This window comes from Stenella coeruleoalba (assembly GCF_951394435.1).
Source record: "Stenella coeruleoalba genome assembly, chromosome: 13".
NCBI classification, from domain to species: domain Eukaryota; kingdom Metazoa; phylum Chordata; class Mammalia; order Artiodactyla; family Delphinidae; genus Stenella; species Stenella coeruleoalba.
This window is the reverse complement of record NC_137159.1, coordinates 82,982,023-83,041,060: the sequence shown is the minus strand read 5'-3', so window position 1 is coordinate 83,041,060 and position 59,038 is coordinate 82,982,023. Positions and strand designations below refer to the sequence as shown.

The 59,038-nt window shown below is 46.7% G+C and overlaps 1 protein-coding gene across 1 annotated transcript; it reads left to right on the top strand.

The window, feature by feature from the left end:
* The first annotated feature begins 3,253 nt into the window (after positions 1-3,253).
* GRHL1 (grainyhead like transcription factor 1) lies at positions 3,254-47,987 on the top strand. Its single transcript, XM_079941218.1, has 16 exons — positions 3,254-3,310; positions 6,535-6,721; positions 9,232-9,302; positions 11,171-11,561; positions 12,607-12,683; positions 14,131-14,287; positions 14,473-14,584; positions 15,557-15,651; positions 34,260-34,418; positions 38,650-38,707; positions 39,974-40,113; positions 41,191-41,228; positions 43,321-43,412; positions 43,750-43,835; positions 46,328-46,392; positions 47,571-47,987. The coding sequence occupies exons 1-16, from the start codon at positions 3,291-3,293 to the stop codon at positions 47,683-47,685; spliced, it is 1,863 nt and encodes a 620-aa protein (XP_079797344.1). The 5' UTR covers positions 3,254-3,290; the 3' UTR covers positions 47,686-47,987.
* The last annotated feature ends 11,051 nt before the right edge of the window (positions 47,988-59,038 follow it).

The window sequence follows — 59,038 nt, the reverse complement described above, 5'->3', positions numbered from 1 at the left end:
CCATCCCATATTTATTTTGTGCCTATCGCGTACCAGGCAGTGGGACTGAAGCACGAGGTCGTGCGTCTTCTGCAATAGGAAAGCCATTTAAGGCAGTCCCCGATGTGGTCCAAATGGGAGGAGGCTGAGGGCCAGAAGAGATGCCTGCAGAGGAAGGTACCCATCCAGTGAACACTTCCTGGACAGCTTCTATGTGAATACCAGGAGGCTGGGGACCGTAAAATGAAAGCAGTACAATCCCTGCCCTCTCTTGAAAAGCTCCCACTTATGGTGGAGACAGAAACAAAGAGAAAATCGAGTATTACAAACAGAATGTGGTAAGTGTGGTGATGGGGTGATGCACAAGTACCGTGGGTGCACGTGGGCCACTTAACCCAGCCTAGAAGGCCGGGGAGGACAGCTGGAGGAAGGAGAGGGGGTCCTAGCCCAGCCTGGACGCTTGAGTGGAGTTTGCCAAGCAGGAAGAGGGGGAGCAGGGGCTGGGGGGCAGGGCGTGTTCTTAGCAGAGCAGAGCAGGGCCAGGAGCAGAATTGCAAAAGGGCGGGCGGAGCTGTTCAGTCACACTCGTGCTAAGGTGTCTGGACTTTATCCAGAGTGTAAAAGGTGACATGATCTAAAATTTGTGCTTGATAAAGGTCACTCTGGCCACATCCGGAGACAGATTAGAGGAAGAAGAGGGAAGGATGAGGTAAAGAGACATTGTTTCCCAACTTGAGTCACGTCTGCGGCACAGCTCTGCTGATTTGCACCATATCTGGGGACCACGTGTACTATTATTTACTTAATCATTTTTAAGTTACCCCACTTTAAAAATATAATTTATTTAAACAAGATAGTGAAGAATAAAAAAGAACAGCCTCCCTGGCTCCAGCGTGGTACCCAGGGCTAGAGGACAGAAACTGGAAATGGCAGAAGGGCATGTTGGTGAGAAGCGTCTGTGGTTGCCGGTTTAGGTCCCAAGAGGCCTAGAGAACAGGGAGCAGGAAGTTGGTGGGAGTGGATGAGGGATCAGCTGGTACTGAATGAAGGCCCTAATGGCCTCCATGTTGCTAAATGCCCATCTTTCTTAACCTCCTGGCAGTATGTGACCTGGCTGACCACCCCTTCCTCCTTGCTTCCTTTTCCTCCAGTGATGGTCCCATTCTTTTCTGTGTCTCTGCCACTGAGGTTCATCCCATCTCCAGGCTCTCAATACCATCTCTGTGCTGATGATTCCCAGATGTCATTTCAAACCTGACTTCTCCCAGGACTCCAGGCTCATATCAAACCATCTGCTGATACATCTACTTGGATCTCTAATAAAAACCTTGAAATTAACATGACCGAAATGAAACCCTGACCTCCTCCAGACCTTCTCTGCCTGCAGTCTTCCCCATCTCAATGATGGCCAAGCATTCTTTTCAGTTTTCAGCTGAAAACCTTGTAGTCTTTGACTCTCTGTTTTTCCTCTCACACCCTATATCCGATTTTCAGGAAATTCTGTTGGTTTTACCTCCAGAATAGATCCAGAATTTGACCACTTCTCACCACTCCACCCTACCACCCTAGGCCAAGCGACTAGTATCTTTGGCCTGGTTTCCCTGCTCCCACATTTGTCCCCTACCCCCCAACAGCCAGCTTATTTACTTTCAAACAGGAGTGAGGTCATGTCACTGCCCTATTCCAAACCTTCCAATGCTTCCTCATCTCACTCAGTAGATGCCAAAGACTGTGCAAGGGCACCCAAGCCCCACAAGGAGTGTTCCCTGCCCCCATTACCTCCCTGAATGGATCTCCCTTGTCCTTCTGTCCTCCAGCCCTTCTGGGCTCCTGCGGTTCACCGAACGCACCGGGCGCCCCCACCTTCCCCAAGGCTGAGCCTCTGCCTTTATTTTGTCTACGGTCTGTTACCGCAAGAAGGATTCTGGAAGAAGGCAGGAAATTTCGTTCCCTCTTTTCACTGCAGTATCCCCACCATCTAGAACAGTGCCTGGCATAGAATATTTGTTGAATGAAGGGCAGACCCTGGAGAAGGGAGCTTCGGCTCAGGAAGGACAACTGCGGCCAGGAATAAGTAGGGGTGGAAATGAATGGAAGTTGGCTGGTGAGAGGAGTGAGACGGCTTTAGGGGTGCCGGGAGGGGCGGCAGTCGGGGAGGAGAGTGCGGGGTTGCGGGTGAAGTCGGGATGTGGTTCCCAGAGGGCTAAGACGTAGGCAGAGATGGAAATTCGAGACTGGTGGGGTCGTCCAGAGAGGTGGGGCCCAGGAGAGGGGAGGGGCAGGCACTTGGGACGGAGGCGGCTCCCGCGAGGCTGGGGCGACCACGCCACGGGCACCCACGCTGGCCGCACCGGGGGCGGGGGAGACGACGGGTTAGGAGACTGTGGCAGTCTTCCAGTGACTGTCACATAGTGGACAATCTGAAGTGGATGAACAGGGGGTTCTAAAGCCAGAGAGTGTCGGTGGGCAAGACGAGCAGGGAGATATCTGAGCTTCCTCGGGTAAAAGCCAGAGCCTCGTAAGTAAGTGCACGCGGAATGAGAGGTGAGCGGGGGCACGAGGAGGGCGGGGCGCTCCACAGACCCCAGGCGGGAAGGTGCCCGAGGCAGCCGAGCGGCGCACCGCGGGCACCGGTGAGGGGCACAGCCGCCGGGTGGGGAAGCTCCATTACTGGAGCAGCGGGTGGCTTGGATGGGCGGGCGGGCGAGGAAGGAAGAGCGCCCAGCGCCGGGGAAGGCGGCGCCAGGGCACGGCCCGTCCCGCGGGTGGGCTGCCGAGGGCCGTGACCGTGGGGCAGAGCTGGGACTCAGCGCCTGGCCGCCCTGCAGTGGGAGCGCGGAAGACCGCCGAGGAGCTGCAGGTGCGCACTGGGAGCCTCGCGGCTTTGCCAGTCCGGACAGATGGGAGGCGCGAGCGGCGGGCGCGCCACACGGACGCGGCCACGCGGAGCGGCGGACCCCCGCCCGCGCCGCTCGGCCCCGCCCCGGCGCCCCGGCGCCCCGGAGCGCCGGCCAATCAGGCAGCGCCGCCAGGCTCCCGGCCCCGAGGCCCAGCCCTGTGCTTGAGCGCCGCCAGCCAATGGGAGGCTGAGCCCGGGCGCCCTGTGCTCGCTGCCCGCGCGGAGCCGGCTCAAAGCGAGAAAAGCGAACCCAGCCCGTCGGGGCCGCCGCTCTGGACCTGCCGCCGCCGCCGCCGCCGCCGCCGCCGCCGCCGCCGCCGCCGCCGCCGCCGCCGCCTCCTCCCCCCGGATCGGGTGTACTGTCCCAACCCGAAAGTCCAGTTCTGCGGCCCGGCAGCGGCGAGCGAGCACGATGACACAGGAGTACGACAAGTGAGTGAGGGCGCTGGCAGGCGAGTCCGGCCGTGCGGCCGGGCTCCTGTTGCCCGGCCGGCCGGCCGGCCGCACCTGCCGCGAGGCAGGGCGGGCGGACGGGCGAGGCGAGGGCCGGGGCGGGTGCGAGGTCTGGCGGGCGGGCGGGCGGGGGGCGCCTGTGCGAGGCCGGGCGAGGAGGCGGGGGTGCCAGGCTGGGAGGGCGGGCGTCTCGCGTCTCGCCGTCCGCCTTCTTATCCGCCGCGGCCTCTGCCTGTCCGCACCTCCGGCCGCCTTTGTTCCCCCGAAGACCCCTGAGGGGACCCCTGCCTTGGGGGCCTTGACTCCTGAGAGGAACCGCCACTCCCGACCTCCGCGTCCTGGTCTGGGGGACCACCCCACGGGCGCGCCCCGCTGCTGCTCTCCGGTGACCCGGGTGCGCGGCGGGAGCTTCGGGGCGCCCCGCTCGCGGGCTGGGGCTCTGCCCGCCGGCGGCCCCGTGTCCCCACCGGGGCGTTTTCGCTCAGGGGGGACAGTGGAGCTCTTTGGGACGCGCTCCGCGGCTGGAAAGGGAGAGCTTCTCAGGTAATCTCTGTCGCTCAGCCGTGTCATTCGGCCAGGCTGCTAGAACTTCCGAAAGGAGAAATTGAGGGGAAAGTGGAAGTGCTCCGGTGTCCTGGCATTTTCTTTTCCCTGGCTGAGAAAATTGTTGCATTTTTTTTCCCCACTTGCCTCACTGATGGTAATTACAGATTATTGCAACTAGCAATGCTCAGAAATATCAAGAGGATGGAACTTTGAAATCAGGATGGTAGACTAGAGAGCACTGTGCTTACTAACGTGCTTTTTTGGCGATCGTGATTAAAGAAATATTTTCACAAATGTAAGGCGATAATGTAACTGGGTGAGGGACAGTTCTGTATTTTCTTTGCAGCCTTTCTGTAAATATAAAATTGCTGCAAAAAACAGAAGAAACAGAAAACCGCCAAAAAAACCCAAGTAAATCGCACCCGACCAGTCAATGTATTTGAGATCAGTAAATCCAGGGCAGAGGGGTAACTCTCCCAGCTTTATAATTATTTGCTGAGGATCGCTTTGTTTAAGGGTGCTCTTCTTGTGGATGAGAGGTTTAGATATTATTATGTATGGATAACTTAAATTTCAATTAATCTTGTGGTGTAGAATATGCAGATAAATTATTGCTTGAACTGTATTTCAGAAGTCTTCCAGAGATCATTGGTGAAGGGTTTAAGACTCAGGGAGAGGGCAGTGATGAGGCTTTAGGGACTAACAACAGCCTGACTGTCATGAGGAAGTAGACTAAAAAAGGCAGCTGGTTTCGTGTTTATTTCTTGACTTATACTTTAGATAAGGCATATTTCCAGAGCTCCAATTTTGGCCTGAGGCATAGTTTGGAAATCTAAGACACCTTCAGGGTGATCACAAACAAAACCATTGGCAAAAAAATATTTATTTTCTGTTGCTTGTGCAGATTTGGGATGGGGGTGGGAGAAGAAGGGAAGCTGAAAAACTAGCATTATGGGACTTGAATGAGCCAAGTGCTGTCATAATCTTCTGGAAGTAGGTATTACACTATTAATAATAGCGCAGGACACCAAATCGCCCCCAAAGTACCACTGGTTCAGTGGCTGTTGTTCTGTCCTCCTGATGGCGCAGGGAATGCCCCTTTGTATATTACATTTTTTTTTTTTTAATTTGAGATTTGTGGGAAGTCTTCATTTTTAAACCAACCATGTGCTTTGAACAACCCATCGTGTTTATTTTGTGTTAAAATAGTATACCACCTCAAAACTTTTCCTACCAAATGTGAGCTCCTAGGACTTTAGGAGTAAAAACATTGGCTTTGAAATAAGACAGTTTTGACTGAGGATAATTAAGTTGTAGGATTTTTTTTCCCCCTTTTTTTCAAAGATGTTCTCCTTTTTCTGAATCTGTATCTGTTTTTAAAGGGCCTGGGTGACTGCCAAACCCTAACCTTGTTGATTACTTGAGAAGATAATCAATCTTTCTACATTCACTTTTAGAGTAGGTAGGTCACCTTTAGGCAATTTACATATTTCATTTGTGTGTTGCAATGAGAACTGATCCTTTAATTTGCTTTGTTAGGATGGTGATAATTCAGAGCAGTTCTGAATATTTAAAAAGCTTTTCTTAAAAAAAAAAACTGCTTGATTTTGCTGGAGGTAGTGTTCCACTTTTTCTCTTTATTGACTTACTAAACAGAACCACTGAACAGTTACTGAGGCTGTTTACATTTCAAGTTTTTGGAATCAGTCATGTTTGCTTTAATCTTTTAAGTTAAATCTTCTATAAGACTCTACTAAGTTCTCCGTTGATTTTTCTGGATTTTTCCCACCGAACTACAGTGTTAAAGTGGAAGAGTTCTTGCCCAGTATGAAAAACCAGTAAAGATTTTTAAAAACTGATTTCTCCACTTATTTCCTTAAAAACCTCTTTTTGTTCAGTGGCTGCATTTATTGTTGTAGATTCTTAAGTGTTTATCTCTACGATAAACAGTTAACTCCCATGCCAGAGAATTGTGCCTCCTTATTGATTTACAGTCCCCTTTGGCCACATTCCATGCTCAGTCTGCTGGTAATCAGTAGAATATTCTAACTCTCTCATATACCCCCGAGGATTAAACCAAGTCGCCCTTTTTCTTTCCGTCTTCTCCTTCTCTCCCCTTTGTTTGTAGTTTTTAAGGCATGGCATCACCGGGAGAAAGAGGGAGATATCATATACCAGCATGGTGATTGAACCATATATATACTCTGTGTAAGAGGGTACAGTCCTGAATGTATATGTCTGAAGAGAGTGAATGTTCTGTTTTGCCTTACTTTGTCCTTGTGTTTGTTTTTGTAAAGTGTTTGCATAGCCTGACATTTTCTTGGAGTGGGTTTTTGACTTTTGGTTTTGGGGTTATTTTGTGCCAGGTAGTGTGTCCTGGGTTCCATGTGCAGGTTAACTGCAGGTTCCCTGTGCTGCCTAAATACCTTATAGCTTACTGGGTGACCCACTGGGCTGCATTTAAGCGGGTTGTCTTCTGATCTTGTCTTAATTTAACTTTACTAGGGTCATTGATGAAACAATGGACTATTTTATTGGAACATCAAGGAATTGGTTGTTTGCCTTTTAAAGAATTAGCTTATGATGACCTGCAGTAGAAAAAGATGTGAGATAGAGATATATATATTTTTTTTCTTCTTAAAAAAATTTCTCCTAAGCAAACGGCCAGTGTTGGTTCTTCAGAATGAAGCACTTTATCCACAGCGTCGTTCCTACACTAGTGAGGATGAAGCCTGGAAATCTTTCCTGGAAAACCCTCTCACTGCAGCAACCAAAGCGATGATGAGCATCAATGGAGATGAAGACAGTGCAGCTGCGCTGGGCTTGCTCTATGACTACTACAAGGTGCGTTTGCCTGCTCTTTAAAAACCCTAACAACAGCCCAAGGCACACTTGATTCAACAGCGTATAAAACAGTAATTTGCTGGTAGAATGTAATGCAGGTTGCTTCTGTAGTGACTATAAATAGTTTAATGAGTACTTTGACTTACTGTGGTTCAAAGCTGAAAATCTACAATCGTAGAATCAACGGGTCATTTTTAAAATGTGTAAAGTAGCCAGCTGTTCTGGCTCTATCTGAAAGGTGAAGCTCCCATAAAAGATGTTACCTGTGCCTTAATGAGATTGATCATTTTTCCAGAGGTAGTTCTTAGTGCCATCAAGAGTGGACGTTGGTTCATTTACCTGTGCTCTAACCTTTATTCCTATGTAGTCAGAGTGGTTTCCTTTTCCCTAAATGATCTTACAGAGCATTTGATTTGATTGATTTGATTGTGGGATTCATGAAAAAAACAAAACCCGTATTTTCTAGCCTTGGACTTTCTGGTTCTAAGGTCAGGATATATTTTGTTGCCTGTTCCTAGAGATTTGGATTAGTCTTAATTAAACACAGCCTGTTCTCCGCCTGGAGTTTTACATGGTGTTCCTATCTGGAGATGACACCCCTGATCTGTACCGTCATCATTATCCTAATAATACTAGCTACCACTTACTGATTACCTGTATTGTGCTAGCCATGTTACCAGAATGAATGTGATTTCTGATCCCTCCAGCAACCCTGGAAAATATGTGCTATTATCCCTGTTTTGCAGATGATAAAAATAAGATTCTCAGGTCACACAACTAGTATGTGTTGCAGCCAGGGTTTCAGGTTGCGCCCAAGCGCCCGCCTCAGTGTGCCTCGCTGCCCTGTGGGGGGCAGGCTCTGCTTGCTGGCTTTACTTTGGCGTTCTTCTCTCTGACCCATAGCCCGTATATATATAAACTGTAAGATACAGCCCAGGAATGGCAATATATTACAGCTTATTTTTACCATCTCTTTGTTTTTGAAACGTTCAAACCTATAGAAAACTCAGAATAACAAGATAATTAACTCCCAGATACTCTCACCCAGATTCACCAGTTGCGTGCCCTCTGTTACATTCTGACACTGTATTCTTCTCTGAATACAAGAAATGCAGAGGGTAAAAAGCAAAGAAGATAGTTTGATTATCAAAATGGGGGGGGCGACCTAAACAAAAGATTTAATTGTTTTCTGGTATGAGGCCATGTGTCCAGCTTGTGTTTGAGGTCCGAGGTAAGTTTTTTTCCCTTAAATATGAATGGAAACTTGCACAGTAACCGAGGATGCTAGAAGAAACCCTTGCCTGGGACGTGTGCCACAAATAGAACTTATATTATCTGTTCTTCTTATGGCTTGTTTTATTGACTCAGTGTAAAGCCGTAAATTTCTATGTATTAAGTATGAAGTTTGAAGTTACATATTTTTAATTGAAACTTTTGAGAATGGGAGAAACCCAACAAGTTTAGTGCCAGAAAGACCTATGTAATAACACTAATTGCAGTGGTTGTATGTGTGTGTATTTTAAATAAAGGGTCATCCTAAAAGTATTTTACATCTTAGGAGATAAATCCTCATGTCTGTCCATTAAGGGTGGCAATCTTAGTAGTACTGCATGTCAGCCTTCTTGCAATAGCTGTAGGGTTATTTATTTTCCTTTTTAAATAAACTGACTTATTTGTTTCAATTGTTTGGGTGTAACCATCAGTCATTTTTATATAGTAACTTTGGTAAAGCTTTAAAAGCGTGTTGTTAATACGTAAAACAATAATTTATTTTGTCTTTAAGGGTAGAATAAGAATGTAGGGATAGAATTTCTACGTTCACATTGAAAACCAGTTTCAAACATCTTAGTGGTTTTGGAGTACATGTTGGGAATAAGTCTCAGCTGGGTTGATGTCTGCAGTACACCCAGTAATGTTTGCCTGCTGTCACCTCCTATGCAAAGGGGAGCAGAATCAAAAAAGGAATCGACCCAACAGAGTTTGATTTGTCCTTTGGGTAACAGACAGTGTGAATCCCAACGTATCTAAAGAAATTTATCATTTGGAGCCAACATTTGGATCTTGGAGTGAACCGTTAATATGGCTGATCATTTTGGTTTTGCGTTTGATCTGAAAGGAAGGGTAGCAGAGAAGAGCAGGGAGAATGTTGAAAGAGCGCAGTTGTGTTTTCAGTAGCTTCTTCTCTATTACATTATGTAGATAAATGGGTAGAACCAGACCAGAGGTATTTCTTTTAACAGATAAAACCCAAACTCAATGACAAAGTAAATGTTGGATATTCTGAATTTATTTGGCAACTAAATAAAAGTTGGTTTTTACATATCAACCCGGTGACCAGATTGTAAACTCCTTGAGGGCAGATACTGTCTTATTCGTCGCGTGTCCTCAGAGCCTGGGGTTAGGTAGGCAGTCAGTAGGCATGTGAATGGTTGAGCTTACTGAAAAGTAAGGACTGTGTCTCTACTTCATGAGTAAGAACTAAATTGTTGTCGTGTGTGTTAATATCTAAGGTTCCACGAGAGAGAAGGTCATCAACAGCAAAGCCAGATGTTGAGCACCCAGAGCCAGATCATAGCAAAAGGTAATGTTTAATACAGAGCATAAAACAGTACACTTGAAAATGCCAGGTTTCTGTGAAAATAAAGCAAAAGTTTGTTTAAATGAACAGGCGCTGGTGGAAGAGATGGGTAAGTTGGCCTCTTAATATCTGAATTCAGATTTCATTACTGATTTGTCTCTCACTAATAATTACGATTCTATTGCTGAGAAGTCACCCGTTTCTTTAGGTGTAGTTGCCTTTTCTAGAAAACAAAAGCAATAACTTTCTCCGCACCCAAAGGGATGTTTTTAGTAACCACGTGAGTGCACTGTTTGCTTATTTGTCTTTTAGGTTCTCTTAAGAAGGATGTGTCTTAAGGCAATGGTGGGGGTCCATTAAAAAAAATAAGTATCAATGATCTTGAATAACTGCCTAATTGAGTAAAATTTAATAAAGTATGTTTAGCTGTATTCCAAACTCCTGTTGAGGTTATTTTTGAAATCTTTTAGGTTAAAACTTTCAGAAATTCAAATTAAACCTTGACTTTATAGCCATGAAGAAAAAAAGTTAAATGTGCCTTTTAAATTGCCCTGTGTTCTATTAGTAATAAAAGAATAAAACATTTTTGAAGAAAGAATGATCACTCAGAATCCCACTGTGCTCACAGTTTAGTTGTTTGCCGTTTGGGCGTGCAGGCGCATTTTATGGGGCTGTGATTATATTCACAGATAGGATTTTCTTCTACTCAGTATATTTCATAAATATTTTCCATATTGCTGTTTTAATCTTCATAATTTGGAAAAGGGCTTATGGCTTTTATTTTTTAATTTTTGTTATAGGCACTTTCAAACATAACAAAAGTAGAGAAATAGTATAAGCCAGTAGCTACTCAGCTTCAACTGTTATCAACTTACTTCCTCCTTTTTGATCTACTCTTCCCTCTTCTCCAACTTTCTAATTAATTAATTTTTAAATTTTATTTTTGCTAGAATATTTTAAGGCAGACCCTAGCTATCCTTAACATTAAGGCTGTATCTGATTTTTGCTATTACAAAGCCTTAATGAACAGCTTTCTAAATAGCTTTTTCCTTTTTCTCTAAAGAAATTTCTTTAAGACAGTCTTGGGAGTGAACTTATGGTTTAAGGTTTGAATATTTTATTGATCTTGAAACGTGCAAAGTTGCCGAATAGCTTTTTTCCCTTAAAGGTATCAGCCTATATGGTTTGAGGGGGCTTTGAAAATGTATCAATTTTACTCTAAACTAAAAATCATCTTATATTGCCCAGGATATTTATTAAGCCAAAAGTAATTTGTGCAAATATAGGGAAAGCAAGTGAGTCTAAGTACTGGGAGAAGTGGTGGTTGAGGACCAAGTACCTCACACTTCCTGAGCCCGTGTGCCAGGCATCATTATACGCATATTCTCGTTTCATCCTCATCACCACCTTGTGAGGATAGGTACCATCATTATCCCCATTTTATAGATGAGCACGTAGTTACTGAAGGATTTTGAATCTACATTGTCTGACCGTAGAGTCTGTACTTTAACCACCAGCCTGTACTGCTCCAGTTAATCACGTTTGTAGCTTCAGGCTTCTAGTAAAATATGATCATTTTATAGGATTATTGGAAATAAAATATAGTAGAGGAACGCTCTGAGTTCTCAGCATTTCAAATGAAATTTTACTCGATACTTCTGGATTTTACTTGCCCTGTAACTATAAAGCATTTTTTTCCCTTTCTCTGGTAACGGGTTGTTGTGCCATCTCCTATTTATTTTGTTTCTACCAAGTATAGTATTATTATTGCACGGGACCCAATAGCCCAATGCCATTAGGAAGATTAAAATTGTCAAGGAACTGTATCAGCATTGAGTTTGAAAACACAATTTTCTTTTCTTTTCTTAAAGAAATAGCATATCAAACGTGACTGAGCAGCCCCTCATTTCTGCTGGAGAAAACAGAGTGCAAGTGCTGAAAAATGTGCCATTTAACATTGTCCTTCCCCATGGCAACCAGCTGGGCATCGACAAGAGGGGCCATCTGACAGCTCCTGACACCACGGTCACTGTCTCCATAGCAGCGATGCCTACCCACTCCATCAAGACGGAGACCCAGCACCACGGCTTTGCTGTGGGGATCCCCCCAGCAGTGTATCATCCTGAGCCCACAGAGCGTGTGGTGGTTTTCGACCGGAACCTGAATGCTGACCAGTTCAGCTCTGGTGCTCAACCCCCAAATGCTCAAAGGCGTACTCCAGACTCTACCTTCTCAGAGACCTTCAAGGAAGGCGTTCAGGAGGTACAGGAAATGAAAGCATCTTCCTAAGACGCTGTGTGTTTGTATAAGTATTGGGTTCCACCTCTTCCTTGTTATGTAAGCTTGAAACTCAGCCTGAATTCAGTGGATTGGGAACAAAAGAGTTGTTTTTCTTTTTTTCTTAAAGAGAAAAGGTCCATGGGTATAATTTGTAAACTAAACCTATAAAACCAGAAATTATTATCAAGGGCACATGGCTAATCTTACAAGCAGCTGAGTTAACAATTATGATTTCAGCAAAGTGATTTGCTGGAGAATGAGGAGAGCTGCATACTTAATCTTCCGTGGACAGCAGACATAGGCACACAGTCTGTTTTCGGCTTTTGTCCTAGACCAAAACAAGCTCCCCGCAACTGGTCTTAATATAAAATGATTTATCATATATTTGCTTAGTGTTTCTTGCTTGGTACATTGTCGGGGAGGCGGGTAGAGCTTGATGACAAGTGCATTGTGTGACATTTACCAATTAATTCCAATTACTTCTGAGGGCTCTGTGGTGATGAACATGTCACTCGGGTAAAAGTTAGGGACTGAGGACGTTTGGAACTGTATTTAATGACTTATGGGGGAAAGGAGCATCCGTCTCCACTTACAGAGTTAGTAGAATAGTAACCTTTCCTGGGAGAGTGCACCGATCCATCCAGCCGTGGTGCCGACTTGATACCGTATCTTAACTTGGTGCAGCGATAGAGCTAACTCCTAAAAGTCGTGAGATTTTGGTTGCACATTCCAGAGTTTGGACAGAATTGGGATGTGTGGGAAAGATGGGAAGAGAGAAGAAGGAAGCGCTTTGTGGGAGCACTTATGTAAATTGTCTTAATTTAATCAAGGGATGTATAAATGGATATTTTTTTCTTTTTAATTTTCTTTTAAAATTTTTTGTAGCATCAAAATTTTTGTTTCAGACAAACTTTGGAAGAGTGGTGGGTTGCTGTAAGCCACATGCTCTGATGCTGTACCAGACGTTGGTCTTTAGTGAGCCTGATAACCAGTTACATCGTTGTGGCTTATCACGTTGATATTTCAGGTTTTCTTCCCCTCGGATCTCAGTCTGCGGATGCCTGGCATGAATTCAGAGGACTATGTTTTTGACAGTGTTTCTGGGTAATAGTTGTCTTTTAATTTGATTTGTAACTTTCAGCTTGTACGACTTACTTCCTTTTTGTTAATTTGATCTTGGAAAATCAGAGGTGGCTTTCGCAGCTTTCAACTTTACTTCCTTGCAGTCAGTGTGGTGACGTCCTTGCTGGAGGACGTTTGCTTTAGTGCATTCAGTTTTGCACTCTGAACTGTGTTTCATGTTTCCCTAATTCTTGGTGTTGGTGCTTTTTCTTTCCTTCGGTTTCTTTATGTGATGGTAGTAGTAGTGGTAGTAGAATGGAATCTCAGAGAAGAGGTGAAGGGATTAAATTAGATCTGAGGTCCCTTCTGTTTGCAAAAGTGTATAATTCTGTGAGAATTTAGGAATAACATCAGGTGGATAAAGGCTTTTATATTTTTATTAGTCTCACTAATGATAAAATAAATGGAGTCAACTGTTTACTGGGCTGACAACCTCTTTTATAGGTCACAAAATTGCATCTCACTCTGGAAATGTCAATATTTTCCAAGTTATATATAAACATCTTTAGTTTTTTTAGGAGTGTAATTTCGTTTTATGCATTTTTATGTGTGCTGTATTTTTAAATAAAAGTTTTATTTAAAAGTCTAGGATTTTATGGGAATTGAGACTGCCTTATAGACCTGCCTCAAGGTACAGGAGTCACAAACTCAAATGCCTTCAGGATCTAGGATAGGGGTCAACAAACTTTTTCTGTAAACGATCAGATAGTAAATATTTTAGGCTTTGTGGGCCATACAGCCTCTGTCGAAACTGCCCAGCTTTGCCCAGCTCTGTCGCTGAAGCACAGAAGCAGCCGTAATGTGTAAACAAAGGGCGTGGCTACATTCCAATAAAACTTTATGTATAAAAATAGGAGTAATTTGCCAACCCCTGGCCCAACAAGGTTATTAAAAAACTTCAGGGGAATATAGACGTGGTGCTATAAGATAAAAGAAAATGTAGACAACCGTGGAGCGCCATCTGAGTACATTTAAATTATAAGCAAAAACAACAAAAAAGTGCTGGCAGGCCAAATCACATTTAGTCAGAGGCCTCCCGGCCTCCTGTTTGCAACCTTTGCTGGGTAAATACCAGGTTGGTAGCATGTCTTGTGAGAGTTCCTTCCGGAGTGCTTTTCACTCATTCATATCATTAATATCCTTTGCCTCCAAACTTCTAATTTGTTAACATCACTTCACAGATTTTCTAGTAGGCATTTAGTAGTCCCACATCTGAGAGATTTGAGAATTTCTGGGTTGCTTAAGATTATATTTACTCTGGAAAAAGCAGCAACTGCTATCTATTTATAGCATGACATGGTCAGTTGGATGTTTCTAGTCATCTGCTCTCTGCATACATCCACACTAAAGCATGTCAAGTTTGAGCTCAGGCATTTAAGAAGCTTCCAAGAGAGTGAATTAGAGATCTGTGAGTTTTTTTGTTTTCTAGGAACAACTTTGAATATACCCTAGAAGCCTCAAAATCGCTCCGACAGAAGCCGGGAGATAGCACCATGACGTACCTGAACAAAGGCCAGTTCTATCCTGTCACCTTGAGGGAAGTGAGCAGCAACGAGGGCATCCACCACCCCATCAGCAAAGTCCGAGTAAGTCCTGCTGTCAGTTCTCGTCTCTGGGAAAGCTGGTCAGAGCTTACTAGTTCCAGGTCTGAGGCAGATCTAAATTAAGATCTGAAATTGCAGCTTTAATTCACCGCAAAATCGAGAACTAAGTTTTCCAAAAGATACTCACGCCTTCGTGTCTTTACGTCGTGACGCATTCTCTTTCACAGAGTGTGATCATGGTGGTTTTTGCCGAGGACAAAAGCAGGGAAGATCAGTTAAGGCACTGGAAATACTGGCACTCGCGGCAGCACACGGCTAAACAAAGATGCATTGACATAGGTAAGTAGCTCCGGAGCCTGCTTTTATTCCCAGAGGTGCAAGCATCCAGTTTTCTAAATCCAGTTATTTTTGGCAGTGATCAGCTTCCTGCCGAATGCATTTGAATTTTTATGCCAGCTACTGATCTGTTCCAAACATTGTCCTTGGCCTCCTGGAATCGGTGCTCTTAACATTACTTCCTTCATGAGGACACATGCCCCATGTGGTGGCTTTCCATGTGACACTGGGGCCAGGAGCTGTAGCGCCAGCTCGTGTAAGAGTGTCCTGCTTTTCAGTCTACAAATTGTTTGAGGGGTAGTGTCTTCTTTAAGAGATTCTGATTATTTGGAGATGGTAATAGGTGGAGGGAAAAAAAATCACCAAGTTAAAGAAGATACTGCTGCTGTGCAGCAACACACACAGTCTTCCCTAGTTACATGTTGAACTGCATCGAAAGTCTCTTCTGTCTGTAAATAGACCCAGAGATTCATCACTTGGAGTAAGAGCAGCAGACCTGTGCAAATCCATATTTAGTCAGGTAACTTTGTGAAAACCCGTGTTCTTGCCATGTATATAATTTTCATGTAAGACCATTGTCTGTATCGCAAGATGGCTCTTAATCTTTGTGTTACTTCTTTTCTTTGCCTGTGGTAATATTCATGTTCTCTTTCAGAAGAATGAAAAGAACTGAGTTCCAGTCTTGATTCTCTGGACTTAGTTTTGTGGCCTTGGGACAGTTATTTAAACTTTTTAGACCTAAGTGTCCTAATTTTGATAAAATGGGATAAATTTAAAAATGTCTAAGCTTGCCTCCATTACAAAAATTGTGATTCTTTTTCTTCCTTTTTTGAGCTTCTTTCAACCCAACAAAATGTTAATTTAAAGTATCCAGCAGTGATAATATTAAAAGCTGAATCTTACATTGAACTGCTGTAACCTCATGTTGGAAACTAGAAACCACGACTTTCTTTTTCTTTCTCGTCCCTCATACAGCTGACTACAAAGAAAGCTTCAACACCATAAGTAACATTGAGGAGATTGCTTATAATGCCATTTCTTTCACTTGGGACATTAATGATGAAGCAAAGGTAGGTAACGAAGTCCAGGGACTCCTGTGTTAACCAGCTCTTTGAGGAGTGGGAGGAGCTTAGTGATTGGACAACCGATTTTTTTTTTGTTTTTTTCAGTTTTACTTGTTTTCCCTCCTTTGCTAAGGAGGAGGGAGAACAAGCGAGGCTAGGAAGGCAGGTCACGGCCATGGTCATGAGGGGCTTGAAGCAGGACAGGACGAAACAGGCCCCCTGCTCAGCCTGTCCGTGTGTCCTGTTCCTCAGCCAGCTGGTTCTCACTTTCTGTCTTTTCACTGGTTCACATTTTCTGGACATATGGCACTTTCCCAGATGTACAGAACCGTCCCTCTCCCCTGTCTGTTCTCTTCTCCCGCAGCAGGGCCAGCAGCCACTGTCTGGCCTCGAGTCTGACTCCTCACTCTGGGCTCCATTTCCTCCTTTGCAGAGTGGAATCAGTTCCTGACTCTTCCCTCCTCCGGGTGTGTAGTAAGGGTGATTGGAACAGGGCCTGTGAAGCTGGTGGCGTTTCTTCAGAAAGGTCCTCGAGTACAGGTTGTCATTAGTGCTCCGTCTTGTGTCGCTACCCTGGGAACACAACTTGCTTACGGTTCTTCTCTCTTGGGCTTTGACAAGTGAAGAGTTGCCTCCAATTCAGATGGTCATTTGGATAATTGTATTTGGAAGTTTTAGTACCTTTTAAGAAAAATTAAGCAGATTTTTCAGTCATGCTGCCCTTCCTACAGCCTTCTTCCCTTTTAGTAGAACCCATCTCTTCACTAAATTATTAGCACTCTGGTATTTTTTTTTTTGCCTTAGTTTAAAATTTGGAGCTCAGGCAACACAATAGAAACACATTAATTTCGGGCAGTTGCTCAGGTCAGACTGATCTTTACTGTTGGTTGCAGTCGTAGGAACACTTTTGTATATCAAGGACCAGGTACAAAGTTACCATCACCTTCCTGTCCTTTCTCAACCTTTCTTCTATTTTCTCTTTTATTTATTCAACAAGAATTTTAGCAATTATGGAATAAGACACTGAGTTAGGTGCTAAGTATTGTAGAATTTAATTTTTTCCCACCTAGCCTTGCTATTAAAAATCATATGACTGGATTCTTGAGACCCGTGTTAACTTTGTATTATAATTACTTTCCTTTCGTACTATGGTTGTGGTGTCTAAGGCAAAAGTGTGTCTTAAGAGTGCAGGATGTAGTAAGTGGGGTCTGCCAGTCTGTTAGGAAGCTTAAGTTGCTGTAATTGCCTTAAAGTTATCCTACTGACCACCTCCATCCTATGCAAACGTCTTCAGGCTGCTTAGTCCAGAGTTTGGTGCTTGATTAAAGAGTGAAGTCAGTACAGAGAAGCTAGTAGAAGGAAAAGTAAACATTTCGTTTTATACAAATGTTGTTAGAGTTATTCTGAAATTAAATATCATAATAGGACTCAACGTGCAAGCAGCCTGTAAGAAGAGTTGGCCGTGTGCCCCCCGGGTGCTTCTGTTCTTAAATCAAGCTAGGGAAATTTGTCCTATTTGCCATTAGGGGCTGATGGAGAAATTGTGGAGGAGCTGATCAAGCGCATCGAAGTCCTGAGTTCATTTTTCTGACTTATCTGTGACCTTGGACTGGTCCCTTGATTCACTGGCTTAGTTTTCCCCCTCTTTTCCGCCTAGGAGAATAAAAAGGCCACAGTGGTCAACTCTCTTCTTTGCTGGGGTGTCGTCAGGACTAATAAGCACTTGTCAGGGTACATGGAGATCTTGGCGGAAAGGCCCTGCGTGTGGGCAGGGTGCTTTGTTTGATGTGTCACTCTTCAGGGTGGGAGTAATGAAAGTCCAGATGATGGGTGGGGATAATGGCTGGTTTTACTTTGAAGGCCTTCAGCTTGTTTGTATTAAGAAGTATTGTCGGAGGCATGTCCTAAGTAGCCTTAATAGCATTGTTAATTGATGCAGGGAAATTCAGTTTCATTCTCCTTTCCAGACCCCCAGCACTGACTTGATTTTTTAAGCCTTTGCCAGCCCCAGATGGGGCTCGTGTCATTTCTTAATGAGGCTGCTGCCTTTTGAAGCTGATATCAGGCATCAGCTTCAAGTGTGTGTTGAAATTAAGTCTGTAGATATTTTGCTTTCCCTGCAAGTTGATGTTTTCTGTTTTCACACTGAAAGTACTTGATGCCCCAGGGCAACTAGAGTGAATAGATATACATGCAGCATCCTGTATAGATTTTTTTCACTTCTTATTTTGAAAGCAACCCACTTTCTTGTTCTCATTTAGGACACATTTGTTGATTCTTAATTCCAGTTCATTCTCCCCCACAAACATAGGGTTTCTTGGAGACATGTGGCATTCCCTTCTTCCCCCACTTTTTAAAGATATCTAATATACCCTTTTGGCCAAGCCAGGAGGAGTAAAACCAGAATTCCAGCCCAGGGTCAACATGAGAATCTTCTCTGTAGCTTCTGCTGCTCTTTGGAGGTGATTGTTTTTAGGACGCGTCAGGTTGAATCTTGAACACCTTGGCTTAGGTTCTAGGTTGGGAAAAGCACTGTCCAAGCTACACTCATCCTGTCCCTGTACACACTCCATCACCAGCATAATCATATACTTGCTGTTACCATGGAAACTTGAAGACGTTATGAAACTTGTTTAAAAAAAAGTTATTAGACTTCAAAGCAGCAGGGGAGAAGGAAGTTGCTTTGAAAAGCAGAAATATCTGAGAAGCAATCCCCCCTGGTGGCCCTGATCTCTCTACTGTATATACCTATTTCATTCATTTTTCTGTACTCCACACAAAATTAGATTTGTTTGGGTGGTCGGGCATCTTTTTAAGAGTCAGGAATATCTACACAAATTATAGTTTATCTGACATTCACATTTCATTGAGAAATAACTTAATCAGATTTCTTCCCTCCTGATATATGGCTGAGATCAGCTGCTTGAGGTAATTTTGGCAGGGAGAAGAAGTGGTTCCCTTTGAAACATTAAAATAAGGTGCTCTGGTGAGATGCTGAAGTTTACAGTTTGTAAGGTAGGAGGGCACTGGCCACTTTGGGAAGAGAGGATTAGGAAATTGTTGGGCATGAGGAGACATCAGGAAGGTGGGAGGAAGATAGACACAGACTTAGACTATAGAAAGATTTCATCCAAAGCCAGCTGTGCACCTTGCCCCCAGTTGCAGGACTTCATAACTTTACCCAACAAATATCCAAGTGCCTGCTGTGTCCATGGTACTGTGCTCCATCCCGGCAGAAACGCTGGTATTGTAGTTCAGATGTATTGTGTGTCAAATAGGCATTTGTGGCCTGAGATCCTAAATATAACATCATGTTTCTAAGGAAAAGAAACTTTACAAATGAACTTTGGAGCCGCAAATAATTCAGAAGTTGGGGTTATCTGTTCTGCACCAGTTTCAGCATTTCCACAACCAAGTGAGTAACTCTAGATAGGCTGCACATCGTGGACTAGGGTATAATTTTTTGCTTGGATTGTAAATCTAAGAGTTTACAAGAGCTTTGAGATTTGGATAGTGATATGAAGCCTGAAGATCTAAAATAAACAGAGGAAAAAGAAGTTAGGGAGAGAGAATTAACTTCTTTGAATGTCGGTTTTATGCCAGGCACTGTGCTGAGGTGCCTTCTCTGTGTTCGCACTTAACGGGTCAGTGCTGCCTGCTCAGTGCCCGTGAGAAAGTGCTTAGTCCTCCCGGTGGGAAGGTGTTTGCTGCTCGGTCATCCAAATGAGATCACCTGAGGAGGTAAGAATCTACACCTTGTAACGGACAGAAGGTGTTCCTGACGGGGGAGTATTTAAAAGTGTCAGCATTCATATTAATAGAGCAGCATTATGGATTCACTAATATAAATTCCCGTGGTAAGTAGACCACTTTTGCTACAGGGAAACAGTTTATGTTGATTGTTGGATGAGTGATGTTTCCCTACAAAGGAGAGGAAATTATAAACCAAAAAACCTCTGTATGGAATCAAGTGAACATTGAGTCAGCCAGCTCTGAGGGATCCCTGGCCTCCAGGGGAGCATTCACAGGAAGGGATATCTCTTGGTGGTATAGGACATGGTTATACTTAACTAGACAGTATGGGAAATGGGAAAACAGGTGCAGTTGAAAGCAGAGCTCAAGATCGCTTTGATCGTCTGTGTGTGGCTATGATCTCCATGAGTATGAAGCAGACCTTTTAAAGATGTAATGAAACCCCAGGGATACAAAATATCTGACATGTTTTTCCCAGAGGTGACTTCTGATCCTTACTGGAAGGTGGATTGGGGTGCAGCTACCATTCATACATTTCGTTTTTGAAATAGTAGCAGAAAAGAGCTTGCCGTCAGACACGCACTAGAGCTCCACCTGGAGTGAGCAGTGTCAGACAAGGAATAGGTGTGGAGTCTGAGTTTCTTTATACTGGATTTTGCACCCGTGGCTTAAAACAACCCGAAGACTCGTGAGTTGTCCCGCCATGCCGTGCTGGAAGCCGGTGCTTCCCGATGTCTTCATCAGACCCACAGAAGGAGGCACTCCGGGATCAGGTGTGATGAGCCTTCTCGCGGGCAGAGGGAACTGCACCTTGTCCTTGTGGCAGGATCGTATCTCTGGCGGGACAGAGCCCATCTCAACAGGCTGTTCATGTCTTCATGGTTCACTTCCTTCACATGTTTCACCTTCAGGGTGGTGCCTTGGCCTGCAGAGAAAGGATAGGACAAAATCAGAGCATCCCCTTCCCCAGAGGGAGAAAACCCTCAGTGAGAGAGCACTTTGTGCTTTTACTTTTAATTATGAATCTGTCAGCTCTAAGGAGGAACTCCAAGGCATTCTGCAGGATTGTCCTTTGGAACCAAATGTTTTCTGTCATGGAGAGGCTCGTGTTACAAAAGAAAGAGGATTAGAGTAGAATGCAGAGCCTGTCTGGAGCACTGAGAGGCTTGAGCACAGGGGGCCTGGGTCCGGCTGGAGCCCTGGTATCTTTCCCTTTTGTCTCCTGTCTCAGCAAAAGTGTATGGGGTTCCTGCCGAGGATTATTGAGGCTCCCGGAGTTCATTCTGTCAGAGGGGTGGAACCATGTTGGTAACTTGAACTTAAGACTTTTGTGTGTGTGTGTGTGGTACGCGGGCCTCTCACTGTTGTGGCCTCTCCCGTTGCGGAGCACAGGCTCCGGACGCACAGGCTCAGCGGCCATGGCTCATGGGCCCAGCCTCTCCGCGGCATGTGGGATCTTCCCGGACCGGGGCACGAACCCGCGTCCCCTGCATCGGCAGGCGGACTCTCAACCACTGCGCCACCAGGGAAGCCCGAACTTAAGACATTTTGTGTGTGCTGTGGGATGCAGATTTATGAGTTTAGTAACAGTTTGTTGTATTGTCTAAGCGTAATATTTGGAATCCATCGTGAGAGTAATTTTTAATTTGTTTGGACTGAGCGTATCGCTCGCATTTATAGGGATTCCATTCTGGTGAAGCAGCCGTCAAGTGCTCCAGTAAAATAAGGTGTTGCCAGTTTGGTTGCATTAAGCAGGGACAGGTTTGGTTTGTTTCTCAACTTTACATTTCCAGTGTGAACGGGAGGGAGGAGGGAGAGGTGAGTCAAACATCTTGCAATTGCAATTAAATATAGGCAGGAGATTTAAAACAAAAGTGTATCCTCCCTGACCTAACTAGAAAAGGAAGCCAGGAAGCACTGTTACTTTTAAAACAAAGATAAAGGACTTCCCTGGTGGCCCAGTAGGTAAGACTCTGAGCTCCCAATGCAGGGGGCCCGGGTTTGATCCCTCCGCAGGGAACTAGATCCCGCATGTGTGCCGCAACTAAGAGTCCGCATGTCACAACTAAAAAGTCTGCATGCCACAACTAAGAAGTCCGCATGCTGCAAATAAGAAGTTCGCATGCCGCAACTAAGAAGTTCGCATGCCGCAACTAAAAAGTCTGCATGCCGCAACTAAAAGGTCCACATGCCGCAAGACCCAGAGCAGCCAAAATAAATAAATAAACAAACAAACAAAGGTAAGAGACTTTCAGAGTCCAGACAGATGCAGGCTAGACTCTCCGTGTGTCCTGCCCTTGGACCCTAGAGAAACTCAAGGTAGCCGAGGAGGCTTCTTAGCTGACGTTCTTTCTACTCCAGGGGTGTCCTTCCATGCAGTTGGAAAATACATATTTATTAAAGTAAAAAATAAAACTTTTGGTGCCAGAAAGATAGTCACATTCCTTTATGGGGAATGAATAGTCTTTAGAGTTGTGGTTTGATCAGTATTGGAAGTGACAAGAAATTTTTCTTGATTGGAAATGTGTGGAGAATGCTTTTCATTAGCTGATAACAGAATAAACTCTTTACTTGGCAATTGGAAAGCTGACTTTGAAGAACCTGTTCTGGGTCTGATTATGAGGGAGGTCTCTCTTTTAAAGCGAGGGTTGTTGGGCTTTGGCTGCAAAGGGTTTCACGTGTTACCCTAGTGTCTGGGCAAGAGGTCCATCCTGAATCCGGTGGACCTTCAGAACCTGCAGGTAACAAAAGCACACGTTTATCGCTGCACACACCTGAGGGTGAGGGCCAAGTCACGATGTTTCTGGTTGGACAAGGGGGACATGTGGCAGCTGAAGAAAGCCTCGGTTTAGTAGTGAAACTTGCGTCTTGTGAAACGGATTTGAGGCACCGTGTCTGGTCAGCCACTAGAAAAGTGCTGTCACTTGAACTTTTTTATCAGTCTTTTTTTTGGTGGGGGAGAGTTCAGGTTTTTCCCCATCCTCCACCCTGCCCATGTCATGAAACAATGAGCTCCTCTCTAGAGCTTTTTCTTTTTGACACTTTGTCACATTAACCCTCCTGTTCCTGGTCCTTCCTGGAAATTCCATCTCCAGTGGTTTTCTAAATCTGTCATTTCAACCAGTTTTGCTACTTGTAAGCTAAACCAGAGGGCTTTGACCCTGCCCAGACATTTTTAGTCATAACTGAATTTACCTGGAATAGAGGTTTCAGGGCAATGCAGGGTCTGGGAGTTCAGGGGGTTTTTATATGGCAGATCTTCTTCATCCGAGACTCCAAATCTGGTAGTAAATATAAGTGAACTCTACGTTAATTACTCAGGGACTTTTTCTTTAGCTTTTTAAAGTTCACAGTATCTAATTAGAGACTTTGATTGGAAGTCAGCTTCCTGCCAAGTCTTCCCTTATGACCTGTCTGCTCCCCTGCCCTACTCTGTGCCTAGAGATGCTGGAATGTGGCCGGTGTTTGCCTTGTGTCACACCTGCATCCAGATTTTCGTATTTCAAACAAACGTTCTACTTATTTGGGACAACACGTGCCCGATCACGGTATCTGGCAAGTGTCCTTAAGTTCACCAGGCCCTGCTTGTAGGATATGACAGAGGGAAGATGGGCCGCAGGTGCCTCCAGAATGTTTCTCCCTCTCTCTTTTTCTCTCTTTGGGACTCTTCCCTGGCCCTCTGCAATCTTTGCAGGAACTAAGGCTGCGTGTGGGCGGCGTGGGAAGGCAACACTGTGGCAACAGTAAGGGTGATGACTGCATCCTTGTTTTGTCTTTGGGGAAACGCCCCATGCCACGTCCATGTGAGAAGATTGCAAGTTAGTGCTTTGCTCTTCCCACACCCCTTTCCTCGCTGCCCCAGCCTTCCAGTTCTTTTCTCTTGATGGTTGGTTGACGGTCTGTGGAAGAACACAGATACTAGTTGCACGTTTGAAGGCTTTTCGTTCGTGCTGATGTTATTCCGTAGTGGGATTTTTTTACTCACCTCACGTCATGAGAATAGTGGGGAAGCGTGACTTTCCTAGGATTAGCTGGTGAATCAGCAGTGGAACTGGATCCTGCTTCTGAGTTTATGACTCAGTCTCTGATACCTTCTGGGGCTTAATTAATTAATTAGACCTGCACATCGGGAGAAAGTAGGGGAGCAACAAGGCTCATACAGAACTAAGATAATCAGGCTTTGTTTGGTTTGGGGTTTTTTTGGTTGGGGGGGAGGGAATGTTGATTAAGATTGTGTCTGCTGGGGCTTCCCTGGTGGCGCAGAGGTTGAGAGTCCGCCTGCCGATGCAGGGGACATGGGTTCGTACCCTGGTCCGGGAAGACCCCACATGCCGTGGAGCGGCTGGGCCCGTGAGCCATGGCCGCTGAGCCTGTGCGTCCGGAGCCTGTGGTCCGCAACAGGAGAGGCCACAACAGTGAGAGGCCCGCATACCGCAAAAAAAACAAAAAAGAAAAACAACAACAAAAAAGATTGTGTCTGCTGTATAATGCTCAATAAGTGTTCCTGTCTGATGAGACTTTAGAATTGGATCTTGATTTCTTCCTTTAAACTGTTTCCCACTCCATTGGTTTCAGCCGGCATAACTTCATATACGCATATTGGGAAAATAGTGATTGTATTCTAATTAGCACTGTTGGATTTGGTGAGAATAAACTATGTTATTGACCTCATTATAATTTCATTTATCAGAAGGTTTCTAAGAAAAGCTACTGAGAAATATTTTAGAGTGATCTTTTTGACTGATATGGAAGAGAGTTAAATTAAAACTTGTTCTAGGGCTTCTGCTTTCAACTTAGTAGATCAGTTACATCCCAGGAATGAGGTTAGGAATGTGATCTCTTTATTTGACTAAGTTGAATTTTAATACTAGAAATGGGTTAGAGCGATAAAGACTCCCAGAGGCAGCGGGGACGGTGCCCGTGACGGCTGTCACTGTCTGACGGGGCGAGCCATCTTTAAGTCCCTTGCGCGTTAGGAAGTCACAGAGGGACTTGGCGTAGACTCCCCACGTGATCTGGGGTATAGGACCTTGACCTCATGCCTCCTGAGCAAAAAGGGACCTTCTGCTCACAGCCATTTGGGGGTCAGTTTTTCCCCTACTTCACTGAACAGTTTTTCCGTTAGGTTCTTCTTCAAGCTTTCTGTGCTTCACTGTGTCATTGTGGTTTCAAGAGCACAGATTTGGAGCAGGAAGCATGGGTCCTGGTTTTGTCTTTGTCATCTGTGTACCGTGTGTCTGTATCTTCAGAGCCTGAACCTCAGCCATAGTTGGACACTGTCTTTCTTGAATTGAAAGGTGTTGAGTAGCCGGATTCTGAACCATGTGATGCTCGTGTTAAAGGTAAATGTTTCCAGGGAACACAACAGGGATAAGTGCATTCTTGGGACATAACACATTTTTCAGTTATCAGCTTTGTGAAGTGTCTTCCATAGTTAAATCAGCCCATTTTCCTTTTTTCTTTTCTTCCTTCTATTAGATCTTTTCTCTTTTCTTGCGTATATTTACCAAGCAATTAGAACTCACTTGAACTATCTGAATGTGCACCATAATACACGGTGCACACGTGTAATTTTGACACAGGGTAATCAGGCATGCTCTCAGCTCTGTAGGCTGACACTTTTCCAAAAGTCTGTTGTATATAATCTGACTTAAAAGAGCAAAACACCATTCTCCCTTGAAAATTTTTTTCAGTCATTATTGATCAATTTAACTCATTTCTAACGTCCTTCCAGGAAATTCTCTGCAGGCTAGTTATCAATTGCTCCTGTGTGAAAGGACCGGCTAGAAGTCATGCTGCAGAGAGTTGACTTTCTCAGCTGTACGTTCATTCATTCAGCAAATTATTCACTGTGCTTCTTTTTGCAGGCAATAAGGGAGGGAATAAAAGACGATGCAAGCAGAAAGCCTGTCCTCAAAAGAGGTGACACTCTCTGTGTGATGATACAGGTCTTAAGTGAGGTTTTAAAATGCTCTTTAGATTTCCAGGGCAAAGGGGTGCTTTCAGCTGAGGGAGTCAAAGGCTTTATGGAAGAGATGGCACTGGGCACCATGCTTTGAGAGACTGCAGCCGCAGAATATTTTTGCAAAGGCTGTTTGGTGGGACCTTTTTTCTTCCTTATTTTTCCCCCACAGAGTAGCTGTTGTGAATTTAAGTGGAAACGAGGCACCTGGAACACCTGACTCAGTCTGCAGAGGTGCTGTGACACATTGAGGCCCAGACATTGCAGTGCAGGAAGCAACATTGGGGTTTGTCTGCGGCAACACTCTAATCTTGGAGGAAAGTTGTAGATGTTACCACACCTGTCAATATGACACAAAGCTACAATGAAGGGATAACATGCTTAGTTATCAAATACAGACTGTTAGGTACCTGTAGTTTCTGTAATGGAAAGATGGTCACTGCAGGTAATGTTTTAAAGTATAAATGTGAATAGATGCTGTAGAAAATTACCTCATGGCTCCCTATGTGAATTTATCTCTGCCCTAGAACTTACCTGTCTGTCTCTATATATACATCAGTGAGCCTCTAAATTCCATAACCTTTTCCAAATTGGGGGGGTATATAGAGTCCATTTAATTATTCATTCAACAAATATTTATTTAATGTCCAGTATGTATAAAGAGCTGCTTGTTATCCTCAGTTCTACCAAGATGACCTAGGTGTTCACATCTGCTTGGAGGAAGGATGTGATCATAAATAACCTGTGAACTTGGGCAGCAAGTTACCTAACCTCTAAACTTCATCTGTGAAATGGGGTCAGAGTAGAACCAATTTCATAGGTTGTTTTGAGGGCCAAAGAGTCAGTACACTGCAAGAGTACAGTAAATGGAACTCAGAGATCATAGCAGCATGTAGTTTTATTTGGCTGGAGTTTATGAATTTGGGGTCCTTCATTCAGTGAACACGTATTTCTTATTGGCCAGGCACTGCAAGGATGCCTTGGGAATGTAAAGGTGAGTGGGACGTGGCCCAGTTCTCAGGAAATTCAAAATTTAGTGGAGAAGATTGCCATTCTAGTACTTACAGTGATAAAAGTAAACAGAGGAATAGAACTTACCTTGGAATAGGAAGATCAGAGAAGGTTTCTCAAGGGTGACACTTGAGTGGGTCCTAAAGGATAAGAACTAACTGAGCATTCAGAGCCCAGAACGAGCCTATAAACTGGATGTGTGTGAGTACAGAGCTCAGATCGGGGCTGGACATCCAAGGCAAGTGGGCGACCAGATCCTGAAGGCCCTGTGGTGCACCTAGTGAGGACCTTGGACGTCTCCCTGTAAATGATTCGTCTCAAACCCTTGGGACTGTGGACCAAGTATATTGGGGTTGGAATTTCTTTGCATTTTCAATTCAGTGATTAGACTTTTAAAATCACAAGTATATTCTGGTGCCAGTTGCTGCCAGGAGGCTTCAGTGCTAGTGTTTGTGCTTAGGTGTTAGGTTTGAGATAGATAAAGTCCAGGTGAATCCTTAGGATGCTGTGTGATCAAACATTATGTAGCTGTTTGAATAGAGTCGTATTTCTCAGACTAGGACTGGATATGTTTTTAGGGGTTGAGGAACTTTTTTTCCTCTTTTAAAAAGGATACGTGTATTATTCACATTTGAGAAGTGCTGCTCTAGGTGGTGGAAAATATGGCTGGAAAGGCGGATTGCATCACATACGGCATTTGACTGCTGAGGAATTTAGTCTATTACATAGGCAGTGGTGAGCGACTGAAAATTGTTGAGTAAGAATGAGTGATTAAGATTCTGTGGTGATACTGGTGTTTGGTGATTGCCTAATGTCAGGGAAGCAGCCTCTCTTTTTTCATTTCTTTTCCTGATCTGTAGCCATTTTACTGTTTAAAGGGCGCTCTCCTAGAGGCCAGAAGAAAGAAGGGTTAATTTATGTAAATTTATATTAGCTCTTTTTGTTTTGTCGAGTCTTTTCATTTGTTTTTTTTTTGAGGGGGAGCACTGTTGTGTGTATTTAAAGTTTTGTGAGGATTTGAAGCTTGTTAAATTAAGATTTGGAGTTAATAGCTGGATTTCTATATACCTATGGTTTTTCTATCTCTCATTACCAGCTTTTAATTCAGTACCATTTAGTAGTAATAGGCATTAGGAGAATACAAAAAATATACTAAACACTGGAAGAAATTTTTAAAATGGGTCACATAATTCCTGCCATCAAGGGGCTTAGAGCACTTATAATCACAGTGTGACAGAGTGACCAAGTGTTCAGTAGAGGTGACGGGGGTGTGGATACCAGGCCCTTGGCCTGAAATAGAAGCTCACAGTAGGGCCACAGGGTGCTGGGGGCAAGGCTACTTACTACAATGTGATAGATAGTAAAACAGGGTTGTAATTCTTTTGGGATAGTTAGAGAACGCATCTCAGAGAAGTTATATCAGCTGTTACTAGGTCTTTATTTATAAGAGAGATGTCAGTAGAGAATGGAATAAAATTTACTTTAAATTGAGGGGCAGAGAAAATAAAGATCCCCAAAGTGTGTGTAAAAATTCCTGTAAAGCAGGTGTGAAGCTAGAATGGGAGTTTGGAGCTGGGTTTTGGAGGGCCTTAAGAATTTGGGTCCCTTCCTTCAGACTCTGGAGAAGCACTGCAGGTTGCTTATGACTTAGTTGTCCCGGTCACTGAGGTGACATTATGTGGCTGAACGCCTGTGGCCTCTCCCTCGTATGAGCATTATGCTTTGTTACTCTATTGTAGTGTAAACATCAGAGCCCTTAAAAAGAAAACTTTATCCCTTAAAAAAACTTAATTAAAAAGAAAACTTTATCCAAACTGTCATAAGAGTGGTTCATATAATGTTCTTAGTGAATCTAAAGGTTCACATTTTGAAATTTTTTATTCCACTCATTGAGAAAACCATATTGTGGAAGTCAAAGGAAATGATTTTCACCATTTTAGAAGCAATGTTATAATAATGTGTAAAATTCCACCTAAATCTCTCAGTGGGGAAAAAAATTAAAACTATATTATTTGGCTGTCAGGTTCTTGTACAGGAATAATAATATAGAATGAGTATTACTGTTGTGGTAACTTTTTGAAAAGGAACCGCCTTTTTATTTATGAAAATTATCCTAGTGTATTTAAGTTAGTCAGTTTCATCATTTAGCTTCTGACTCACCTGCTTATAATTTTTGTAACTTCTTCCTGATGAATTCCAAGTGCATTGTTAATGCTTTCTTGCTGTGAATTAGGTGGGTGAAAAATTATTTCTAGAATATCTCCCCACAAATGAAACTCACTTGTCAAAGCTCATACATCTGACTACTCCCTTTAGACTAGAGACTCCATACGTTTTCTGGAATTGTGCCCTGGTTTGTGGTATTGATGGTAAAGCCCCCAAAGAACAGGCGACTTGGGGGTTTATAAAATTTGTTCTCAGTTGCTTTCACTCTACGACTGGGAAATGAACTGCTGATGGTGACCTGTGTTTTGAGCAGACTAGTTCCCTGTGTCTTTCTTCTCCTTTTCTTTCCATTTGAGGAGTAACAGTGGACACAGCAGCTGGCTGGTGAACAGTATTGTGCGGCTGCCATAATGCTTCCTGGAAAAATCATCATAAATTAGTTCAAGATCTGATTTCTTGTTGGTTCTGTGCTTATAAACATTTGGAATGAAAAAAATCTATACAAGTTACTCCTTTGATAATGTAAATCTTTATTCTGTTGTTTTTTTCTCATTTTCAAACTGAGGTTTGAAAACAAGATTAAATCTTTTGAAAAATTCTAAGTGCATGAAAACAAAATTAAATTTTTTGAGAAGTTCTAAGTGCGTGAATTCTTGGCCAAGAATGAGGAACTGTCTTAGAAAAATGGGCTGGACGTTGAAAGAGGAATCTTGCCGAGCATCTTTCCACCTGTTGAGCAGGGTTTTTTGTGGTTAGTTTTTTTTTCTCTCTAGTGATTTTAGGTGGGAACACTAGTTGCTCATCTTTTGAGATTTGTTCCAATTATTTGAATAAAATCAAACTTTTTCTCCAAATAAGTGGCAAGGAAGTATGAAAACAGAGAAAAGGTCATTACTTGGGTTCTTAAAGATCTTTATTTATGTCATTCTAGAGAAGGAAGGTTGTGTATCTTTCAGCCTACTCTCAGACTTCAGAAATAAGGCGTTTTAAGTGTGTATGTGTGTGTGGCTGTGTGTGTGGATGCACACACACGTGTGTTGTATAGAAGAGGAGTTGGATGTGTAATAATCCATCTTCCTTTTCACCTCTTTCCCACCTTCTGTAGGTGATATTGGAGTTTTTCTGTAATCTCACTATAGAAAATATTTCTCTGCACAATGAGTATGGTCTGAACATTTGTTTTATCCAGAGTTGGGTGACTTGGCCTGTTGTCCAAGGCCAAGTCAAGGCCACGTCACCCAAGGTAGAACCCAGTCCAGGTGTTAACACGGTGAGGAGCAGAAGACATCCGCCGTGTTGCTGCCCCAGGACCCAGAGCACAGCTCTGCCTCGTGTCCTACACTTGCTCTCTCCCTCTTTTGGGTGCTGCTGATTAAAGATTGTCACCTTCCTAAATAAAGATTCACAGACACTGACTGAGCTTCTCCAGCAGAACTTAGTGTAGTCCGTCCACGAGCGTGGGCTGCATTGATCAAGAGTGTGGGTGTGTGGGTGAAGGTCACACTAATGGGAAGTCCATAGCGGGTATCTTCTCAGGAGGTCACCTGCGGGGAGAGTGGAAATACTGAACTACAAAAAGTGGGGGTAGTGCTTCCTCGCTGTTTTTACCACATTGTGATGTCGTAAGGATCAGTTACTATCCCGGCAGCTTAGAGAATGGTGTAGCTCGGGGGGTCAGCAAACTACAGCTCTCAGGCCCTGGCCAGCCCGGGGCCTGTTTATGTGAATAATGATTTTTCAAGATACCGCCACCCACATCTGTTCATGTATCATCTGTGGCGGCTTTCGCACCGTTACTGTGGAGTTGGGTGGTTGCATGTGGCCCACAAAGGCGAAAACTCCCATCAGGCCCTTTTGCAGAAAAAGGTGACCCACTGCTGATGTAGATAAATACGAGAAAGTGCTTTAGGTGTCCGCATTGAACTTCTTCTTGGTCGTGTTTGTTCACTGCTCCCTCGGCATCTTCCTCCTCTTGCTAAAAACCTGTGTGCTGAGCGTGTGCTGTGTACCAGGCCCCAGGAACAGGAATGGCTGCTTGAACGTTGTATCTGTCCTCTGCGGGCACGACGCCACCGGCCAGTCTCATACCCGAACGCACAGTTCATCCACACACGTCAACCCCCATGAAAACCAAACGTCCCGTGAGGGTTAAACATAAGAAGTGAAGTCTGACAGGCTTTTAATAGGTTTTTTCCTGGTCTCTGTCTTCTAAAGTAGGAGTTCTTGAGAATTTACACGACCTTATTGAATAGCAAAGTTGAGCAGATGCTTTCATCTTTATCTTTCCTTTGATTAAATGAATATTATTCTTATTTGATAGGGCTGTACCTCTGTAAAAAAAATTTTTTTAATTAAAAACAACCTGATGGGATACATATAAATACATGTAAGCACATCGGAACTCTTTCAAGAAAGGAAACCATATATTGGGACTCGTTTTAATAACCTCAGAGTTTTGGAGCCAAAGGAGATCTTTGATCGCTCAAAGTGTGTAAGTACATAGAAGATTAATTACTTGACGGCAGTGGTTTCTATCCTGGCCGATCACGAGAATTACCCAGGGAGGACCTAAGACAGTTCTCGAGCCCGAAACCCACCCCAGGCGTGGGAGCAGGAACTGTAGACGTGGCCTCACCGTCACCGTCTCCGGTACAGGCTGACAGCCCGGGGATTCCAGGTGAGTCAGGGTGTGAAGCACTCGAGCTCCCAGGCAGGATTATGCTCCGGCCACATTTCGAGAACCACTGCTTTGTAAGATTCTTAATTTTATACAGGTAGCTAGTATGATAACTTTAAGTGGCAACTTCACATGGTACTCTTAAAAGAACACGATTTGTAAAAAGTTGATTGATCAACGTATTACACAAAATTATTGTCACTAGAAATACAGAGTAGGGATATAGGATTCATCATCTTTCAGTGTAAGTATGCTGGGACTGCAGTTAAAAGTCATCTAGAGATCGTCGTCTAATCCAACCCTGTGTTTGACAGTGGGGGACCCTTGCCCACATCACAGCACAGTTAGTGACAGAGCTGGGACCAAAACTTAGGCGTTTTCCTTCTCAGACCAAAGCCTTTCCTGCTGATCACATTACCTCTTGCTAGAACATATATCAGGCATCTTGCACCCTTGCCAGCCTTTGGTGTCCCCCTCAGGGCCAGCTGTCCCTGTGACCGTCCGGCTTGTTCTTGTGCCGCCCCCATTTTTCTCCTGCAGGGCTTCAGCCCACCGTTGCTGTACCTCGTGTCCCTGGCCTAGATACCGCACAGCCCGTTCACTGTTCACTGGTATGTTTGTGTGTTTAGCTAGAGAAGGTGGTACTTTTTTAATGCTGAGTTAGGGACGCCGTACCCGTTCTCTGACACATTTAGAACACCGCCAGGTTTAGAAAGAGTTGATATGAAAATAGGAGAAGCATGTCCATAAGAAAGCAATTGTAAGTGATCATGAATAACAGTGAGAGTAATGCCTTTCTGAAGGCTCCGTGTTTATACTGATCCTGGGATCTGGCTCCTGCTTATTTTTCTGCTTTGAATAGAAACTTGACACTGGGAAGCAAGGGCAGGTTAGGTTTTAGGTTGGATTACCATGAAATCCTCTTGTAAAGGGAATACCACTTTGGGTCAGAGACTTCCTGGAATTGTTGAGGGTAAAGTGTAACTTTCCCAGGCACCTGTTTTTGAGTTAGGAATCGAGCCGGGTGGCCTGGAATGATGGAGAAAATTTCAGATTTTCCATTTAGTTGTAAAATGAAAAATGTGGTGGTTTGGTTACTTTATGTGCTCAGTTGTTTGCGTGAACTATTGTCTTTCTGTCGCCTTTCTGTTTGTCCTTCTTTCATCTATTCCATAGACTATCTTTTTAACTTTGATTTATGGATTATATATGAAACGGTTTTTAAAAAACGTATAGGAAAAGATATAAAGTCAAAGCACGAAGTTTCTGTAGTGGATTTGAAATTCATGTGTGCCACTTTTGCCTACATATCTAGATTTATGTATTTAAAAAATTAGAGCAATTTGCTTATTTGCTGAAAATTACTTAAATTAAAAGAAAAAATCATAGGTAAGATAAGGCAGTCCTAGATCAGGAACCGTGTCAAGTGGAGAAATGGACCCAACCTGCTGAGTATTTACGATCTAGTCAGGGACATAAAACATACACATATAAAAATGGCAAACCATTCCAGGTAGTAAAGAAAAGCCAAGTGATTTGTCTATAGGATAAAAAGTTGGTTTGGGAAACAGAGGCAGCCAGGAGTGAAGGGGGAAAGTCTTTTATATGAATCCCAGCCCTTTGCTTTCTACCCTGGGGACAGTTTAAAAAGTCTCTCCAGGCCTCACCTGTAAACAGAGGATAACAGGCCCTCCAGGCTGTGCTGACGACACCAGGTCACGTGTGTAAGGTGCATGCCCAGCACGACAGCTCAGTGCTGTCGGCTCCGTGTCACAGTGCGGGCTGAATGCAGACAGTCTGGGAGCAGGGCCTTGAGTCGGACCTTTAGATGGAGAGCAGCAGAGAGGAGCTGTGGAGGGGACTGGACCGGGACAGGAGGGGACAGGAGCAGGAAGAGGGACAAGGACAGAGGGGAAGCAGGGCCACGCTGCCAGCGCGTCCTCGGCTTGAGAGGGCGGACGGGGCTGAGCGGGGGTGGCGGGGGGGCGAGTGAGGGATTTGGACAAGTTCTCAGTCTTTTTAGGATGTTTTGGTCTCTTCCTACTTAAAAACAGTATATAGACTAGAACAAGAATAGAAACCCTGGTTCAGCATTTTGCATACCTTCTGGAGAGCGTTCTTTGTCCTGTGGCTAGAATGTTTTTCTCCTTACCCTCTGTTCCCACTCTGTGCTCTCTTATCTTACCTTCTTACAGGTTTTCCCCCCTGTGCTGACTGCAACGTCTCCCTCCCTCTCTGGGTCTTGCTTCAGCCAGCGGCGCCCCGCACGACTGTGGCGGATCTGTTCTTGGTTGTTAGGGCTTCAGGGTTGTCACCTCGTGCAGGTCTGGCAGGAATCCAGAGTAAGGGTCTAGGGTCTTTGAAATGTGCCAACCGGTTTTAAAAACTGTAATTCCAATAATACCCACTATGTGGTGCTCATGCATCAGAAATAAATTCTAAAACTAAAGCATTGACGGGGAGCTCAAAAACCTATGACCAAGCGTGGAGAGCTTAAAATCCAGGATCACAAACACGGGGCAGGGCGGGGGCGTGGGGAATGGAGCGTGTTCGTGATCTGTACAAGGTTCACCTGGGTCTCTCTAAGGAACAGTTACCTAAATTCCAGAATATTTGGACATAGATGTTACAGGTCATCCTAGGAGGTGGTGTAGACATAAAGACAGGCGGATCCCCAAAGAGTTTGTTGCAAGCTCTAACACAGCTGCAAAGAGAATGTGTACCATTTGGAACATTCAAAAATGACATCAAGAAAGACAGCCAGCCTCAGCCCCACCGTGTGATACTAAATAAGTGTTCTGGGGGAGAACTGGCAGGGGGTCAAAGCTGCTGTCTGTCTTTTCCCTTTAAGGTCTGCATTCTTATGACCAAAGGTGGTTTTAAAATAAACCCTTTGTTACCTCTTTAAAAAATCTTTTAAACAAGAAGCTGAGCTCTCATTTAGAACATATCTGGATAGGTTCGGTGACATTACTGTTTTTACAAGCTGTGCAGAGGTTGACCATCAGTGCCTGGTGCTTACAGAACCTTTTCTTTGCTTTGCAGGTTTTCATCTCCGTGAACTGCTTAAGCACAGATTTCTCTTCTCAGAAAGGTGTGAAGGGGTTGCCTCTGAACATTCAGATCGACACCTATAGCTATAACAACCGCAGCAACAAGCCTGTGCATCGGGCGTACTGCCAGATAAAAGTCTTCTGTGACAAGGTAAGGCTGCCGACTCGGCAGGGACACTTAGAATACAGCGTGCAAGGGGCACCCTTCCTCACAGGAAAAGACCAGGAGCTGCTTAAGTTCAATAAGAATGTATTGCTGATAATATAAAATAGCTTATTTTAAATAAGCAATTCATGTTTTAGCCACGCAAAATCCATTATATAGGGGAGAAAAATAATCTCCTTTTGACCGAAAAACTGGAGGGGTCGATGAGCACATTTATTTTCTCAGGCGTGTCCGATAGGGTGGCACACAGGGACTCATGCCAGCTGCACCCAATCCTTGGTGGCCCCTCAGCTTACGGGGACCTGCAGGCCACGGCTGCGGTGTTGGAGCTCTTCCTGAGCTCTGGGTCTGAGGACTCTGCGCCTGTGTTATCACTGGCTCACCTCCCTCCAGGCTGTTTGGCAAGTTGTCAGCCAGCTCACTAAGGTAGGAGAAAGTGAGCTGCAGATTCTTCTTGACAGCAGCAGGTAGGCAGGAAGAGAGAGCACAGGCCCAAATGATGTCAGTGTCATTTCTGTTCTCTGGTATGACGCCCTTTTTTCTGGAGAAGAGATGTGCACTTTTGCCAGGTGCAGAGCGAGGGGCTCAGCTGGATTAAATCCAGAGAGAAGCTATAGGCCCACGCTGGTTTGGGGTTTGGAGACAGTGGTATCCTCAAGAATGGGGCGGAGCCGTCTGCTGAACTAAGATTGAAGAAGACTCTGACTTTCCCCACTCGGAAATATCGGACTGTATTGTTTTTGCCCGTCTCCTCTTTTCATCCTATTAAAACCTCTCTGTTATTAAGATTTTTAGAAGGTACTAGGAAACTGGCAGTGTATTTGCCATCAGGGGTCTGCTATCCTGGCCTGTGTTCTGGGTGCACAGAGCAAGCATGCGGCCCTACGTGGATGAGCCTGAGGCCCTCTAGGCCCAGAGGACTCCCTCAAACACCCAGGCTCAGCGATGTTTACCGAGTACCGGCCATGTGCCTGATAATGTGCTAGGTGTATTAGTCCTCTGCTGCTGTTAACAAATTACCACGAACTTAGTGGCTCAAAACTACACACATCCATCATCTTACAGTTCTGTAGGTCAGAAGTCTGACCCAAGCCTTACTGGGCTAAAATCAAGGTGTTGGAAGACTGATTCCTTTCTGGAGTCTCTAGGGGAGAACCTGTTTCCTTGCTTCTCTGCTTTCCAGAGGCCGCCCGCGTTCCTTGGCTCATGGCCCCTTCCATCTTCAGAGCCATCCTCACACGTGCTCCTCTGGCTCGCCTGCTGTTGAGGACCCTTGTGATTAGATTGGGCTCACGCAGGTGCCCCAGGAGACTCTTGCTGCCTTAAAGTCAGCTGGGGAGCAGCCTCCTTCTCCTTTGCTGTGTAAGCTGACAGAGTCACAGGTTCGAGGGTTCAGACGTGGACAGCTTTGAGGGGCGTTAGTCTACCCACCGCAGTGCTTTAACATGCGCTGCATTTTACAAATGACAAGTTACATCTGCTGTAGAGCAGGGATTTCTGACCCTAAGTCACATCTCTTTCCTTCATACCACATTCTTCTTTTTAGCCAAAAGACAAACTATTGCGATGTCCATGTTCTTTCTTTAAAAATCTAGGGAGAAATTAAAGTTTTATCCGTTTAAAATGTTTTCTGACATCTGCTGTTTCTTTTATTTATTTATTTATGGCTGCATTGGGTCTTCGTTGCTGCGCCCGGGCTTTCTCTAGTTGCAGCAAGCGGGGGCTACTCTACTTTGCAGTGCGCGGGCTTCTCATTGCGGTGGCTTCTCTTGTTGTGGAGCACGGGCTCTAGGCACGTGGGCTTCAGTAGTTGCAGCACGCGGGCTCAGTAGTTGTGGCTTGCGGGCTCTGGAGCACAGGCTCAGTAGTTGTGGCGCACGGGCTTAGCTGCTCCGCGGCATGTGGGATCTTCCCGGGCCAGGGCTTGAAGCCGTGTCCCCTGCACCGGCAGGCGGACTCTCAACCACTGCGCCACCAGGGAAGCCGTCCACTGGCTTTTGAACACGTGGACTGAGGCCCCGGTGACCGTGTTCATGTCTGGTTTCCGTGTCAGTTCTGGGCTGTTTCAGTGCTTTGGTCACATCCTCCTCACTCTTGGTCTCCGGCCTCCCCGCATGCCTGGCATCTCACTGGACACCAGACGTGTGAGTTTCACCTTGTTGGGTGCTGGATGTTTCTGTCATCCTGTGCATCTTCTTGAGCCTTGTCCTGAGATCTAGTGAAGTTCCTTGGAAACAGGCTGACCTTCCCAGGTGTCCCGTTTGCCGGCTGCTGGGCGTGTCTGGAGCAGCGCTCAGTGTCAGGCCGTTCTTCCCCACGGCTGAGGCGAGCTCTTCCTGGCTCCTCTACCCAGTGCCCGTGAATTATCCGTTTTTCCAGCCTGATCGCTGGCATCGGGCGCTGCTTCTGGCCCTGGCCTAGTCTTTTCAGATGTTTTCTGCTCCCCGACTGTGGGTGGCTTCCTCACACCGTGCGCTCTCGGTGCTCTGCTGAGTGTGTGGGGCCCTCTGAAGACATCCAGGGTTCTTTCTCTCCCAGCTTTCCTCTTTGCCACTTTGCCTGCCGCCTTGATCTCTCTGCTTCGCCTCTGCCTTCTCATTCCGAGGAATCTGGCTCCCTGGGCCGCAGCCTGGAAACTCTGGAGGGTGCTCAGCACCTGGGGGTCTCGCCTCACTGGTTTCCCGTTTCTAGGGAATTGCTCTTCTTTGTTGCCTGGTGGCTGGGGCCTTCAGAATCCTTGTTTCATGCACTTTGTCGTTCTGCCAGTTGTTTCTGAGCAGAGGGTAAATCTTGAGTGGAAGCAAAAGCCCCTTCTCATTCTTTGTAGATGTAGCTGATAAATAAGGAGGAAAGTGTCCTGTTTTGTAAAACTTCCTTTTAGGGAATATAACTTACCATCTACATGAAGTTATCGTTAGACTGTTAGAAGGACCTGAGAGATACCGACCAACTCCAGTCGGTAACTCGAGGAGACTGGTGATGTCTGCCTGTTCTCCTCCGTCAGGGAGGTGATGTTTGCGTCAGTATCACGTGGCAATGTTGATAAGCAGGTTGTATGTTTATTGGTACATTAGTGGAGCAACACCTTCTAAAAGGCAGAAGGGGGTTTTGTATTCCGTATTTTAAAATGTGGTTTTGTTGTACAATAGTGCCAAAATCAGTGGGATGATTTTTACTGCCTCTCTTTGCTGTTAGGGAATTTATTTACAGAAAAGTAAGTCACCTTAAGTCAAGTAAGTTCATACCTGAATAACTTTGTAAAGAAATCTACGTCATCCAGAAAAAATGCCAGTAGGTCAAGCAAAATGACTAACGAATAGTTTTGTTTTTATTGCACTTGCTTGCTTACTTTCAGGTCGTGCTTGTTACTAACAGGCTTGTGGGTTCAGCTGTGTGGCAGTGCCGTTCTCTGGGTGGTTGGAGCACACTGTGTACCTATGTCCTCTTTGTAGGCCTGGGAGCATGCTTTTTCTCTCTTAGGTGACTGCAGATTTCTAGTTAAATGTTTGCTTTTGTGAGTCACAGGTGGTCCTATCTGTCACTTAGTAGATGCCAAGTCCTTGGACAAAATCAGTTTTCGGTGACCACATTGCCCATACAGGAAAGTACACTCAAAGCAGGGTTAACTTGTGTTTTTTCTTTCATTTTCTTGTTAATAGACAACGAGAAAAGTCACTTGTCTTTGAAGCCAGTGTGTGGTACATTAATGGATTTTCTTAACTTTCCATTTAACCTGGCCACGTCCATTGTTGAGGGGAATTTTGCTCTATTTGTTTTGTTTTGTTTTGTTTTTTTGCGGTATGCGGGCCTCTCACTGTTGTGGCCTCTCCTGTTACGGAGTACAGGCTCCGGACGTGCAGGCTCAGCGGCCATGGGTCACGGGCCCAGCCGCTCCACGGCATGTGGGATCTTCCCGGACCGGGGCACGAACCCGTGTCCCCTGCATCGGCAGGCGGACTCTCAACCACTGCGCCACCAGGGAAGCCCTATTTGTTTGTTTTTTGAATAAGTGTTTTCCTGTGATTTCATATAGTTAAAAATAGTTTTAAGAATGGGCTTTTTAGAGGAAACTACTGTGATAAGCTTCATGAGTATAATAAGCAATGCAGCTTATGTCCAAAGAGGAGATATTTTCCCCCCATAGGTCAGGATAAGAGTTAAATATTTTCAAGAGGATCAGATAAACAGCACCGTGTCTTGTCTTCTCTTGACCTAGGGAGCTGAACGGAAAATCAGGGATGAAGAACGAAAACAAAGCAAAAGAAAAGGCAAGTGTACTGACCCCAGCTCCCAGTTGAATGCCTGTAAGTAGAAGTGTTTTCACCAAGCATTTTAGACCTTTTCCGTTCAGAACAGTGACTTGAAGGCTTCAAGCAGAAGATAGAGTAGTGGATATTCTTTACTGCTGTGAGGTGGTAGCTTTGCTTCCTTTAACCAGGTACAAGGACAGGTGAGGGCTGAACTAAGTCATTTTCTGGGGAACTGCAGGAAGGATTCCTGAGTTTCTCCAGAGTTCAGACGATTTTGCCTGTCAGTTCTGGTTCAGGTTGCTGGCTCCAGTCCTGAAAAATAACACACAGTCCGCCCGAATAGCTCATGATGAAATTGGAACTTGTCTAGGTTTTTAAGAATAACACTCTTTGGAATTCGGGTTGTCTTCATTCCAAATGAGTGTGGTGGTCTTATGTTGAGTATTCTGACATTTGCAGAATCTGTAGGGCTTCTGTTTGGACATGGCACTGGGAAAGCTTTTTTTCTTTTTCTTTTTTAATGTGACCAGCATTCATGTTCACAAAATCCTGTAGCTTTCAGCTAAAAGGAAAAAAAAAAAAAAGGAAGCTGCTGTGTGCAGGCAGCGCTTCATCCACAGTGTGCGGGCGGCCGCGCCTGTCCTCTTCGTGTCTGGCGCCCAGCAGACGTGGCCTGAGTGCAACAGTCAGGGTTCTCTCGCTGGCATCACGCTGCAGCCTCACGACGTCACTTCAGAGAGCAGCTAACTGGCTAGGAAAGCTCGTCACTAAGCACCGCAGGGTGGGGGCTGATGGAGTCTGTAATTCAATTAATAAGAGTTAGATAGTCATGCTGACTCTCAACCTCCCTGAGGTTCGGTTCTGAAGATGAGGGTCTGAAGTTGAGGTTCGTGTTCTGAATTCAAGCGTACATCGCTGTCAGAACAAATTATCTAATGAGGAGAGCGGGGGTGAAATTACTTCCAAATTATATTTATACAATCATAAGTTTTAGCCTTTCAGGCAGAAACTCAGCATGCTTTGCCTCTGTTCTGGATCTCAGGTTGTGTGTCTGTGTGTGCTTAAAGATGGCTTTTTCTCTCCTGAGATGCGCAGTTGATTTTAGTGCAAATACAAACAACCTATTCCTTCACATAAGCTGTGATTTTTCTCAGTTCAGGCAGCATGACCTGTATTTGATATTCTTCTACAATTTAAGTTTCTTAAACAGTGAGGGAAATGCTCTGTGGCCTGCCTCCAGTCTGCGTATGTAAGCTGTTGACTGTGGTGTCCCCATTTTTTTTTTTTAAGTTTCTGATGTCAAAGTACCGCTGCTTCCCTCTCACAAACGAATGGATATCACGGTTTTCAAGCCCTTCATTGATCTCGACACGCAGCCTGTCCTCTTCATTCCTGACGTGCACTTCGCCAACCTTCAGCGGGGCGCTCACGTAGGTAACCAGGATCCCAGGGTGGCTGCAAGGAAGTGAAACTCCGCAGAAAGAAAGGCTTTGGCATCGTTCATGGCAAACAGAAGCCAAAACGTCGTGAGGTCTGGCCAGTGTTAGGTGTCAGCTCTTTGGAGTGTTCGGTTTGGGCAACATGATGTCCGTGCGGTCAAGTATGTGTAAGCGTTGTTGGTGGAACCCCAGTACAAGACCTGGCAAGTTAATTCTGGGTGGATTTATCTATTTGTATCTTATCTCATTTAAAGGATACTGGAATAGTAACAGAATTTGGAGCTTGAGTCAGTGATCCTGTGAATTTAACTTACATGGGTCTGGACAGGAGGGAAAAGCCAGTGGAATGCCTGGGGTGGGATCCTTAATGGAATAAAGAACATCTGAGGGCTCTCCCTGTGGTTTAAGTTAGGGGATCATCATTGGCACATGTTTGGCTGTGTTTGGGCGGCTAATGTGAAATTTAACAAATACGCAGTCAGCTTTGCTTGGAGCAGAAACTCAGTGGAGGTAGGAACTGGGTGGAGTGGAGCGTGCCCGCCAAGCTGAGCTCAGAGAAATACCCCAAAGACATCTGCCATGCGCTTTGTACGCAGATTCCTACAGACAGATGAGTTTTCAGAATTCTTCAGGAAAGTCACTGCCAGTGTCTTCAGTTTCTAATGAGAAGCTTTGGGGTGAGCAGGGGTCAGCAGTCTTGTGCTGTAAAGGGTCAAATAATAAACATTGTAGGCTTCTGGGCGTCAGACGGTCTCTGTTGTGACCACTCACCTGTGCCACTGTGGGCTCAGAAGCACCGTAAACGCTGCGCCATGAATGGGTGTGGCCGTGTGCCAATAATAAGCAGGCACGGGGCCAGGCTTGTCTCGTGGGCTATAGTTTGCCAACCCCTGAGTTAGAGGAGTTCAGGACATCCCCAAGAATCTGGGCATTGAAAAATAAGGCTAGAAGGTTTTGTATGAGATTGGTCACATTCAAAATTATTTTCATTTTAGGAATAATTCATTTAAGGTCTAAAGTATTTTAGCATATTCTTGAAAAGCAATCTTTTTTTTTTTTTGGTCTTAGGTCCTTCCCATTGCCTCAGAAGAATTGGAGGGTGAAGGGTAAGATTTATGTTTTGTTTTAGCAAATTCTTTGTATTTTGAAACAATCTCAAACATATAGAATAATTATAATACAAAGAACTCATTTTTTCCTGAGCCATTTGAGAGTAAGTTGCGGACCCAGTGACCCATGCATCATTCCTAAATACTTTGGTGTATGTTTCCACAAATGAGGATGTTCTCCTGCGTAAAGAAGTCAGGATATTGACATTGAGACCTTAGTACCATCCAGTCCATGTTCCCATCCAGGCTTTGCCAGTTGTTCCAGTGATATCCTTTATGGCAAGAAAAGGTCCAGTTCAGACTCCCACAGTGTATTTAGTTGTCCTGTCTCCTTAATCTCCTTCAATCTGGAACGGCCTCAATCTCTCCTTGACTTTCCTGAGCTAATACCTCTGAAGGTTACAGACCCGTTGTTCTGCAGGACATCCCTCTGTCTGGGTCTGTCCTTCGTTTCTTCTTGGTTGGGGTAGATGATGCGTCTTGGCGGGAACGTCACAGGCAAGGCCCTGCTCTCAGTGTGTCCCGTCGGGGGCACACACTTCCAGGGCACCCTGCGGCTGGTGACGTTCGCTCTGATCGCTTGATTCAGGCGGTGTCTACCAGGCTTCTCACTGTGGAGTTGCTCTTCTCCTTTTGTAGTAAGTGTTTTGAGGGGAGGTGCTTTATAGCTTTGTAAATATCTCATTCCTTGCCCCACTTTGCATTTCTTCATTTACATGTTTATATCAGCACGGACTCGGGGTTTCTGCTCACACTGTCCCGGGGCTACGGGGTCCCTCAAGCTTGCCCCTGGATCCCTTTGACACGACCCTCCTGTCCTCACTGCTTGAGCACTTCCTCACTTTCAGGCAGAGTGTGTTCCAGGCACTTGCGTTTTCCCTTCTCCGGCCCTCAAATCAGCCTCTTCTCCAAGAAGCCCTGGTTCTTTGTGGAGACTGGGCTTTAGAAACCCAGAGGCGGCCTCTGGGTGTGCTTGTTGCTGTTGAGGTGTTGCCGCTCCCCGCACCTGGGGGTACCCTCCTTGGCCCACACCAGCAGCCCTCCCGCTCAGCACTCTACCATGTTGAGGGTCCAGTCCCCCTCTTTGGGCCATCCTGGCTCCCCGTGCCCACCCGAATTGGCCACAGGCCTTCTCTCTGCCTCTTTAACTCATTGTGTTCTCAGACATAAATCCTGCGGGTGCTTTCGTCGGAGGCCTGTTACGTGCCGGAAGCTGAGACGGAGTATCTTAAGGGCCAGCCTCTATTCTTGAAGTGATGATTCTGCTCAGAAGCAAACACTTATTTCATTTTCAGTGTTTTTTACTATTTTCTTGCTCACCTACTCTGAACCTCACAACATTGAACACCGCATAACTTTGAAAGCCAATCACTCTGATCTTTTCACTTCTTTCTCCAAACGTACTGTAAACATTTCCCCTTTGTATTTCCGCTGACACTGCTGTATTTTAACCCTTTGGAGTTTTATGCTACGATTGTCTCCAAAGTCCTCCAACTGGTTCTTCTGCTTGTAGGTCCTGGAGTCCCCTCCAATCTCTACCACACACTGATTACAGCATTCTTGTCTCACAGAACTTTCAGATTCCCTGATAACTGCAACATAAAATCTAGAATTCCTCAGAGCTGAATGATCAAGATTTTCCAGATTAGATTTATCTTCTTCTGGAACATTCTGTTTCAGCCAGCCTGGCTTTGCATTTTCCCGCTCACACTTCCTCCCTTTTTTGACATGCCCTCTCCTCTGTTACCACCTTCATGTATGTCTCAGATCCCACCTCCTTCATAAGTGTTTTCCTGAAAAGAAACTGCGTTCCCACACCGGCAGCTTGAGCCGTGTAAGAACAGCCAGGGTGTCTGGCAGGTGCCTGAGTGAGTATAGTCCCAGCTCTGCCATTCAGTAGTGCGAGCCTGGTTCACTTGGCATCTTTCCTTGGGCCTCAGATTTTCATCCACAAAATAAGGAAGCTGGACCAGATAGAGAACGAAGGTCATTTTAAATCTAAGATTCAGCGATACACCCCCAAACTCCTTTTGTTTCTGCAAGTGATTTAAGGTGAAGTCACTAATTGCATACTTCGGATCACCTGCAGGTCTAACTTGAAAAGGGGACCTTATGGCTCGGAAGACGATTTTGTGATCCCTCCTCCTGCTAAGCTGAGCCGGGTAGAAGAACCAAAGAGAGGTGCGTTGGTTTACATTTCCTCGTGGGAGTTTTCAGTGGGAAGTGAGCTCTGAATTTGTCAAAAGCATACACTGCTCAAACAGATCTCATCAGTGTTGACTTCCTTGGGTGTTCCTCCGTCAGACCAGCTCCTGGCTTGAGCTGGGCCCTCCAGCAGAGTTAAAAGAAGCTGAAAGCTGTGTTCCTTAAGACAGATTTCATATCGGTTCGTGTTTGCTGTCCTTGATATGGACATCTCCTTTTATTTTAGCCAATACCCACGGTCTTTTCTCTTATTTTGCTCCTGTCAATGAAGTGCACTTTTCTTTTTCCCTCCTTATTCCCAATTGGGGGTCAGTGCTGCTCTATGTGCGAAAGGAGTCGGAAGAAGTCTTCGATGCCCTGATGCTCAAGACTCCGTCTTTGAAAGGCCTGATGGAAGCTGTAAGTAAGAGGAACTTTGTGGTCCTCTTTAAAAAGTAAAAAGAAACTTACATAGAATTTGATTGGAACAAACCTTACCAGAATGTCCGGATTTGTGTGTGGTACTGAAGCCTTTCCTGAGTCCCAGCGCCCTGTCTGTGGCTGCAGCACGTGCCACGTTTTACCCCACGTCCCAAGGTCCTCAGCGGCTGCAGGGCTGTCCCCACCTCAGACGGCTGCACCCAGCGCACTGGTTCGTAGACAGCAATCACTCAGCAATGTCTAATCCTCTGAATTGAGTGAATTTGTGATGACCTATGGAATGGTTTAATTTTCATAGACTTGGTTAAAGGGAGATTGCCACTTAAACGACTTAGAAGCCGGCAAAAGTTAATTCTAGTGAATAAAATCTTAAAAACTTCACGTGTAAAACAGTGGCTCCTTGGTCTGCCTTTGAAACTCCTGATCTGGGGCGTGACCGAACTTGTGTCAAGATCTTACTCAGCCTATTCATGAAAATGTAGACGTGTGACCAGAGACAACCACAGCCCCTCCTGCAGGATCCCAGCAAAGGGCCCACAGCAAACTGACCCCAGCCTGCCCTTAAGACATCAGAGAGAGATGTGAGGAGGGTGCCACGCTGATCTTGGCTTTGCCCCAGGGTGAAATTCAAGGAATCAGCACCGTGTCTTGATATTTATCAACCTCGGGCCCTCTAAATCATGGGGATCTTTGAGCTCGAAGCACGCCCATAACTGGGCTGGAGATAGGTTTCTCCCGCCCCCCCCCCCCACCCCTGACTACTGCAGTGTGTTGGATTCATTTAAGAAACATTTGTTAAGGGCCTGCTTTGTGCCAGGCACCGTTCTGGGGCCCTGGAGTTAGAAGGGTACGTGACAGTGCCAAATGGAGCTTAGATTCTAGTTCGGAAGATAGAGACAGTAACGTAAATGAAGACATTACTGTGTAATTTGCCAGGTACTGGTAAATGCGATGGAGAAAACTAAAGCAGGGCAGCGGGACAGAGGCTGGGGGCGCTATCGCTCAGCCCCTCAGGGAGCTCGGCGTTCACAGCGCCTCTTAGCCCGTTCCTGCCACCCGTAGCCCTCTGCTTCCTGCGATTTCTCCTGGGTCCCTCTGGCTTACCTTGTCTTCTGACGGCCCTTCTTAAGAATCACGCAAACTCTTGATTATGGGGAGAGGAGAATGTGAAAAAAAGACTCACTATGCCAAATATAACTTGTTCACAACTCATGAGGAATTCATTACAGTCTTGCATCTCCTGGGCGGGGATTACATAAATATACAAAGAATTACTATCCAGTGATACAGAAAAGAAATGAACTTGTTTGTATGATGGGAGCTTGGGTTTGGTTTGAAATGTGTATTTTTGTTAGATTGAAAGTGATCTGAAGGTTGGTCTTCTGAGGCCCCGTTTTCAGGGCCCCCTGGAGCTGTGCTCTTCAGATTGAGGCCGGGTGGGCAGTGACCCCAGTGTGGGAGTGGTCTGCACAGCAGTGCAGATAAGGCGTTTGATCTGGACTGAATCAGCTGTTTGTCCTGTAGTAATCCATCCCCTTCCTGTACAGATAGCGCCTGTGCCCTGAGAGGAAAACCTCCAAAGTTTGTACCGTACTGATTTCATCACACTCTGTGGACCACCCATTGGTCATGAAGGGAGGAGGGGCCACACGTTGGCCGGAGCCTCGCTGCCCTCTGGAGAGGCTCTGGGAAGCCCTGGCAGAGGTGCAGGCCTTGCTGTGATCGGGCCCTTGGTGTTCCTTCTGGGCTGTGGGATGTGAAATCATTTCTTTCCTTCTCATAATTCTGTCCCCGAAATTAACTCCTGCTTTGTGCTGGACACGTTTTAATCCCACAGCAGTCCTGGGGTGGGCGAGGTGAGATAAGAGGAGGCTGAGGGTTAGAAAGGTCACCTGCCAGTGGAGGGTGAGTCAGAACTGATCCCCCTTCGGTGTGTCTGACTCCAAAGCGAGGCCTTTATGTGCTGATTAAAGTACCTGTGACAAGGTGGATGTGTGTCATTGTACGCTTGTCAAAACCCGTGGACGTACAGCTCAGAGAGGGAACCCGAGTGGATGGTGGACTTCAGTTCCTAATGGCGACTGAGTCGCCACAGTGTCGGCTCAATCACACACAGCAAGTGCAGCACACGGGTATGGGGGGCAGCGAGCAGCTCTGTGCTTCCCGCTCAGTTTCTCTAGAAACGTAAAACTGCTCTGTGAGGTATTAATTTAAAAAAAAACTATGGCCATGTAATAGACTTCTGACATCTGTAATCTCGCGAGAAATAACAAACACCCGATTCCAGCTTTCTCCAAAGGCAGGTAACACCCCTCCCCAGGATACAGACGGGCTCTCATCTGTGTCTTTGCATGTGCATTTGTGAGAAATGGAAAGTGGAGTGTCTGAACCACTATATTAATATATATATTGTTTGTTTTTTCAAGCCATGAAAACAGCATTTTGTGATTATTTTTCTTTTACTTTTTCAGATCTCAGACAAATATGATGTTCCCCAAGACAAGATTGGGAAAATATTCAAGAAGTGTAAAAAAGGGTGAGCAGTGACGGGCATTCTTAGTACCTCTAAATAGTGTTAATATTATATAACGTTCATGTTATTCACGTGCATTTGTGCCCAGTCAAGAACCAGTTATAGAAGCATCAATGCAAGAATGTATTTTTTCTTACTAAATTATCCCATAAAGTTGATTTACTTTTCTAGGACATTTTTATGGTTGTTTTTCAAGTAGAGACTTTGTTCTTCCCATGCTTGGCTGCAGCGCAGTGGCTCCAAATTCCAGAGCACGTGATGAAATTTACTAAGGATGACAATCGCTACCCCGTTTATTGAGCCCTGTCGTGAGTCAGGCACTGGGCTGGGCGCTTGGTGTGTAATTTAATTCTCATGTTACCCTAAGACAGGCGCTACTACTCATAGTTTTTAGACGAGGCAGCCGAGGCCCAGAGAGCCTGAGAGGCTTGTCCAAGAGCAGGTGGTGAGTTAGCGCTGAGGCCATGACTCAAGCTCTGTTTTGACGACTGCAAAACCTTTGCCCTTCCCACTCCATCCTCCTGCCCTGGATCATGTTTTCAATGGCAGAATGTTGCTTCTTTGTCCAGAAGTTAGTATTTTTAGTACTGTTTTACTTAAGCGTCTGTGCTGTGTGGCATGGGTAAGCAGGGTATAGGATAAGAATTTTTTGGCTGAATTCTAAAGCAAATGGAATTTTCTAGATGGGCCTAGTGGGAACGGTGGGACTTGATAGTAGTAGTTCAGCTAAAGCTTAAGGGTAATTAAATTAAAGGGAAGATAATTTGTCAGGGAGCCCTGGCTTCAGGTCATGTAGGTTCATCTTACTGATGTGCTTTCGAAAGCTGGACCAATGAAGTGCTCCTCTGTAGGCTTATTTTGTTCATTATAATAAATGCTGTTTATTGAATGATTACTGCATGCTGAAATAATAACAATAGCTAAGCTAGTGTGTTTTCTTTATCACATGCCCTGCGTGGCAAGCGTTTTACTTGAGTCCCTCGTTTAATCCCGACAGTAATCTTACAAGGTGGGCACTACTGTTAATAGCCGTTTCGCAGATGAGGAGGGGGAGGCATAGGGAGGTTTCGGCAGTCGCCTCCCTCATCCTAGCTAGGAAGGGGCAGAGCTGACGGTGAGGGCTGGGCCTGCCAGCAGAGCGGGCAGCACTGAGTGGGTCTGTCTCGGCTCCCCTCTTGCAGGATCCTGGTGAACATGGACGACAACATCGTGAAGCATTACTCCAACGAAGACACCTTCCAGCTGCAGATCGAAGAGGCCGGGGGGCTGTACAAACTCACCCTCACCGAGATCTGAGGGCGCCCCGGCCCACGACTCCCAGCGAGCTCAGGGAAGCTGTCACGTGGGCCTTTGGGTTGGCAAGCCGCAGGTTCCCCGGTCGGCCACCTTCCGAACGTGGGTGGATGTCAGTGGAAGGGGGGTTCCTTTCCAGTTGGAGACGGAGCTGCGTTTGGCTTGGAGATAGCATTGACTGTATTGCATTGGCGTTTTTCAGATGACGGAGAAAGCATGTACCACGATGTTTGAATTTTCTGATATAAATACTTAGCATTAAAAGTGAAAACTTTGTTCCAAGATTTACTAGATCACCTGGGAACCTTAAGGTATCTGCTACGTTATTTATAAAAATATTGTCTCTTCAGTGCTAGTGGGCCCTGCTCACTAGTGCACCTCAGACTCGGTGTAACTGTGACCGCCTCAGGTTACGGGCGCGGCACCCCAAGAGGACCAGGTGCGCCCTTTCTCCCTCGGCCTCTCATTCCCCAGTAAATGTTTACTCCAATAGGGCAAGTTACCGAAGTCTTCCTTTGCAACTCTCTCCAACATATCAACTGCCTCTCTCATGAAGAACCTAAACGGTTACAGTGTGCGTCCGTGAAAGCTAAAGCTGCGTGTGTGTAAGTGCAATACGTCTTGAAGGCCCGTGTCTGTAAATGTGTACATACCTGTCTTATATAAATAGATAATATATACATGCGGTGTCCGTGTACATATAGTGAAGAGATGTGATAAGGGCTACCTTAAAGACTTTCTTGAGACGAGAGGATAAGTTATTTTCGATCACCTACACCCAGCAGATAGCATACTGCGCTTAGTGGAACCCACTCCGACGCTTTCTTTGCGTTTTCCCAAACACAGCAGTCATTCGGTAGCATAGCAAAACCTTCTCAAACGACAGAGATTCTGTTTGCTCTTGCAAATGTTATTATGTGGATGTCAGCACTGATTAACAAATGAAGTAAAGGAAAAAACACTGCTGCAGCTCATGACTGCTGTGTCTGCTAGTATCAGTCAGGTGGACCTGACAGAGGGAATAAACACAGTAATCGTAACACGTACTGTGATTACTGTGAACCGGTGACACAACTCAAGACGGAGTTCTTCCTGATCTTCCTGTTATGAGAAATGACTTCTGTTGTATCATGTTCCGGAACCTTCAAGCTTTAGCTGTCTAGTGTGCTAACAGTTCTAGAAAGCATTCATGAATTTATGAGACTGTGTTACTATGGCAGGGGAACGTTTTGTACACACGTTGAAATACATAAAAATCCTAAAAAGTGTAATTTTGTAACGGAACTAAAACCGCAGGTACCTTTAGGCTCAGGGAGGTAGGTTATTTGTATAAGTAGGTTTGATAGTTACATTCTTACCTTAAAATATTCTAATGAAGTATGTGAACTAAATTGCTGGTTTTCTAAGATAAGATATTATGGGACACGGGTCATATAAACAACATTTTATATTTTGTTTTATGGGATCGATTTTGTCTTGTTTTTAATTGTACAATTGAAGATGTATGTTAAACCAAAGGGATTAAATTTTATATGTCTATTTCGTAATATGTCATTTCCTGTTATTCAGTTTGACTTTTTCTTTTCATTAGTCAGTAAAGCAAAATCTGAGATCTTAAAATAGTAGAGCTGAAAAGAATCACCTTAGCATTTTCTCCTTATTTCCCAACATGTATATCTGGGTCTCTTCCTTCCTCTTAATTTTTCCTTAGACGGGTCTGAAATGATCCGAGTAATTGTTAACTGAGGGGGCCCTGAATTAGTTTTCACCTACTTCCAAAATTTAACCACAAAAGCTTAAGAGAAACGCTTTCAGACCTAATACCTTAGTGTTCTTGGTTTTTAAAAGCTTAACAGAAAACGTCTATTCCCTGGTTGTCCAGTGGTTAGGACTTGGTGCTTTCACTGCTGAGGGCCGGGGTTCCATCCCTGGTCGGGGAACTAAGATCTCATAAGCTGTGCAGTGCAGCCACAAAAAAGGAATAAAAATCTACCAGTAATGTCTCAGTTCATCAGAATTTCTAAGTCAAACGGCTATTGTAAGCATATGCAGGTAATCTAGGGCCTAAATGTGATAGACACTAAAATATATTTCTAGTGAACACATGATCACGTGAAGGAAGTAAACTCCCTGATAGATGTCCTGCAATATCTGTGCACCTTGCACTCTAATCCTTGGGCCACGCGTCAGAACTTCTGAGGCGCGGACTCCGCTCCTGGTCACCCAGCGGCTCCAGAGCCTGGGGGCTGAGGCCCACATGTCCTCTTCCTGCGGGGCCTTCCTAGACTCCTCTGCCCGGTCCCCTCACACCCCCTGCCTTCCCGCCTCTGGGTTTCTTTCTCCCTTGGTCACTAGCTCTTTCTTTTGCCTCAGAGCTTGGCTTTGCCCTGGAGGCGAGAGGCTTCCCCAGTCTCCACAGTGGACGTGCCCGGGTCGCCTAGCCCTGCACTCCTACGGCACATTGTGACCCAAAACTGCCTCTCATCTCCCTGGATCGCTGGCACCCAGCCTGGTGCTGGTCACGTGGCAGGCGCTCAGTAACTGATTTTGCAACGATCAAGTGCCAAGCTGGTGCCCTTGACGAGCCCCATCCCTTGCAAGACACCATCAGGGAGATGGTTTAGAAGTTAGAAACTCAGAGCTGAGCAAGGCTGGACCTGGACCTGTAGGGATAGAGTGGGGGTCGTTCGCTTAACCTGGCGGCAGTCAGGAAGGCAGAGCCACTGAGGCCATCGTGGGGAAGGGGTCGCAGGAGAAGGCGAACGCGGCCGCAGGTGTGGAGGGCCGGACCACACCTGCTCGGGGCCACCAAGCGTGCCCTCATTCGACATGGCTGTCCTCTGCTCACCCTGTGGAGGTGGCACGTTAGTGTCGTCCGGTATCAGCCGTGTGGCATCTCACCCGCAGATGTTGGCCACCAGGATACAGCAAATATAGGCTGGTAGGGGGCATCATCAGGCCTTGAACCCACGCCTCCCCTCCGCCTCCCCCTCGCCAAGGGCGTCGTGGCAGGTGTGAGTAACAGGCCCGCAGACTGTTCCTTCTCTGTTCGGGTCGCTTCTGTCTGATACACACACCCTTGGCCCTGAACTCCTTTAGCCGTCACCCCCTTCAAATCTTTCAACCAAATTTTAAAAAATTTTATAAATGTAACACATGGCTAAGAAAAAAACATAAGCCATTAGAATGAATGGAGCTCCATGAGAGAATCTCTCTGAGGGATGAATTTCCTGCCACCCCAATCCCACACCTCGGAGAGAACCACCGATCATTTTTCTAAGACCACACGAGTCCTCGAAGCAAACTCAGGTGTACTGTGCATACTGTTTTGCAGGTAGGGTCGTACTATTTTTTTGCAGACGTTTTCACAAAAACACTATCACTGTTCTTTAGACGTGAGTTCTTTTTAATGACTGCCTTGTGTTCCATTATATAAATAACCATCATCTAATCAGTACCCGCTGATGGACATTTAGGCCAAGATTTTGCCATTACAAACATTGCTGCAGAAGAACCTGCGGGCAGGTCTGTCCTTACATACTTGTGAGGTAGAATTGCAGGATGAGTTCTTAGCAGAAGAATACTGAGTCAGAGGCTATGGTCTGTAAACATTCTGTAGAGACTGTAAAACTGTCACCCAGAGTAAACCGATTACATTCCTGCCCACTGAGCGTGAGTCTGTTTTCTCAGCATCTCACTGCTTTAATTTGTGCGCCTCTTGAGTGCAGGTGAGCGTAACTTCGTGTTCAGCGGCTGTTTGTTCTGTGAACTGTGTGTTTACTTCCTCGAAGGAGTAATCTGTTTGTTGTCCCGCTTCCTCACTTCTTACGCACTCAGCCCGGGGCAGCCCGACTTCTGTCCCTGCCACACCGCCTGTGGAGCTCTGTGCCGGGTGCTTGATGATGTCCTTTAATCCTCACAGGACCAGTGAGGGGGGATGGCGCCCCATTTCACAGAGGAGGCTCAGGAGATCACACTGCTAGGGAGAGACAGCGGTACGTCCAACCCCAAGCCCCCGTTTCTTGCCACTGTCACATGCTGTGTCCACTGCAAATGCTCTTTTCAAGGTAACCGATGACCTAATTGCCCTTTTCTCTCTCTGTCTCGGACATTCAACGTTAAAGAAAACCTTCTAAATTACTTTGGCTTTCGTGACGGGTATATCAGCTAGAAAGTTTGGGTCGCAAATATCAGAAACTCTCCAAGCTGGTTAAACAGTAAAGGAAATGTGTTGCTTTCCAAGCTGAAAGGTGGCCCAGCCTGGTCCTGGACCTTGATGTCACCAGCAGCTTAATTTCTTTCCTCCTTTGGAGGCTCCGTCCTCAATTTTACTCTCCTTGAGGAGTTCTGCCGTACTCTCTTTCAGGGATAAAATGCTGAGGAAGGCTAGGCAGGCTTTTAGGAGGGTAATGCCTCTGGTGGGTGGGTGGGTTTTCTTGCAGAGATTAGGGAAGAAAATTGGACTTTCCCGAACATGTTTCCAACCAGCACGCATGTGTGTTCAGGTTTCATTGTGTACTTGAAGGAAGATGATTTCAACGATCTGGGTGGAGTTTTCCTTCTGGCCTCTACTCCTTTCTGTGCGTGGTCTCCTCTTTCTCTTTATAGAAAATTAAGTCCAAAGCCTGCTCACACGAGTTCACACCAGCCCCTGGCATCAGGAGACTCTGAGGCCGGAGAGCGAGTTACACAGTCACACCTGGTCACCTCTCCATTCGTTGCATGGCCCCGCTGAAAAACAGCACGCTTAATTTTCAGGAAAATCGTAGCTGATAAAAACTAAAATAGTGCAACATGATTGTTTTTTTACTCCCTATTTCCTTTGAGGCTTTCCTCCCTCCCTCCCCTTCCATCCTCCCTCCCTCCCCTTCCATCCTCCCTCCCTCCCCTTCCATCCTCCCTCCCTCCCCTTCCATCCTCCCTCCCTCCCCTTCCATCCTCCCTCCCTTCCTTCCCATATGTTAAGAACTCAACCACTGACCAGGGGAATCATGGGAAGAGAAAATGCTTGAGGGTTCCAGGTGGCCGGCTATTTAGGCCGGAGGAGAGGCCTCTCCCTGTAAACAGCCCTCTTCAGGGGTGAGGCATGATCCCTTCTGGTCCCAAAAGCTTAAAACTCACCAGGCTGTTTATCACGCAGACTGCTGTGCCTGGGCCACCTTAAAGGAGGGCAGCAAAGTGCCAAGAGTAGTTCACATGTTACCCCCTAGAATGGGTACAGAAGCTCTCCCCCAAAATGATCTAGACACAGACTTAAAGCCTTCACAAAAATTAGTTAAAAATGGACCACAGGGGCTTCCCTGGTGGCGCAGTGGTTGAGAGTCCGCCTGCCGATGCAGGGGACGCGGGTTCGTGCCCTGGTCCGGGAAGATCGCACGTGCCGCCGAGCGGCTGGGCCCGTGAGCCATGGCCGCTGAGCCTGCGCGTCCGGAGCCTGTGCTCCGCAACGGGAGAGGCCACAGCAGTGAGAGGCACGCATACCGCAAAAAAAAAAAAAAAAAAAAAAAACCACACACACCACAAAAATGGATCAGAGGCCTAAATGTAAAATATTATACAAAACTATAACATTCCTAGAAGATAACACAGGAGAAAACCTAGATGACCTTGAGTATGATGATGAATTTTTAGGTATGCTCCATTAGAGAAATAATTGATAAGCTAGACTTCATTGAAGTTACAAACTTTGGCTCTGCAAAAGACAATGTCACGAGAATGAGAAGACAAGCCACAGGCTGCGAGAAAATATTTGCAAAAAACACATCTGATAAAGGACTGTTATCCAAAATACAGTTTCCAAAGAACTTTAGAAACTCAATAATAAGAAAACAAACGACCCAATTAAAAAAAGAAGCCAAAGACCTTAACAGACATTTCACCGAAGAAGATACACAGGTGGCAAATACGCATATGAAAAGATGCTCCACGTCATCCGTCATCAAGGAGATGCAAATTAAAACCACCAAGAAATACCGCCACACACCTATTGGAATGGCCCAAATCCAGAACACTGACGGCACCAGATGCCGGCGACGATGTGCAGCGACAGGAACGCCCAGACGTTGCTGGTGGGGATGCAGGATGGTGCAGCCGCTTTGGAAGACAGGTTGGCATTTTCTCACAAAACCATATTCTTACCATATACATGATCCAGGAATCACGCTCCTTGGTATTTACCCGAAGGAGGTGAAAATTTGTATCCACACAAAAACCTGCACATGGATGTTTATAGCGGCTTAATTCATTATTGCCCAAACTTGGAAGCTTGGAGCAACCCAGATGCCCTTCAGTAGGTGAGTGGGTAAAATCACCTGTGATGCATCCAGACAACAGAGTGTTATTCAGAGCTAAAAAGAAATGAGCTCCCAAGCCACGAAAAGACACGGAGGGAACTTAAATGCATATCACTAAGCGAAAGATGTCAATCTGAAAAGGCTACATCCTGCATGGTTTCACCTATAGGACATTCTGGAAAGAACAAAACAATAGGGAACAGTAAAAATATCAGTGTTTGCCAGGGGGGAGGGGCGAATAAGCAGAACACGGAGGATGTTTAGGATGGTGAAAACATTCTGTATGATACAATAATGATGGATACACGTCGACATGTTATTATATGGTGTCCAAGCCCACAGAACGTGCAACACCCAGAGTGACCCTAATACAGACTGTGGGCTTTGGGTGATGATGAGGTAGCACAGGGGCTCATCAACTGTGACGAACGTCCCACTCTGGCGAGGGAGGTTGATAACGGGGGAGGGAGGCTGTGCATGTGTGAAGGCAGGGGGGTAATACATGGAATATCTCTGCACTTCCGATTTTGCTGTAAACCTAAAACTGTTCTAAAAAAATAAAGTCCTAATAAAGAAATGTTTTTCCCGCACAAATGCACAGACCTGCTCTCCTTCAGGCCTGAGGTGCCCGAGAACGCGCAGCCGGCCAGAACCCAGCCCGCCCTCCCCTCCTGGCTGCACACCCAAAGCCAAGGCTGAAGAGTGACCCTTTGGGCGTGCGTGGACCGCCTGTCCTGGCTCCCCATCCCTGGGCAGTGTTGGGGTGACCCTATCCCAAGGTGGCCTGTGCGCCCAGATCTTGGGCTCAGCCGTGCAGGAAGGGTGGTCCAGGTGGACACAGCCCTCTCGGCCTCCTGGGACCTGAGGCCAGTCAGCTCTCTCTGCTGCGGTTCCCGGACTTGCAGCAAGCCAGATTGTCCCCCAGCCTCACCCTCCCATGTCCACGTCCTGCTGGACCACATGGAGGCCGTGGCCTCCTTGCCCCGTGGCCGCAGATGGAGCCCGAGGTGAGCCTGGCAGCCGGCACAGATGGCCCAGTTACCAGGCGCCCACATGGAGCTCCCCACGTCTGTTTGCATGCGGGCTGTGATAAGAGCAGGCAAACATCCTGCAGGCCACGCAGGCTGAGGGGTGTGGTTCCAGAAAGAGAAGGTGCCCCAGGGACAGTAGCTCCTCTCCAGGAGGGTCCTGGGGGAGAAGCCAAGAGAGAGGAGGAATCCGCCCTTACAGTCGGTCTGCCTTTCATTCTCAAGGCAACGCCGTGAGGTGGGAGGAGAGGGGTTCATGATCCACTTCACAGAGAAACAAACAGGCTCAGAGAGGCTCGGCGGCCCGTCCCACATCACACAGCAGCAGACAGAGCCGGCCATCCCTCAGCCCTCCCCAGAGCCGCATGGCGCCGGTGTCTGAAGACAGCCATGTCCCCTTCAGTGTCCACCCTGCTCCCAATAGCTGACTCCCATTTCCCATTTTTATTCACGTGGAGTCTGTCCTCCAAGCCTGGTGTGCCCAGCTCAGTAGAAACAGGCAGGATGCCCCCTCAGGCTGAACCAGCTGCTTCCTCGGAGGCTGGCTGGCCTGCTACTTCCCTTCCCACTCCCTCTGGGTTGGATGGGGGCCTTGAGGGGTGTCTGGTGCCCCCCAGCCCAGATTTCCAAGGGCAGCCATCTCCGGGCAGCCCTCAGAGGGCGCAGGTTGGGGGGCAGTGTGGGTGACCCTGAGCGAGCCCACAGCACGAGGGCTGCCGTCCAGTGAGGCGTCATCCTCTTGCTTTTCGTTCTTTAGACATGGTTTCCTGTAGGTCTGTGAACACATTTAAAATAATTGATTGAACACCTCTGTCCAATAAGTCCAATATCTGGGATTCCTCAGGGACAGTTTCTATTGGTTGGGTCTTTTGCCTCTTTATGAGTCATACTTTCTTATTTCTTCTCACGTCTTGTAGTTTGTTTTGTTGAAACCGAACATTTTAGATAAGGCAGCACAGCTACTCTGGAAATCAGACTCTCCTGCCTTCCCAGGGTTTGTTGTTGTTGTCAGTTCGGTGACGTTTCTGAACTAATTCTGTAGAGCCTGCATTGCACGTTGAGCATGGACACTGAAATCTCTGCTCACTTAGTTCAGTGGTTGACCGACGGTCAGAGATTTCCTGAAACGGCTGGAACCAGTGAATCGCCTAGTCTTTGCGGAGGGGCTCAGTGTGGATGCTGGGGTGCAGCGTCCCCGCTCAGTCCCGCCGCTCACAACTCTGCCTTAGCCCTCCAGCTCAGCCCGAGGCGAGGGCTCAGGGCCCCCTCAGGTCTCTTCTGGGTGTGCACACAGCCCTAGACTGTGCCTGGCCTTCCAGGCTCCCGGGAGCCTTTCAAAGCACCTATGCCTTGTCATGGCCCAGTTTTTCCCCGTAAGCCTTTTGGTTGGCCTTTGTCTGCCCCACTGTCATCCGGCTTCTCAGGCAGCTGTGAAATTGGACAATTCCATCCAGATATTCTCGACAAGTACCCTCGGGGAAGAAGTTTTTGCACTGGCTGGGCTCTGAGTTGGGTCAGATACAGAGAGCTTTGCGAGCAGGGTCTTCCAGGGAACCCCCAGGTAGGCCAGATGATAACGGTTCTCTGGGAAAGGGGCTCTGAAGGAGCTCCAGCTCCTCTCTGCCCCCTGCGGTGGCTGCTGGCTGTCATCGCGGCTGTGGGTTTTGGATTTTCAAGACTCCCTTAGAGCCGAAGAATACAACAGGACACTACTCTGCAGTAAAAAGAAAAAGCTATAGACACACCCAGAAACATGGGTAAATCTCAAAATAATTATGCCAAGTTAAAGAAGATGACCAAAAAAAAAAGAAAAACCATATTATATGACTCCATTCACAGAAACCTAGAAAATGCCAACTAATCCACAGAGCCAGAAAAGTCAGTGATGCTTGAGGTTGGATGGGGGCAGGGAGGGGTGGGTGAGGTACAAAGGGCACAAGGGAGCTTTGGGAGTGATGGAGACGTTTGTCCTCTTCACTGTGGCCATGGTTTCATGGGTGTATACATAGCCAAAACTTATCAAACTGTACCCTTTAAATGGGGCCAGTTTGTTATATGAATTCTACCTCGTTTTTTTTTAATGTAACGACTACGTGAGTTACTGGTAGTAGATACTACCTGAAAACCATTTTCTCCCTTCTCCCCCCACCCCCACAGCTCCCGTCCACCGGCATCCAGAGCTGACGCTAAGGTGCGTCTCCCGAAGTCACAGGCCACTGGCCAGGTCCCCGTGGACGTGGGCCCCCCTCTCCCCTCCCGCTCCAGCCCCTGGGCCTCTGCCCCTGCTGCTCCCCTGGCCCGCATGCCTTCCCGCGACTGGCCGCTTCCCCTTTACCTGGTGGATATCTACACGCCCTTCAGCTGAGCCGGAGCTCCCCAGGCCAGGGCCGGGTCCGCCCGGGTCTCCCCCAGCAGCTCCACTGCTGCTCTCCGCCCAGGTGCTGCACCCCAGCCCCACCCCTTGATCCTGTTCGTACAACTGCCTCTGTCAGGAGCAGGGAGGCTCTCGGACGGGCCCTGGGAAGCACTTAGCAGGAGCCGGGCTTCAACATCCGCTGCTTGAAACAAACTCAGCAAGAATCTGGAAACAACCTGAATGTTCAACCCTGGAGGCCCGGGAAGGTGGCTGGCGGCGCCCCTCGGTGGGATGCTCCGTGCTCGGACAGACAGTTCGGGGGCATCTCGGGTGAGGTCGGTGGATCCGAAAGGGCGGGATGCCTGGACAGGTGCCCCACGGGCTGCCTGTTTCCCACCTATGGCCTGGCGTGGGCAGGCCTCGCCGAGGGAGGAAACTCCGAAGCTGACCCCCGTCCACCTCTCTCCTCTCAGTCCTCGTGTCTCCTCCGAGAGCCTCTGCCTCCGGTGCGGAGGGACAGTTAGCTCTGCGGGGCCTCACACCCACCAGATCCCCTGGGCCGCCGCCCCGGCACCTGGCCCTCCGTTCCCAGGAAGCCCTCCCTTTGGGAAGCCAGGCCCGAGGCTGCAGAAGCCCCGGTCAGGGGCAGGACGGGGAGGCGGCCGCAGCGGGGCCTCCGCCCACCGAGCGCGCCGGGCCTCCACGAGCTTTGTGCCGCCTTCCCGGGCCGGCCGGCAGCCAGGCAGGCGCCGGCCCGTGGGTGTCTCAGGCCCAGCTGGCCGCCGGCCGCCCTCCTCCCGCGGGCCCTGGCGCACGGCCGCCGCTGGAGCGACGCTCCGACCTTTCCCCCACTTCCCGCTCTGGCCTCCGGATGATTCCAGGCCCCTGCAGTTGACAGGAGTCACATGCGGCTGGCACAGGGCCTCCCAGGCCATCCGCTCCTCCCCTCTCATCGCTCGGGCCTGAAGGCCGCCCGACGGAGCAGGGGAAGACCTCTGGCCCCGCAGAGGGCCGGGCCTCTGGCTGCAAGGCTGGGGCCACGCCCAGTGCCCCGGCCCGGCCCAGGGCCCGCCCCACTACCGTCAGGCTCCTTCCCGCCCCCGCCCCAGACGTCCTGCTCCCGTGGGCATCCACCCTGGGGGCGGGGCTCAGTGACCCACCTTCTCGCGCTGCCCACGCTGTGGGTGGTCCTCCGCCTGGGAGCCTCCCTGTGGCTCGAGCCTCTGTCGTCCGCTTTTAGTTCCCTGAACACTCCCCCAGGCCGGCTCTCGGCTCCCCCGCCCAGGGTCCCAGCCCCACTGAGCTCCCTCAGCCCTCACACTCCAGACACAGCCCTCAGGACAGAGGCAGACAGCTGTTCTCTTCCCATCAGGCCCGTGACAACACGGGGACAAGGGGCTTTGTCACAGAGCCACCACGGGGCAGCAGGGCCCGGGTGTGAGCGCAGGTCTGCCCGAACCACAGCTGGAGGCGCAGATGGGGAAACAGAGGCACCGAGAGGTAAGCAAGGGCCAGACAAACTGGGCCCGGTGACCCCAGCTCCACACCCTGCCTGGACCCTGGAGCACAGAGCGGGGCTGGGGGAGGCAGGAGGGATTCGGTTGCAACCCCGTCACGCCTGCACGAGGGGCAGAAGCCGCTTCCCGGAGGGCGCTGGGCCAGCCTCGACCCTGCGCCCT

Coding starts and splice junctions, on each gene's coding strand:
- GRHL1 (XM_079941218.1), top strand. CDS start 3,291: ATGACACAGGAGTACGACAA. Junction 15,652..34,259: donor ACATTAATGATGAAGCAAAG/GTAGGTAACGAA, acceptor TTTGCTTTGCAG/GTTTTCATCTCCGTGAACTG. Junction 43,413..43,749: donor GGTAGAAGAACCAAAGAGAG/GTGCGTTGGTTT, acceptor ATTGGGGGTCAG/TGCTGCTCTATGTGCGAAAG.